The sequence below is a fragment of the Labeo rohita genome, chromosome 3, assembly GCF_022985175.1.
Source record: "Labeo rohita strain BAU-BD-2019 chromosome 3, IGBB_LRoh.1.0, whole genome shotgun sequence".
Taxonomy (NCBI): Eukaryota; Metazoa; Chordata; class Actinopteri; order Cypriniformes; family Cyprinidae; genus Labeo; species Labeo rohita.
In genome coordinates this window covers 842,494-914,582 of record NC_066871.1, presented here as the reverse complement: position 1 = coordinate 914,582, position 72,089 = coordinate 842,494, and the positions used below count along the sequence as shown (strand labels likewise).

Here is a 72,089-nt window from a genome sequence, read left to right as displayed (position 1 = left end):
TTGTTGCGGAGGCACTGAGGCACAAGGATGTAGGGGTCAAGGCAATTGAAACCCTGACTCAGCTGTTTGAGATTGGGCACAGCCCAACATCAGCTCTGGCTGTACTTAAAAGTGACCTGTTGGCTGAGCATGACAACAAATATGTATATGCCTCAGCCAACCGTGCCATTTGCCCAGACCTTCAGCTTTCAGGCAGGCCCACGTTTGTTTCTTACAGATGACTCAAAGGCAGAGAAGGGAGCTATAGCACAGGTCTTTCCAGAAGCCACACAGTTGCTCTGCATATTTCATCTTCTGCAAGCTGTGTGGAGATGGTTGTGGAACAAAGATCACAAAATTGAGATGAAGGACAGGCAGACACTGTTCAGCATAGTAAAAGACATGCTTTATGCCAGGAAGATGAGTACAGTGGAGTTACTCTACCAGCAAGCCCTTGACAACCCTTTGACCACGAGGTAGGGAAAGTAATAGACAGGTGGAGATAGCTTAAATATTTTAGTAGTACTTTTGATGCGTTTACTCTCCAGAGGCCTACTCAGAGGGTTTTGTTATGTTGTATTTATTCTTTACAGTTTCTTTTGTGACTCGTTACTGTAAGGCCTCTATCGAACCAGTCACCAAAAGAGAGACAGCATCACAACATTCCAGGAGAATCTAAAGCTGCCCCCTCCAACCAGCATGAATAATAAACTTCATTTACAGCCATCCCTGCAAACTCTCAAGAGAGTATTGGAATCTTCTGATCCCTACAATGACACTTCCTTGTCTGGATCAATCCTGCGTTATCTCCCCAGGGGACAAAACACCCCCGTACAAACCACATGGTTAATGGTGCTCCTTGACTGGTCTGCTGATATAAGAAGAGACACAGGAAGAGAAAGTGATCAGCCAGACCCCTCACGAGTACCAAAGGAACAATAAAATAGTGATAAGAGGAATCTCCCCCTCTCTTCTGAGGCCATCTCAAAACAGATGGCCGGGGCAACTGCTGACCAACAATACATAAATTGGCAATCGAACAAACATGAAAGACAGATTTACATTGACGCGTCCCACCCGCAGGGTACGCGGGTCACTACAACATGACACCCAGCATTCCTTTCTTCCCCTCTCAGATACGGCAAATGTTCTTTCCCTCCAACAAAGAATACGCAAACTTATACCCATGATCCTAAAGACAATCATTTATCTCTACTACTAGTAGTGCAAATAACCCATAATTATATGTTGTCTATGTTTCTTATATGCTTGGTGTGTTTATTATAGCCTACGCAGCTAATCAATGTGTGTATAACCAGTTAGCTAGACAAAAGTTATTAGTGTGTATGCAAGATGCCTGATGTTTGGTATTAAATGAAAGCTCATTTTATTTCCAAGATGTCGACGTGAATGAAAGGTTGATATTATGTAAAAGGTTCGCATTTCAACACTTATTAAAGAGACCAACAAACTCTTGCAGGAAAGTTGCCTCTATGTGACAGAAAGACATTATGCTAAAATATGCACGAATGAGCAACAGTATGGGCGGAGCCCCGCCTTGCAACCCAAATGATTGGAACGCAACTTCATGGGACGGACTTCGTCGGCCCGGTTAAATTCAAATGTCCAACATAACACAGCGCCTTTCGCCTGTTGCATCTCGCCTTTCGCCTTTTGCATCTCGCCTTTCGCCTGTTGCATCTGCCCAGCTTGATCACAGCGTGACTGTGCCATCCAGAACTCTACAGAACCAGCTAAAGCTTCGCGAAACTCTCAAAGTCCTTGCGACCCGCAACGCCGACTTGCAAAGAACTTCCAGCTCATCACGCTTGATAACCAGTCAGTCAACCGAAGCTCGAACTGACCAAACTGCGTGAAACACCGAACAGCGGAAGCAGCTTGAAACACCTCGCCAGCGCTCACCTGAGCTCCGAGAGCATCCTCCGTGTAACCAAGCAACCAACCGAAGCTTCATCCAGCCTCTCCAACTGACCAATCACCACCGAAGGCTTCCCCAAAGACGTCATCCAAAGAACTAAGCAACCAATCAGAAGTGGCGTGATTCCCTCCGCTAAGACGAGCCCACCAAGGAAAACCCGAACGCAAGTAAAACAAGGTCTCCTTAATCTCTTGCTGAACTGGTGCTAAATTTCCTTAAGCAGCTAAAAGATAAATCTCTGCTTTTATGGTTTCTCAAGTTGCAATTTAAGAACTAGTAGCAGATACTAGTAGTTTTGGGATTCCCTTCAAATCCATAGACTCTCATTCAGTGAACCGTATGCCTGTGTGTGTGTTTAATTGTTAGTAGTTTAGTTCATGTATCTTAGAGTAGTTAAATAAATTCTTGTTTCATTGAAAAGAACATTGTCTTGTATTTCTGTTCACAACTATTGCCTGTGCCCTAGATGTTGCTACCTAGCTCATAACGAACGAATATTTTGGTTTATATTATAATCCGATGGCCACGGGAATAATATAAACATCCAGAGTTGGTAAAATATCCTAAGTTGAACGTTCGCTGGACGAACAGTTGATAAAGGTGTAAATTACTAACTCTGAATCAGTTAATCAAGTTAAATCCGAATCCTTTGGATTCGATTCTCAATTGAATCACTTAAATTTGACCTAAAACCCTACATTACAGATACAGGAAGTTCCTGACCTACCAACAGAATCTTTACAGTCGACGTGAGAGTTGGGCTCTCAGCTATAGGAGGGACTTGCCGACAAGTGGCAACCAAACGAACAACTACATGGAGGCTGCAATGCGCGTCTTGAAAGACAAAATACTTCAAAGGACAAAAGCATTCAATCTTCCTCAGTTATTCAACCTTTTCATCCCCCCGACTAGAGGTGTACTATGAAGCACGAGTGACAGACATTGCACTTGGCCAATGGGAGGCATTCCACCAGTCAAGATTCCATGCTACAGAAAGTAATATCAAAGCATCTGATATTTCTCAGGTAAAATATAATTTTTAAATATTACTTACTCATTTACTACCCATAATGCCCTTGGCATGTAGGGCAGCAACAAAAGTCTTCCACTCTTGTCTGTTTTTTTTTTTTATTATTTTTTTAATATGAATCATTATAAAAAAAAAATATGGGTTCTTTTTGCAAATGGATGTTTCTCAATATGCCTCTTGCAGAGTTGTGTTTTCATAATATCGTCATCAGCTGTCAAAGTTCAACTCCAATAAAAATGCAAGTACAGAGGACACATGAACATTTTCTGATGTAAAAAGTAAATATTTGTTGTTTAGGGTTTAAACAGATTTAATAGTGATAGAGACTTAGAGAAGTCTGCAGTATTTTTTTTATTGGTATATTAAAAAGAATCTTAACATTGACAAAGCATTAGTAACATTAAAAATGTATAGATATTTTCAGAAATACATGCAGTAAATTAAAAATATCTAAAATAATATAAACAGTAATGTAACCAAAACTTGTAATAGGTTATAACATCTGTGACGTAATCATTGTGTCATTTGTTGTGTTGTCCCTCTACTTAAAATGTGTTGGAATGGTTAGTTGAACAAGAAGATCACTGTGCATCTCAGTTCTTACAAAGATACGTTCTGTGTCCTAGTGTTCTTCCGAGTTCATTCTTTAAAGCGAGTCTGGCAAGACAGGTCTACACAAGAATGCAAGTCTGTTCTATGCATTTTTAGAATTGAGAAGCATCAAATATGTCTGAATAATATATTTTTTTTTGTCCTCATGTTACTGTTAGGTCGGAGAGAAGAAATTTCAGGTGAGATCCTCCACATCAGGGCACACCTATACAGTGGACATGGAGTTGGAGCTCTGCACATGTCCAGCTGGCCATAGTGGAGCACCATGCAAACACCAGGCAGCAGTAGTGCAAAATTACAACATCTCCTCCATCAACTTTCTCCCGACAACCGCTGAAATGAGGGCTGAGCTGCTGAAATTAACAAAAGGTATTTTTTTTTCTTTGCAGCATAGGTTGTCACACACTTACTGATGCTGTTTTGAAATACCATCTTCTTTAGATATTTTAACTATTAATTCAGTATATTAATTGTATGTCCTGTTCATCATCTTCACAGCCTCAGTTTCTCCTGAATTTCTAAACCCTTTACGGCAAAATACGCCAACGCCAAGCACATCAGCTCCAGGTAAGAAAGTTCAAATGGGACATAGAACCTTTATCATGCTTTATTCTTAACAAAACAACTAGTATAGCTGTAACCGGGAAGGAGAGACGTGAGGTGAGCGGATCCACTTGCAAGCTTTTATTACATGGACGAGACAGATACATGGTCGTGCAGGCAGGGTCAAACAACAGTAAACAGGAATGTAGGAGGCGAGATGAGAGAATAGTCCAGGAAGACGAGCAATAGTCCGAAAAGGCAGGCGGCTAGACAGACGATAACGAGATAACCAGGCGAGAGGTCAAAAACCAGGAACTAGGAACTTGGAACAGGAACTAGGAATACAACGATACAACGATACAACAATTCAACAATTCAACAATCCGTGAAGAGCACTGGGAAGGACCGGGGCTTTATAGAAAGCCTGATTGGTCACGGGGGCTGACGCAATCAATGCGGTGGAGGATGGGAGATGCAGTCCGGGGTGTGATGTAACAGTCAGTGAGTGATAAGGTGAGGGTGACATCTGGTGGTGAGCGGACAGCAGGACACCGACCAGATTCGTGACATAGCCCCCCCCCAAGGAGCGGCTTCCAGACGCTCGAAGGGAGCAACAGTCCAGGGGAGCAGTGGGGTGGGAGCGAGACAGGGCAAGGGCCAGGTCCATGTGGGGGCCCGGTGATTGAGGCAGGACCGACAGAGCAGGTAACCTCCAGGGCGGGGCCGGAGGCGGAGCAGGGGTGCTCCAGGGCAGAACAGGAGGCGCAGGAGCCCTCCAGGGCGGAGTCGTAGGCGGAGCAGGAGGCGCAGGAGCCCTCCAGGGCGGAGCAGGAGCCCTCCAGGGCGGTGCAGGAGCCCTCCAGGGCGGGGGCAGAGCAGGAGCCCTCCAGGGCGGAACCGGAGGCGGAGCAGGAGCCCTCCAGGGCGGAACCGGAGGCGAAGCAGGAGGCGGAACAGGAGGCACCGAGGCCCTCCAGGGCGGAACAGGAGGCGCCAGAGCCCTCCAGGGCTGAGCAGGAACTCGCATCATGGACTGGGACCTGGGGAGAGCAGGGACAGAGGAGGCAGAGAGAACAGGGAGAGAAGCAGAGAGACCACAGGATAACGCCGCCTCCATAGGAGGTTCTACAGTCGACGCTGACACCTCTGGAGGCATTGGCGCAGCTTCTCTGATGGGGAAGGCCTCTGGAGCAGCCCTGAGACCAGACGGGACCTCTGGAGCAGACTTGAGACCAGACGGGTCCTCTGGAGCAGACTGAATAAGGGGAGAAGCAGAGAGGTTGTAGAGGGATGCCGCCTCCATGGGAGGATCTACAGCCAAGGCTGACACCTCTGGAGGCATTGGCATGGCTTCTCCAAGTGAGGGGAGCTCTAGAGCAGACTTGAGATCAGACGGGAGCTCTGGAGCAGACTTGAGATCAGACAGGAGCTCTGGAGCAGGCTTGTGATCAGGCGGGAGCTCTTGAGCTGGCTTGTGATCAGGCGTAACCTCAGGGGCAGACTTGTGAACAGATGTGACCTCAGGAGCTGACTCGGGAACAGAAGTGACCTCAGGAGCTGAGTGTGCAGCCCACACACACCACAAGGCAACTGCCATTAAGGGAAGAGCAGCAGCGGGTGGCAGGACCTCTTTAATGGTGGTTTTAGAAGGTGTTAATGCCACTGGGATGTTTGCAGCACTCACTGACACTAGTGGTGGTGGGTCCAGCACGCTGGCCGTCAAGACAGGCCGTGACCCTGAGATGTCAGACGAGACATGGCGTGGCTCTGGGCAGTCAAACGAAACATGGCGAGGCTCTGGGCCGTCAGGCAGGACGTGACTGGACTCTGGAGCAGCAGCAATAACTTTGTTTGGCTCATGAAGATCAGCTGTGGTTTGACTTGGTTCTTGGAGATTGGCTGTGACTTGACTCGATTTGTGAAGAACAGTAGTGAACTGCTTTAACTCATGGAGACCAGCGGTGACTTGACTTGGCTCATTGAGATCAGCAGTGACTTGATCTGACACGTGAAGACCAGCGGTGACTTGAACTGGCTTGAGAAGATCATTGCCTTCACTTGACTCAGAAACCACGGCTGTTACCTTGCTTGACTCAGGAACGACCGCCTTGACGTTGCTTGACACAGAAACGACCGCTTTGACATTGCTGGACTCGGAAGCTTGATTGGACCTGGAAGCTTGACTGGACCTGGAAGCTTGACTGGACCTGGAGGCTTGACTGGACTTGGAGGCTTGACTGGACTTGGAGGCTACAGCCGTAGCCTGACTTGACTCTGGAGCAGCGGCTGAAGCTTGATTTGGCTCTGGAAAAACAGCAGCAGCTTGGCTTGGCTCATGAGGACCTGCTGTAACCTGGCTTGGCTCATGGAGATCCGCTGTAACGGGACTTGACTCCTGAACAACATGGCTTGGCTCAGGAACAACATGGCTTGACTCAGGAACAGCTGTGACTTGGCTTGACTCGTGGGGGACAGCTGTGACTTGGCTTGACTCGTGGGGAACAGCTGTGACTTGGCTTGACTCTGTGTCTTGACTTGACTCTGGGGTAGCCGCCGCGGCATGAAGGAGCGCCATTTTTGCTGCCCATACCGTCACTAGAGGTGTGTCCAGCACGTGGGCCATCATGACCACAGGTTCTGTAATGGCGGCCATATTGTGGAGTGGCTTGGAGACGGCGGCCATCTTGTGCAGTTGCTTGGAGACGGCGGCCATCTTGTGCAGTTGCTTGGAGACGGCGGCCATCTTGTGCAGTGGCTCTGGCGTGGCAGCCATCTTGTGCAGTAGCTCAAGAAACACAGCTGCAATTTGACTTGACTTGGGAACTTGACTAGACTCAGGAAACACAGCTGCAACTTGACTTGACTTGGAAACTTGACTTGACTCAGGAAATGCAGCTGTACCTCCATATAGCTCTGGTATGGCAGCTGTGACGTGACGGAGCTCTGTTTCCGCCGCCATCTTGTGAACGGCGGCTAGACAGACGATAACGAGATAACCAGGCGAGAGATCAAAAACCAGGAACTTGGAACAGGAACTAGGAATACAACGATACAACAATACAACAATTCAACAATCCGTGAAGAGCACTGGGAAGGACCGGGGCTTTATAGAAAGCCTGATTGGTCACGGGGGCTGACGCAATCAATGCGGTGGAGGATGGGAGATGCAGTCCGGGGTGTGATGTAACAGTCAGTGAGTGATAAGGTGAGGGTGACATCTGGTGGTGAGCGGACAGCAGGACACCAACCAGATTCGTGACAATAGCAGTGTGACATTAGTATACAATTTTTTTGAACAATGTGTTTATTGTTTTTTGATTATGCAAGACAGGTAACAGAGAAACACATTTCCATTTCGTCACAATTATTTCCCACCCCAACAAGAGAACATCACTGTCTTCTCCCCTATAGAAATACACAGAATTCACTTACAAGAGACAATTTAAATGCAAAACGAATATTGCAAGGTACCCAAAAACCAAATACACATTACTGTACTTTACACATAAAAATTAGATTTTCCAACAAAACAAAACGAGACAAAAAAAAAAACATTATACATAGTTACACCTCTTGTAATAAATGACCAATATTATTGTTGTTAATGTAGTAATTAAACGGCTTCCATTAGTATACAATTATTATAGATATACCTCAGAGGCAAGAAACCTGCCCTACTGATCATCAGTACCATCTCAGTGCTCAAGATGATGGTCAGTATAAAGGGAGGGATGGTGCTGTTTTTATTTTTTTCTTTATAATGGTGCCATATCTAACAGAAACATTACATTGTCGATGTGTATATTATGAACAACGGAGTTGCATCAGCTGGACCTGTCTTTCTCCTGCTCTGCACAATTGCACCAAACATCACCTACTATAGAGGACTCATACTCCAGCCAACCCTGTGTGCAGGGTAACTCAGAGGGAGGTGAGTCCATGAAGCTTAGAGTTACATTAAAAATTCTGTCTAAATGTTTATTTGGGCCCAAGCACCTTTTTCTAAGTTTGTCTTCCCCAAGGTTTCGGGCATTTTGGGGTCCTTAAAGGTAAATTTAACCCTAAAATGGTTATTAGTTGGTATCCAAACAGTTGCTGGTAGCCATTGACTTGCATAGTATAGTAAAACATACTATGGAAGTCAGTGGCTACCACAAGGACTAGCCATTGATTTTCATAGTATTTTTTTCATACCATGTACATTTTTTTTTTTTTTGTGCATTTAACTGTGTGCATTTTACTGTTGTGACTGATTTGTAGATTGAACCGCTAAGAAAAAGTTCTATATTTGACAATTTTGTATTAGTTTCTTGTGGATTTAATTTTAGACCCCTAAGTATGCCTATATTTTAAGATCATGTAGCTACCAAAGTGCTACCAAAATCACCAAGTTTTTATCAAAAGTAAAAAGATGTAAAAATAAAAAAATAAAAAAATAAATAAATACTACTAACAACCAAAGACTACCAGATTGTTAAATGCATACAATGAGGTGCTTGGGCCCATCATCACTGAGACAACCCTCAGTTTGTTGTTATTTAATTCTTTTTATTGTCTCTTTAAACAGCATTTATACCTCAGTCTCCTGTGAGACGGATGCTGGGACTGCTGAGTGAACTGGCTGAAAACGCTGACTACAATGATGCCATGACTACAATGGCCAAGCAGCTTGAAAAGATGAAGTGCAACCCAACCCAACTGATCTCTGCATTTTACTGTTTTGATAAAGGGATGTCTGCGTCAAAGCGTGCAGCAGCGTTAAGACAAGCTGCTAGACGACCTGGTCCTATTATTGGCTGTCAGCCAACAGCAGTGGCCTGAAGAACAACTAAGACTGGTTCTAGGCGGCGTTTGACAACTGGATGCCCCAGAAAAAGTAGTTCTGGTTTAGAGCATGACTACAGCAGATATACAGGAAAAAGCGCTGTAAGGGTTCGCCACAGACTGTCAGAATCTGTGGCAATGAATTACTCACATCAAGCTTAAAAAAGGTACAAATATTTGTATGGTTTGGGTGTATGGAGGGGCTTTATTTTGTTAATTCTGAATGTTTTAAAATGGTTAATTAGTCGATGAGTTAATGCAAACAAAGTATTATTTATGAATTCTAGACTAGGGCTGCAGGTTATGAAGCCATATTTACAATAACAATAGCGACTGCACAGAAAAAAAAGTAATTTCATGCCTCCTTTTAAAGTTTTAATAGCAATTGTGAATTGTATGTAATGTTTTTGTGTACCATGGCATTTTTTGTATTTTATCTGTTTAACAAATAAATAAAGCATTGTATGGCCAGTCAGCACTGTGGTCATCAGTAATCATTACATGAATGCAAACAAAGACATGCTTTTGAATCATTCAGTACTTTGATGTCGCTTCAAGTCAAATACACCTAACGTCTTTTGAATTCTGGGCTAGGACAGCAGGTAAGAAAGTCATATGTGACCCTGGACCACAAAATCAGTCATACATTTTTAAAAATTGAGATTTATACATCATCTGAAAGCTGAATAAGTAAGCTTTCCTTTAATGTATGGCTTGTTAGGACAGGACAATTTTTGAGAAAATCTCCTTTAAAGTTGTTCAAATGAAGTTCTTAGCAATTCCTATTACTAATATAAAATTAAGTTTTGATATATTTACAGTAGAAAATAATTTTTAATCTAAATTAATCATTTTTGGCGTAAAAGAAAAATCATTTTGACCAATACAGTGTATTTTTTGGCTATTGCTACAAATATACCTGTGCTACTTGAGACTGGTTTTGTGGTCCAGGGTCACATATTGTTTGCTATACAAAGGAATTAATAATAAGTTTAAAAATAAAATATATATTTTTAAAATCTTTTTGTGTTTGCCGGTTTTTGTTCTGTATAATCCGTGATTGTAGTTTACTCAAGTGTTAAACTACTCTGTGAGCATGTTTTATAGTCTATATGTAGTTTTAAGCACTATTTTAATTCATTTTGTACACCGTTTTATTTAAATTGTAAATTGCGAGTACATTGTTTCACTTTTTATACACTTGTGTATCCCTCTTGGGTATTGTATGAAAATTAGTGTGTTTGGCGTAACGTTGTGTAGCCAATCAGCGCTGTGATATAGTTAACCAATGAAATCGAGGCAGAGACGTGAGTCATGGCTCCAGGGTGGGGTTTTCGCGTAGAAAACCCACTGGTTTGGGAAAAAAAAAATTACGCAACGTGGGCAGTTGCGCAAATCTTACGCATTTTACGTTACGTTGAGAACGACGTCATCAGACATTTCCCGGGAAAATGGTCGATGAGGAATACGATAATGGATCGATTTACACGCAGAATGGCGGCTCTGCGGACTTATCACGATAGATGTGCAGAAAGATACGCACAGGCAGAAAAAATGAGGACCGAGGAATCTGCAAACACTTTACAGGACGCGGTAAGCAATGTTTTATATCATTAAATATATATTATACAGTATTATTTTAGTAGAAACGTCGGATTGCATAACTTTATAACTAATTTAACATTACATATTCAACTTGAACGTAAATAACTTGAATAATATAATAATATAATAATATTATATAATAATATAATGTTCCGTGTGGGTTAAATGATTGTTAACATAGTTATATACTAGATGCTTGGAAGAATTCTCTTATCTAAACGTACATTTTTGTACACGTTGAACTGTAAATCGCTTTAACTAAATATAAATAATAGTAGTGTGAATTGCATTTAATGTTTAAACTTCATTAAGCGGGGGAGGGGAGGTTGTGCGACAGGCGTGTGGGGGAGGGGTGTCTGATACACTTTTGCTGATAGATCCTCGCTGTTACAGGTACATGATGACACGTGCTTAATGCATTGATGTAGTAGTATACATGTATTACTCATCTTATTCTCTATTTATGTTTAATCATCGATTTATTGACTTATTGACTGTTACTCTAAACTATACTACATATATTTCTATGTGTTTATGCTTCTGTTTGTTATTATATTACACATTAAGTTGTTCTATATAATATAAATAACATTCTGTGAAAATATAAACTTTATATATTAAATATGGACATATACAAATTTAAACCATTGTAAAAAATCATCTCAGAATTAGATTTTAAGACTAATTTTATACAAATATGGTAGAAACACTGAATTTGGCCCCAAAACTCTCTAATTATGGCTGGAGAAGCAAGTTTACCCATGTGTTTTACTTGTTGTTTAATTTGTAAAAACATTTTAGGGCATCAATATACATACCTTCTGTTTAATCTTTGTATTAGAATATCTTGAGTACTTTGTTACCTGTTACTAAAAGTTTTAAATAATTGATTACAGGCAAAACAATCAGGCCTGAATGACAACAATTACAGCCAACCCCCCTGATTATGTCCAGGAAATCATTTTAGAGGTATGTCAAAGTTATGTGTAAAGTATAAATATTGTACATGGTACTCTAATCAGCAGTAAAAGCTCACAAAAGTAGTGTACAGGGCCTGAACTTAAAGAGATTATTTTGTAAATGACTCCTGTAGGGCAGTTGTTCTCAAACTGGGGGCCACTAGATGGTGCTAGGGGGGCCGCATCGAAATTGTAGAATCTAAAAAAAAAAAAAAAAAAAAAAAAGACCTGTATGTAAATCAGGCTTGTCAACCTATGTAAACTATAATGTATTTAAAAAAATATAGAAGTACAAAAAAAATGTAAATATACATTTTATGTAGCACACTACGCTGAACGTACGTCACCAAAACCTCCGTTGACGTACCAGTGCACAGAACAGTTAGCCATGAACACACTGATGAATGCAAAGACAATTTAAAATGGATACGTTTTTAGATAGAGGATGCAGTGTCTCAGCTGAGAAGGTTAATACAGAGGAGCCTAGCTTGAAAAAAACAAAACTGCGTAAATTTGACAACTCATACATAAAATATGGTTTTATGGAATACAGTGACGGCAGACCACAGTGCACACTGTGCTTGAAGATTTTATCCGTTGAAGCACTGAAACCATATAAACTTAACCAACATCTGACAACAATTAATCCGGAGCATACAAATAAAAGTAAGGATTTTTTCCAGAGAAAAAAAGAAGAATATATCAAGCAGAAGGTACGACTGACTAACATCGCGACAATACCTGAGAAAGCACAGCAAGCATCGTATCTTGCAGCCCTGCGAATAGCTAAATGTAAAAAGCCTCACACAATCGGAGAGGAATTAATACTTCCAGCAGCAGTAGATATGTGCAGAGTGATGGTCGGGGAGGAGGCCGCAAACAAGATAAAATCCATACCGCTATCCAACGACACAGTAAGCAGACAGATCAAAGTCATCTCTTTTGATGTGAAATCTCAACTGACCGAAAGATTACGTTTGTGTGAGCAGTTCGCGCTTCAGCTTGATGAATGAACTGATGTTAGCAGCGCTGCACAGTTGTTAGTGTACGTTCGATATGTATGGGACAGTAAAATTATGTAAAATTTGTTATTTTCAAAAGAACTCGAGGGGAGAGCTACAGGTGAGGAAATTTTCAAAATGTTGGACACTTTCATGGTAGAAGAACAACTGAGTTGGGAAAAATGTGTGTCTGTTTGCACTGACGGTGCGGCAGCAATGACTGGGCACAGGAGTGGAGTTGTCACCCGAATTAAAGCCGCAAATCCAAAGATCGCGGCCACTCACTGTATGCTTCATCGACAAGCACTTGCATCGAAGTCAGTGGCACCCGATCTGCACGATGTGTTGGAAGTAGTAGTAGCGGCTGTCAACTTTGTGAAGTCAAGACCGCTGAAGTCACGTCTCTTCGCAAAACTATGCACAGAGATGGGAGCAGCTCATGATCGGCTACTGTTCCACTCAGAAGTGCGGTGGCTCTCACGTGGAAAGGTTTTAGAGCGAGTGTTCAAACTGAGATGTGAGCTTCATGAATTTTTGAAAGAACACAAACCTGATCTAGAACTGTTCTTTTTTCTGACCAACAGTGGATGGCAAAACTAGCCTACCTTGCAGACATTTTCAGTTGTCTCAATGGACTGAATCTGTCCATTCAGGGATGTTATTCCACAATATTGGAGGCAAGTGACAAAATAAATGCATTCAGGAGAAAAATTGACCTGTGGGTACATAAACTACAAAGAGGCATCACTGACATGTTTCCAAATCTGTCTGAATTTGTGGATACAAACGGCATGGGAGTGGACTTCATGCTCAACACCATTACCAGTCACCTCACCTCACTGAATGAGCATTTCAGTCACTACTTTCCAGACACTGACATGGAGAAATATATGACTGGGTTTGAGATCCCTTTTCTTGTGATGTGATAACCAGTGGCCTCAGCGGAAAAGCTGAAGATGAACTGTTGGAATTGTCCAGTGATCGTACTCTTAGGATGAGATTTAATCAGCAGGGCCCAGCAGAATTTTGGCCCACAGCTGAAAAGGAATACAAGGAAGTTGCTCTTCAGGCCATGAGAATATTGCTGCCTTTCCCAACAACATATCTTTGTGAGACATCTTTCTCAGCCATGATGGCAATAAAGACAAAATACAGGGCACGGCTTAATGTGGAAGATGACTTGAGAGTTTGCCTGTCCCCAATAACACCCAGAATTGATAAGCTCTGCAAAGACAGACAGGCTCACCCTTCCCACTAAGGCAGGTTGTGTGTATATATACAGTGGTTACTAAATTGATGTGTCTAAATGATTAAATGATTTCTTTTATACTGTAAAACTTGTATAATATTGTACATTTCTTTTATATTGTAAAACAATTTCTTTTTAAGTTTTTTTTTTTTTTACGTTTCTTGCAGAAAAAAAAAAAAAAATCAGACTGCTGTTCAGGTTGCAAACAAAACTTTTGAGCCACTGTCATTCATCAATGTAAAATGTTTAATGCACTTTTTTTACAAATATATATGTTAACTTTTCACTATTCATCTTCTACTATGGACATCATAAATTACTGTTCAGTATTCAGTACTTTTGTTGCACTTTTCAGACAATGTTAGTTTTACTGTCAAAACTGTTTTAATACAATGTTATATTTTGTGAAATGTAAATTTAACAAACCAGAGAAATAAAGACTACAAACAGAATCTAAAATCTAAAATTAAGTACAATTGTAAGTTTGAGGATGTTATGCGTCATGATTTTTTTTTTGAGGAGGGGGGCCACAAAAGGATTCACCCTAGGGTTGGGTCGATAGACGTTGCCATCATCCATCGCCGATGGCCGATAGACATCACGATGCTGAGCCGGCATCGCGATCCTCCGCCCCACCCCCGCCGCAGCAGCAACCCGCTCGCAACCCGCAGTGATGATGACACTGGCATAGAGGTCTTCACGGAGGACCCGAGACCCGAGGACCCGAGGACCCGGGACCCGTACGGGTTCGGGTCTATATTTGAAATGGTCAGCCGGGTCCAGGTCGGGTCCCAATCTATTACCTCGGGTCCCGGGTCTGTTCAACATTTGTGTGTAATACCCGAATCGATCGGAGAACATCGCACCCGCCAGTGATCAGTGTCGGTCAGCACTTTGCGTGTGTTTTGTAACTTTCAACTTGTAAAATTAGGATGAAAAAATTGTGAGCCGGAAATAAGGTGGGGGGGAAAAACATGCGTGACGCGAAGTTAATGTTAGTACTGCAAGCGGACGGTATCAAGCTGTCTCATGTGAATTCCTCCTTTAAGCTTCATAAGATTAACTAGGTGGAGCTTTAAGCATATGTTTTGTATTGTTTTCTTTTACAGAAGAAGAGACGCACCTATTGAACACACACGAAGGTGCAGCGCAGCCAGCTTTGTGTACCCACTTATAAATCCACTCTGTTGCGCATTCAGCAGTGTCTTGCATTAGCCAAAATCATGACAGTCGACCACATAATATCTTATCCAACTGCACATGAATAAATGCAAATACTCCATAACAGCAAGACCGTGGCGCCGGCTTCCTTGAAAATATGATTGCGCCCGCGCCTGCTTAGTCCTGCTTCGTGACAGAAATGCGCATGCGCAAGAGCATGTACCTCAGAGGGGTAACATGATGATTAATTGTTGATTACTAATTTGAATCAGTACATTATAAAAAACAATACCTTAAATAAATTAAGAGTTCTTACTTCTCCAGACACCACTACACCACTGCGCATGCAGTAAAGTGTAACGCACTTCTTGTTCTGTGCGTTTTTTGAAAAAAAAAATAAATAAATAATGCTCCAACCTGGAATAATGAATAAATTAAGGTTCTTTCACTCGGCAAGAGAGAGGAACATCCTAACATGGACGAAAATGTTAGTGTCAAGGAGGACTGATTGCAGTCAGGGCTACTAACAGTAGGTAAGCCAAAAAGTTTATTTTCGCAACTTGTTTATTGACTTGTTAGCAGTTTGCTGTGTAATATGTGCCGACCGGGTGCAGTCAGGTCTCTGTCTTCCCAGCCGGGTTCGGGTCCAATTTACGAATAACGGTCGGGTCCGGGTAGTAAATTTAAGGCATTTCTCGGGTCTGCACGGGTTCGGGTCCCACTTTCAAATTAAATAAGGGTCCGGATCGGTTCCGTGCAACAAATTTATGGGTCTCTTCAGGTTTGGGTACGAATTTTTGGACCCGTGAAGACCTCTACTGACTGGCAATGAGCTGTATTCCGCGGGATGGTGAACACGCAAAAGGTCATGTAAATTTGTCGTCATAACTTGACCGCAAATCCTACACACCACTTCAGACGTGTCTCGTGGCTGTCCTCTTTCATTCGGTCTAAAGCCAAAGTATTGCCAGATAGGGGAATTTGCACCTTTTTACCAACCAAGTTTGTCGACGCCATTATAACGACACAGATCACTGTGCCTATTCATGCCAGAGTCCCTCGGAAAAAGTGATTGACAGGTGGTAATTTGTGTGAAACTTATCTTTATTTATTTATGGTTTGGTTATGGGTAAAACAAAGACCATGCAGGTCAGGTAAGTTAGTGGAAACGGTAGGCTACAATTAATTAATTCGTTATGAATTAATTATTTAACAACAACCATCCCTCCCCCTCCAACCCCCACCCCGCCGCCTACGACAACGATGCCATCGTCCATCGCGATGTTTCACATTAGACATCGTACGATGCCAAATTGGTCGACATCGCCCAACCCTAATTCACCCTACACAAGGGAGCCTCCTGCTGAAAAAGTTTGAGAACCACTGCTGTAGGGGATTTATTCACTTTGTAGGGGATATGTAATAATCAGTGTTTAATACGTATTAAAGGATTTGTTCACTTTCATAACAATGCACAGATAATGTACTCACCTCCTTGTCATCCAAGATGTTCATGTCTTTCTTTCCTCAGTCGTAAAGAAATTGTTTTTTTTGAGGAAAACATTTCAGGATTTCACTCTTTACAATGGACATGTATGGCGTCCCAAAGTTTGAACTTCCAAAATGCAGTTTAAATGCAGCTTCAAAGGGCTCAGCCGAAGAAGAAGGGTCTTATCTAGCGAAACGATCGGTTATTTTCTAAACAAATTGACAATTTATATACTTCATTTATATACCTCAAACGCTCGTCTTGTCTCGTCTCTGCGCAGCGCATGCTCAGACTGTCACAATACAGATGAAGGCAGAGGCAGAGGTAAGTATAAAACAGGAGTGGTAAGTTTATTAGGCAGGTTGTCAAACAATATGCAGCAATACGGATGGTCAGTAATCTTATCTGAGAATCAGAGTCCATGTGGGTCTGGGAGAACAGCGATCTTGAGGGATGTGAAAATTCAAAAAATTAAATAATAAATGAAGCAGTTATAAATGGGCCAAAAGAGACCTTCGAACTAGGTTACTAGAATATGTTGCCGTTTTTGTTTAGAATTCGTTTTTAATTCCTGATTTTAATCAGTCGTTATATATATTAAATGCATTATAGCTTGACTACAAGTTTGAAAATAACGCTACAATTGTTATAATCAAGGAAATTAAACTTACAATAAAATCGTGTTCTATTATTTTTCCTCAGCAGTTCTCCTCACAAAACAAAATTCATTTCAAACACAAATTTGATAAGAACAGAGTGAAAATTATTAGCAACACCAACATAACAGCAAAGCTGATGTTTTCTGTTAGTTTAAGCAGAAACAAAGAAAAGTAAAACCAGCCTTTAATAATTAAGGCCAAACTGAACATGGTATGTGTTTGTGCATGTCGGCAATGTCATCTCGGCGGGGGCGGGGCTTGTGTAGGCGATATTATCAGATATCACGATATTTTCTAAGGCGATTATCCATAAGATTTTTTTTTGCATATCGCCCAGCCCTAATATAGTTAGAGTATGTCGAAAAACTCCCATCTCATTTTCTTCCCTAACTTCAAAATCGCCTTAGATCGCTGCAAGTACTGACATAGTGATTACAAAGTGAACATACAAAGAAACTCAAAGATAAAAACAGCATTGTAGGACAATTTTGATGTTGAAGACATAAACGAGATGGGAGTTTTTCGACATACCCTTACCACATTGACCCGGATTATACTGACCACACATGCGCTGCGCAGAGATGAGACAAGACGAGCATTTGAAGTTAAAAAGTATATAAATTGTCAATTTGTTTAGAATATAACCGATCGTTTCGCTAGATAAGACCCTTCTTCTTCGGCTGGGATCGTTTAGAGCCCTTTGAAGCTGCATTTAAACTGCATTTTGGAAGTTCAAACTTCCGGGCGCCATACATATCCATTATAAAGAGAGAAATCCTGAAATGTTTTCTTCAAAAAAACAATTTCTTTACGACTGAGGAAACAAAGACATGAACATCTTGGATGACAAGGGGGTGAGTACATTATCTGTATATTGTTGTTATGAAAGTGAACTAATCCTTAAAAGACAAGTATGAAAAGACAAACAAATTTGAAAGCATGATACTGTCAGACTACAAACATTTTTTCTTTTATATTAAAAGAACCTCAATTTTTTTGCCAGGAAGAATTTGATGTTAAATGCAAGTGTTAGCACAGGTGGGGCTGGGTAAATGTTGCACTGCATTGTAGACAATAGCCGTGTTTGAGTGTGTGCGGTGCTGCATAGATTGATCTTGTATGACATCGGTGATCGTCAAACACAACTGATATTATAATCTCACAATCTTACTATTGAATTTGCTACCACAACCATCACCCCATCTAGTACAGCCAGAATCCGGTCTTAGTATTTGACAACCAGTCCTCCTTCATCAAGCGTATAGCAAATATTTCTTAGACATGCCGGTTAGCACTTTACAGTATCAGGAAGATTAGGCCTTTTTTATTTAGTTATCATCTTTTTTGTCAGTGAAAACATGTTGACGAAAACTATGGCAAAAATTATTTGTCAGCGACATGTTTTCACTGACAAAAAAGAAATGAACACTGGTTTCAGGTGATGAATAGACTGTGGGATAAGAATAATATCAATTTTTAACCAAGCTTAGATTCTCCTATTTAAACCTGTTCAAAATGTCAAAGTTAAATGTTTATTTTTTGTTAACAGGAACAATCAAACAACAAAGGTGAGTTACAAACGGAGAATGGATCTGGTGAGAAGAGTGACTTACAAACAGAGAATGGAATCAGTGAACAGGACTCAAGTGAATCAGAAACATACAGTGAATATGTTCCATCAGACGGAGAGAGCACTGCTGATGAGTCAGAGGTGCATTTAAAGTCTAACCCAAACTTGAGCATGTCAGTTGATGAAACCATCAGAAAGACTATTGACACATTGATTCCTTCAAATAAGGATTCTTCACATAAAATCAAGAGGAAAAAAAAGATGACAATCAAGACAGTTGTTAATTGTCTTGTCCCGAAGGCACCAGAAAATGGACCAAAAAACAGTACTGTTTGTACTGTCAAAAAGCTCAGAGCAAAATATCAAGACATCTTGAACGACGTCATGTAGATGAACCAGAGGTTGCAAAAGCTTTTTGCTTTCCAAAACGCTCTAAAAAAGCGAAAAGATCTTCTTGAAGGAATTCGAAATAAAGGGAACTATTATCACAACGTAGAGGTTTTAGAAAAGAAGGATGGCGAAATTGTAACTTGGCATCAGCCAACTGCGGCTGCAGAAATATCAGATTTTATTCCTTGCCCACAGTGTCTTGGGTTCTTCATGAAGAAAGATTTATGGAAACACTCAAAGACATGCAGAGCAGAGATGGCTGTCCAAAGAAAAAGGAGAGAGCGTGCGTTCCACTGCGGCTTGTCTTTTACCTTTGGTGTCAGAAACCACTGCTGGTGTTAGAACTCTTCTGATGAATATGCGTGATGACAGTGTCACCAAAGCAATAATGGAGGATCGCTTGATCATGTTGTATGGCGAATCAATTTACACAAAGTGCGGCCATGATCGAGCTCAGCATCCATACATTGTACAAAAGATGAGAGAACTTGCAAGGTTTATGGTTAAGGCAAAAGAAAGTCCAAGTCAGTAAAAACACTGGAGAAGCTGTGTGTTCCTCAGAACTTTGTTCTGGCCATCACTGCATGCAAGGAGGTAAGCAGCTACAATGCTGATTCAAATCTTTTTAAAACTCCCTCTTTAGCTCTTAAAATTGGTTACTCATTAAAGAAAGCCTGTCAGATAAGCTTAGGCCAGAGTCTTATGTCAGGAGACACTGAGACAGAAAGGAATGTAAAAAACTTCATCAAACTTATTGATAGTCACTGGAGAACCAATATTTCAAGCAAGGCTCTCAACACCCTTCAGCAAGCCAAATGGAATAAGGGCGATACCATACCCCTTACAGAAGATGTCATGGCATTGCAGAAACACTTGAGAAAGCAGGAGTCAAAAGAAAAACTAAGGAAAAATGCAAACACTGCTGACTGGAAAGTTTTAGCAGAAACATTACTTTGTCAGATTATTTTGTTCAATAGGAGACGTGAAAGAGAGGCATCTAAACTACTCCTAACAGTTTATGAGAAGAGGAATGTGAAGCCTCCCAACCAGGATGTCGTTAAATCTCTGACTAAGTTAGAGCAGCTACTGTGCAGTGAATTGACTCGACTGGAAATTCGAGGGAAAAGAGGAAAAAAAGTACCAGTACTACTGACCAAAGACATGGTTGACTCGATGTTTCAAATGGAAGCAGAGAAAAAATTGGGGTCACCAAAGACAATCCCTATGTTTTTGCGAAAGTTGAGCGTTCAACCCATATTCGTGGGTCAGACTGTCTACGAAAATATGCAGCAGTGTGTGGTGCCAAAGACCCAAAAAGCCTGACTTCAACCCAACTGAGAAAACAAGTGGCAACTCTGTGCCAGATTATGAACTTGAAAGATAATGAGCTTGACCAGTTAGCTAAATTTATGGGTCACGATATACGTGTTCACCGTGAATATTACCGATTGTCTGAAAACACCATACAGCTAGCAAAAGTAAGCAAGTTGCTGTTGTCTCTAGATAAGGGGTCCGAAGTATACAAAGGAAGATCTTTTGAGGAAATCCAGTTTAGCACTGACGGTAAGTATAATGGATTTAGTTTTTTTACACCATATTTAATATTTTTTTCTTTTAGATTGTTAATATTTGATTTCTGTCTTGGCTTATTTCTAAACAACCTTTTCTTGATGAAAACTGGCTTTCCTACTTGGAAATGAGACACAGCATTTAAAAAAGATGAACATCTAATTTGTTCAAAAATAAATTTGAAATAAATAAGCATAAAACTGCACTAGTCAAGATGACTTGCAGTACCCAAATAACAATGTGTTAATCAGTTTGTGGTCATACACACCTTGCAAGAAAGTGCCAGAGAGCTGTGTAATATAATATTTAATGAGCTTGATCTGTTTGTATGTATTTCTCTTAAGGCAAAGCTTTTTTGTGTGTGTGTGACAGTGACTGGAGATGAACTAAGCCAAACTACAGAAATGGGTGAGTATTAATGTGATATTATTATAAGCTATGAACTGAAAGTTTGCTGTTTTAATTCTTAAAGCAAAAGGAAACCGATCTTCTTCGCACTGCATCCAGTGGGCACAGAATCTCTGTTTATAATAGGTTCTAGTGTTGTATTCACGTCGCTCTTGAAGCAAGGCTAGCGTTACAATCCATACCTATGGAAGCTGAGCTTGGCTTGCATGGCGCTCACGGAATAAAACGAGCATTCCTCTGCTCCGCGAGCACCACATGAACATGCTCAAGTTCATAATTAATCATTTGACAGCCCTAAAATAAACATTAACGGGCTGTTTTACACATACAAACTTACCTGTTGTTGTAATTCCAGTAGAGTTTTCAGAGGATGAATCTGTCACGCAACCACCTATAAAATCTGGTCAGTAATTACATTATATTTATATTTTTATTTAAACTTAAGACAAAGTACATGAAGGAGCTTTCAATTGGGTAGCAGCTTGCCTGGAACGTGAGTTCAATTATGTTTCAGATGGTCACAATTTGATGCATTTTGTTTCTATATTAGTTAGGTATATTAATAATACACACCATTGCCTGAGTCTGTTTAAATTCCTTATTTAGCTTCAGCTGTTTCTTTGCTAATACACCCTGGCCATAATTATTGGCACCCTTGTATTCAAAACTTTCTGCAACTTCCATTTGCATGAAAAACAGCTCTGATTTTTCCCCCCTTCATGCCTGATGAGGTTTGAGAATATATGGCAAGTGATTTTAGACTATTCCTCCATACAGAATTTCTCCAGATCCTTCAAATGTTGGTGCTCACTCTTCTTCAGTTTATCCCACTCATTTACCATAGGATTCAGGTCAGGGAATTGGGATGGTTATGGCAGAATCTTGATTTTGTGTTCAGTGACCAGTTTTTGTGTTGATTTTGATTTTTGTTTTGAATCAGTGTGGTGATGGAAGATCTAACCATGACCCATTATAATATTTCTAACTGAGCAAGTCAGTTTTACCTTTTTTTTTATCTGTTGGTATTTGATATAAAACATGATGGCATGTATCTGAACAAGATGTCTAGGACCTTTGGTGTAAAATTAGGTCCACAAAAAAGAACATCTGGTGATATATTTAAATGTGGACATGGGGCACTTTTTTTATCCCTGTGTGCACCAAACCTTTAATGTGTTCTAGCTCCAAAAAAAATAATTCTCATTTCATATGGCAATAAAAGCCAGTCCTGGCTGAAGTTCCAGTATGGTAAATTAATATGGTGGAGTTTGTTTTAGCATGAGAGCAGATGATTTGTTTCTTGAACAGTGTCTGAAATGACTTGTTGTGATGGAGGTGCAGTTTTCCTTTATTTTTAATATTTTTTTTTTCTGACACTAAAATTCAAATGATTTCTGCAATTTTCCATCTGTGATCTTTGAAGAGTATTTGGCCACTTAAATTGTTCTCTTTGCTGCACATTAAGACAATATTGACACACATCATGTTTCAAGCAGATTTTTAACATCTCCAGTCCATTAAAACTTCTTAATTATTTCCCTGATGTTGGAAATGAGAATATTTAATGTTTTAAGTATTTTCTTAAAGCCACTTTGTATTGTGTAAAGATCAACAATCTTTTGCTGTTTTACCCGTTGTGATGAATGATTAGGTTGGTTTCGGCTTTGTGTTACTAATATTTATTCATCTGCGCACCAAGACGTCATGACTGGACAACATCATGTTTCCAATCACCTTGGTGTGCAAAGAAATTGGAAATTTCAATGGAAATATATTTAGGAGATAATTTACTCATAAGAATTTCTAAGGGTGCCAATAACTGTGGCCAGGGTGTATTTGAGAAAAACATTTTTTCATAAAGTTATATTCCACCTCACTTTAAATTGTTTAACTTTAATGAAATGTTTGAATTTTGCAGAATTTTTGACTAAAAGAGCTAAAGGAGAAACAATGCAGATTTTTTTTTTACAGCCTTCTTTGCCCATATTTACCAAGGGTGCCAATAATTTTGTCCATGACACACTTGTATTTTGTTAGAAATCATTTACTTTATTTACAGTTCTCTCGTTCAATGCGGTCCGTACTGGGATCCTTGAATGCCACATTTTGTAATAAAATAAAAAAATTAACAACATATTGATATGTTGGATTTTTTCCCACTTATTTTAACCCTTTGATGCACTCTCTTTATTAATAGATTTCAAGTCTAATAATATTACGTCTGATTATCATTCCAACATTGTTTGTGGAACTCAAACTCAGGATATTAGCATTTAGAGTCGTCCCATGCATTTAGGCTATTCATCATGCTATAAGCTAATGCTATAATAATGATAATAACAAATGGCCAAGGGATAGCTCTTTACAGAACATATAATAATTACTATTTTTTTCATGTGTTCATTTATGAGCAAAATGTACTGTTATGGATGTGACAATCCTGAAAATAGCCCTTACTTGACTATGAAAAATCATGCACTTACAATAAAAATAATGTTATATAAACTTATAAAAAATAATGCTGTTAAGAGAGACCTTACATGAGTATCTGAACCACCAAATGTTGACATATGTGCTGTAAGTATAGTAAAAACCTTTGGTGAAAACTATATTTTCATGGTAAGGTTGACATTTTCACGGAATTGCCCACAGATCACTCGTCCAAATTTATGTAGGTACATATAATGTAAAGTTTTCATATTTGATGTGACATTATGATAATGTTTAAATGGTTTAATAAATATTTTAACAGACATTATGGCAATATTTATTAAAAGACATACCACTGAAGAAAGCATTTTGCCTAACTGCTTTTATTGTTTATTGTTTGTCACGTTTGGACCCGGAAGTGGTAATGATTGACGTCACATTTCAAAAGCATAATAAAAAATAAAATTAAAAATAAATAAATAAATAAATAAAAGATAAGAAAAAAAAAACATTTCAAAAGCATAGTGTGACCTCACAAGTCCAATGTTTTGTCATGTGAGTGTTTTCTTGTCATCGTGTTTAAAGTGATTTAGGTGCTTCTGGTGACACCTAATGGTGATTAATTGAATCAAAAATTTCCTATGACCCTTACAATGCATAGCCCTCACAAGTGCTCAGTTCTGTCAAGGTCCTCACAAATATAGGTAAACCAATATATGTGTGTGTATATGTATATATATATATATATATATATATATATATATATGTGTGTGTGTGTGTGTGTGTGTGTGTAATATTGATGAAAGCATACATAGTATTGTTATGTTTTTTTTTAATTGCACATTTATTTGTTATCATCTATGATGATTTTTTTAGGGATGCAAAAGGCACCAATTTTGTGGAATGACCTTTCTGCACCCCCACTCTCTTCTCTGGATGAAGCTGACCGGGCTCAATACCTTGCAGCTTCAAGAACTGTAATATCTGAGTCTTTAGGCGTGAGGTTGTATTTCTTCGGATCTGCTAGGACTGAACAGACTATTTGCTGCTGTTCTAAAAATCTCTCCAACATTTCACAAGCTGAGCCATAACGTCAGTCTTAGCAATCATTCTCTTTGAGACTACATATATTATTTTGCAGAAAATTTTACAAATAAAATCCGCACCTACTGATGTCTTTTTAATTTTGGCCAATTTCACATGACTCTTAACCTGTACAAGTTGAAAAGAGATGAAAGGTCACAAGAGAACACAAAACACTGGAGAGATGTAGAGCGAGAGTGAGTAAAAAAAAGCACACAGGTGCAAAACCAGTGAATGGCTGCGCTGACTGATGGTGACAGAGAGCTACACAGAGAAAGAGAAACAAAACAGAGCAGAGAGGACAACTAATAAACCCTAAACCATGACAAAATATCATTACAAGAGCATTTTTTTTTTCAGTAGAACGGATGTTTTTGCTGATGCACAGAATAATCAGTTTATTAAACAATGTTGATTCAGTGCAAAATAATCTAATGCAAGGTTTTTAAAAAGTTGAGGCTTTAAAACTGTTTTTGGCAGTGTTATTCACACAGATCACCACAGGAGGGCATTCAGACATCACATTTTAAATGTATTTTCAAATATAAGAATAAATTTTCTCTTTGACACAATGTTCATAGAAGATAATCTTTAAGTTTCATAAGTAATTCTACACACAATAAATAATAACATTGCAACATGCTACTTATTTATTGATTGCATTTTTGTTTTTGTCTATGCCCTAATTAAGGTTTAATTCGGTTGACAAACCTTTTATATTTAATAATAAGCTAATCATTTTCTATGGTTCTTTCTAAAAAATGCATCAAACTACAATATTTTTCTAATTGCTTGTTACTGAAATAGAAGTTCCTGATCTCTGGTATAAATGGTTTCTGCACTCATGACTGTTTTGCCTTTTAGTCTACTATTTTTATTGGTAGTTATTTTTAGAATATTATTGGACAACATGTGTATTTAAATATATATTTCACCACATATAAAAGACTGAATATTTCTTACATATATTTTGCCATTTGTGTTTCTGTGAATTATGCACTGTAGAGGACTTTTATTTTGTTAGGACGGCATGACGTCATGAGGCTGCGCCCCGCGCTGAGATTCGGGTGAAGAAAGGTTTGTGGTTTTAGCCATTGATAGCGTTTAAATCGATGCAGCCCGTTTGAATAATTTTATAGTTTAAGCATTAGCAATGCAAAATTAATTATTGTTTAATGTACTATTGCTGAGTGTTAATTTGTGTGATTAAAGCGCATCCACACATCTGTAACAGAAAAGCAGCGTCTCATTTTGCTTTCTTTATCGTGATTCAGTTTACTGTAAACACGAATTGATTCGCAAGTACTAGTGATGGAGAAACGGAGCTTTTGAAATTCCGAGTCATTTGAATCAATTGCTTCGCAAAACGATTCAGTGATTCGAAGCGTTTGAATCAAAACAGTGAAAACACAAACACGTGTGTAATGACAACTCTTACAAACCAGTATTTAACAAGTGCATTAATGAAAATGTAAAATAATAAATGTGATCTGCAAATACCAGCAGTATAAATCATAAATACCTAAACTTTCCAGGTAATCTGTTATAGTTTATTAATTTGATTTGGTTGGCTACTGAACTAGGGAGCTGAATGAGACATTTAGTTTGCATGGATTTTAATCTTTCCGTTAATTATTCTCATCTTAAATGTCACAGAGTAAAACTCTTGCTGAAGCAACTGAGATCCACTTTTATAAAGATGGCGTTCATTAAAGAGGAGATTGAAGACGTGAAGATCGAAGACATGAAGATTGAAGAAGTATTTAGTCTGAAACAAGAAACTGAGGAACAAACAGGTTGGTTTTCTTTCTTAAAGCTGAACTCACTCATCTGATCTTTATTAAAATGTCCAGCTCTACAGAAACGAATGACACATCACATTAAATTAGAAAATTCATACAGAAGTAGCCTGCACAAAACAATGTTACTTCTGGATTGAAAACAATGGAAAACGCCTTCATTCCTTGAAATACAAACTTTTTACAAATGTAAGATTGAGAAAAGAAATGCAATTTTTGTGCTGCGTTTGTCATCTTTTTGTGTGATGCACATGTTGGCTAACAATATTCTGTGTTCAAGGTTCTTCATAAAAACTGAATATAGTTGAGAAGACACTATTTTTCTAAAATTTAAGACATAATTGACAGATCTGTTTGTAATTAACCAGCTCTCTTGAGCTAAACTTTTAAACTTGAAGGGATAGTTCACCCAAAAATGAACATTACCCCATGATTGACTTGCCCTTAAGCCATCCTAGCTGTATATGACTTTCTTCTTTTAGATGAACACAATCACAGACAGATTTAACCAGTGTGACACATAACATGCTTATATATGAAAATGAAATAAAGACATAAAGACACAAGAACATCATCCTCCTTTCAATTAATTATAAATGGTTATATAATATGCATTCTTTATAAAAATTGGTTTACCACATTTTTCATTCTTTCAAGCAGACATTTATTTACTTTAATTCATTTAGATTAATCCTCGGGCTATAGAGCAGTCAAGAGCAGTGAGTCATTTTCGAGTCAAAGACAACAAATTCATCACTTCCTGATATGTTGGCACTAAATATCACTAAGAAATGTAGGAGAAGGCCACTGAATATAATAATTTTCATATATAATAAATTCCTTGCGCCTCAGGTCGAGCAGATGAAGCACTGTCATTGCTTTCGGTGGTCGGCAGGTGTTTGGGAACTCAGTCGTGTAAGATTATTACACAGAAATAGTTTGATGACAGGTTTTGCTCAGGCATTTCAGAATGATTAAAACATTTCTGACGTGGACAAGATGGGTCCACTAGTTAGTCAAGTTATCCTGTCCCGTCATGCAAAATCACATGACTTTTTTTAATGTGTATGGTGAAATTTGTTGGATGTTTTTCGATCATAGTTTATGCACATTTTTTCTTATCAGATATAAAGTTTATCTTAATTGTGCATTTTTTTTATGTTTATGGCATTTATGGGTTTATCCAACATTTTTATGTAATATTCCTTTTGATGGAAACTCTATACGCTACATTTAGGATGGTTTTGAGTAAATCCGTCCCTTTAATCTGCTGAATTTCAAACCGTTACTGCCCATTCCCACAATATATGCTTTTCACTCTCACCAATTCCAACAAAATAAAAAAAAAAATGTACACAAATGTTAGGGCTAAAATAAACACTGAGGGGTGCTTGCTTATATCCACTGAGTTTCAGCTCATTTTTGTGAAGCACTTCTGCTCAAGTCTGAGATGGCAGAAAGTGCATCCTGTTTTCTAAAAACAGCACAACATATGCTGATATTGTGAGTGCACACAAATAAAAGTTGACCCATAACAGTCCCAATGATGTATTACTCTTACTTTTATGAGCAAAAAATGACAGTTGTTTCCACTGTTTTAAGAAAAAAATGCAAGTGATCGTGCTGACACCTCGTCCTGTAAAGCACACTTTAGCTTCCACTCTTGGTACAAACAATTGGATATGCACCTAAACAGCACACATTTGTCTAGGTTAAATATTTAAACATTGTAATGTGCTTTTTAAGTATTTTATATATAGATTTTATTTTAGTTTTTAAAAGGCTAAATTGATCAAACATAACAGCCTGTCTGTCACTTGAAAGTTAGACTACATTAAAACATAACTTGAAACTTAACAAACAAAAAAAGTTCCAAACTTATTTCTAAATGAACTTAATAAAGAAACGAAAATAAATATAACCAGTTTGCCATTAAAAATAAAATGTGTACTGGAAGAGAGAAGAGAAAAAGTGAATGGCTTAAAAAGATATGCAAATAAAAACGATGCAACAATGACCTGATTAGGCAAGTGACAATTCTGTCTACTGTAGAATAATGAAACAATGAATTTCAAAAATGTTGAACCAATCATGTTTTTATGCATAAGAGATGCACAAAGATATAATTTGTTTTTTTATGTTTTACAGTCAAAGACTATTTAAGATTTTGCTTCAGTATAATTGAATCACTCACGCTGTTTTCAAATTATTTAATCTGATATTCTGTGTGGATTTATTTACTCATCAAACCTACATGCTACATGCTATTGCATAAATGTGTGAATATCCATAATTTTCAAGTCGAAAGCTGCAGGAATGAGTAGAACTGCATGCGGTAGAACTGACATATGCAAATGACTGATTTGATCTGATATTCTGGACCAAATTAAACAATTCTATTAATGCTATTGCATGGAATAGAATATCCATAATTTTTCAAAACTTTCTGGGTTTATTTATTTTTCCATGACTTTTCCAGGTTTTTCATGACCGGACAAACCCTGTACCGTAGTTCAGTGATTTGGCGTTAAATTATGGTAAAAAATATTGAATTGGTTAAATACTAGATTACTTGTTGGAAACATTTTTGACTTGCTAGTTTTTACAATGCATTACACTACATTGGAGAAACGGCAAATTGTGTCCTTGTACAGAATAAAAGATTTAAAATATTTCATGTCAAGCTAAAGAAAAGCACTACAACATGACAGATAAACTTTTTCTGTATACATTTGTCACAAATTACAAGATCTAATTGTTTTCTCTTTTTTTGAGAACTGAGAAATTTGACCAAATCTGCCTTGTGTTTTTTTTTTTTTTTTTTTTTTTTTTTTTTGTGGTGTTTGTATGTATTTATTTAGATAGGACAGTGTAGATGGACAGGAAGTGAAGTGGGAGAGAGAGAGAGAAGGGGTGGGATCGGGAAAGGTCCACGAGCCAGGATTCGAACTCGGGTCGCCCTCTGCACTAGTCACTATAATCACAAGGCTCTACGTTTGCCTTGTGTTTGGTTTTTATAAACACAAGGCAAGTCTGAGATTTGTCTTAAGACCCACAAGGTCCCAGTCCCAAAGCAGACTTGTTTCTTTTAGGGCTGTTTGTTTGTAATAATAATAAAAACCTAACGTGATTTAAAATTTTTACCACTCTGGCCTCATTCTTATTTTTTAACAAATCTGTCAACAAATATGATACAGGGCAACAACTCCATAAATGCAGTTATGCCCTAAAATTCAAGATATTGGTGCAAAAATGCACTGTATGTGTTTTTGTCTCATATTTATATCATATGATAAGTAATATCACACCAGCAGCAAGAGCAGTATCACGTGATGCTGATTGTCCCAATCTATCGCAAGTTTAAATGCGATTTATACAACAGCAAATAAGAAGTTGATATTATGTTATTTTAATATTGTGTTTTTGCTCAATTTTGCAGAAAACATTATCTTTGAAGCCATTCATGAATTGTTGCCATTTACTTCATTTCTGAACGAATCATAAAGGCATTTATCACCACCTGTTGGCAGATTTAGTTTCTTTTTTAGAGTATTATTTCATTAAAATAATAATAATAATAAAAATAAAACATTAAAGGAATAGTTCACCCCAAATATTTAAATTCTGTCATCATTTACTAAAATAATAATAATTATTTTCAAAACTTCTTGTGGAACATGGTTGTATTTGATGCTTTGCATATCTAAATGTTTTTTGTTTGTTTTTTTGTTGCTTTGTGCCATTAAACCAGGGTTAAATTGCATATGTTTTTTCTGCTTTAGATCTGATGCCACTGAAAGAGGAGAGTCAAGATCTCAATGATATGGAAGAAAAAGATCAATATGAGAAACCTGATCAGTTCATGACTGGAGAAGAACATTTTAGCGATTCAAAGATTGAAAAGACATCCTCACAAAACAAAGGAACTAGAAACATTAAAACCCACATGAAAGTTCAAACTGGAAAGAGCTCCTTCACTTGCCAAGAGTGTGGAAGAAGTTTCAGTCACAAAAAAACTCTTAACAGACACATGAACATTCACACCGGAGTGAAGCCTTTCGCCTGCCAACAGTGTGGAAAGGGATTTTCTGATAGAACAAACCTGAACGCCCACATGAATGTTCACACTGGAGAGAGACCTTTCACCTGCTCTCAGTGTGGAAAGAGTTTTACACAGAAAAAACACCTTAATACCCACCTGAGTCTTCACACCGGACGGTGCCCGTACACCTGCAAACAGTGTGGGAAGAGTTTTTCACAAAAAGGAAATCTTAAGAGTCACATGAGAACTCACACTGGAGAAAAGCCATTCGCATGCGATCAGTGTGGAAAGAGTTTCACACACACAAAAAACCTTAAAATCCACATGCAATATCATACTATCAGATTTAAAGAAAACCCTAACCATGACATTAGGAATCACTCAAGAGAGAAGGGTTTTATATGTCATCAGTGTAGAAGGAGTTTCAAAGACAGTAAATGCCTTAAGAATCATGTAATGACTCACATTGGAGAGAAGCCCTTCATGTGCCATCACTGTGGAAAGAACTGCGCAAACGAAGCGTACCTTGAGAATCACGTAAGATTTCACACTGGAGAGAAGCCGTTCACCTGCCCTCAGTGTGGAAAGAGTTTCCCCTACAAAGGAAACCTTAAGATTCACATAAGAGTTCACACTGGAGAGAAGCCTTACAAGTGTCTTCAGTGTGAGAAGAGTTTCATGTATCACTCAGGCCTGAGACGTCATTTACAGTCTCATTCTGGGGAGAAATTGCAGTGTTCCTCAGTGTGACTACGGGTTTTAGAAACTGAGCCAGATGCATTCATTCTGAAGGATGTTGATTCAGTTGTGATCAGTGTAATATTTTTATTTATTTTTTTTTTTTTTGCTATCACACTTAACAGACACATTTGAAAAGACAAAATGTGAAACCCTTTTTGTTTGTGTTCCTCATGAAAGAGCAAAGCACAACAGAACCATGTGAAATTAAGGCTCTGTTCACACCACAACTATATGTGACCCTGGACCACAAAACCAGTCTAAAGTATCATGGGTATATTTGTAGCAATAGCCAACAATACATTGTATGGATCAAAATTATAGATTTTTCTTTTATGCCAGAAATCATTAGGATAATAAGTAAAGATCATGTTTTATGCAGATTTTTTTTTAATTTCCTACCATAAATATATCAGAACTTAAATTTTGATTAGTTACCTACATTGTTAAACACTTAATGTGGACAACTTTAAAAGTGTTTTTTTTTTTTTTGTTTGTTTGTTTTTTTGCACCATCAAAATTCTAGATTTTCAAATAGTTGTATCTTAGCTAAATCATGTCCTATCCTAACAAACCATATATCAATGAAAAGCTGAATAAATGAGATGTATAAACTTCAATTTAGAAAAAAATTACCCTTATGACTGATTTTGCAACTGGGTCACGACTGTGGGCTACATCTGATTGTCCACTTTTACGACCACTTCTTTTATTTGCATCCTTCACTTTATACTTCAGATAATTTATGTTACAAATAAAAGAACAAGTTTATAATGATGCCTACACTGTGTTATTTGATTTTTAATGCTTAGGTAAACATCTTGTCAGCAGAGCTGGGTAGTAAATGATTACATGTAATCTGGATTACGTAATTACATACCAAAAATTAATTACTCATAATCAGACTACAGTTACTTTTTCATTATGTGATTACATATTATTCACACAATAGCAATAAGTTACTCAGCATTTATTGATTCTTTGTAATTCCTTTCTTTATCTTACAAAATTTCCTTTCTAAAATACACACAGAAAGTCCAGTTTTGTAGACATTCACACATAGACTATTGGCTACACAGCATTTGACCAGTGGATTTACAAAAATAATTTCAGATTTAAGTGTTTCAATATTGCATCAACTACTGATGAACACAGTCATTTTTATTTGAATTATCACTCAGTGGGTCACTTAACCATGTATTATTATGCTTTATTGAAAGGGTTTTGTCTTTCAAACTCATTAAAATGACAAAAAAATAAACAAATTCTTGTTTTATTTGAAGACATTCTCAAACTTTTTGTCTTCTGTTCCTGTTTCACCTAATATTTACTTTAAATGGGTGGTCAGTCAGCAATTCTGTAAAAGACAATATATCCCTTTGCATAGACTTTTAAGCATTGTAACTTTGCAGATGTTGTTTATGCTCGGAGACCTCTTTAAGCACCCCTGAGATTTCAAAATAAATATTTTAATAATTAAGCATCACATTTGCATGTTCATGGTTTAGGTAAACATAAAACACTTCATCTTTTTTAGCATGTGTATTATTTTGATTGTTATTTTAAAATGTTTTATTTTAATTTTACACATTTATGATTTAATTACATTAGCCTTTCATTCAACTCACAAACCCCTGAAGTTCCTTTACAAACCCCAGTTTGGGAAACCCTGATGTAATATAAAGTTTAACACACTTCATGTTGTTAATTATAATGATAATGTTGTTAATTCTCACTCTTTGTATTTTCACATCACTATGGTACAAGATTATCCTGTTTAAACTGAGTTAGGTCAAAGGTAATATAAAAGTAATGTAAGAGTAGTCTGATTATATGACCTAAAATGTGTAAAGGATTATGTTACTGACTACAATTTTTGTCATGTAATTTGGAATCGGTAACGGATTATAATTTGTAAGTAATCGACCCAGCTCTGGTTGGCAGTCTGGATTTGAATATAGCAGATGAACCATGGAAGATTGTTGAATTAATAATTATATAAATTGGAGGATGTTTGTCATCTAACCAATATGAAGAATTTGTGAGATTTCATTCTGAGACACAGTTCAAAAAAATAGATGAGTAACTAAAAGCTACTAAATAAACACCATAAATGGATAAAGTGATTGAGTGCAAGTGAACTGGATGTTCGTATGGCTGTTACGTGTTATCTTATGGAAAGATAAACCTTGAAAGATTCTGGGCCTCATTCATGAAACTTGCGTAAATAATTGAGTAAATTCAGAGTAATTTGCACTGTAAAACAGACCTGGAAACTCTCCTCCGGATTCACAATGTTTCATAAACATCAGATCTGATAGTTAAACTTGTATGTGTATGTGGTATATCCGTGCACACTCATTCACAATTAGTGTAATCCATGCCTATAAATTACAACTACATAAATGACATGTCCAGGAATCAACAGATTCATTTGAACAGCTGATTCATCCAGGAATGAAGCATTTGACTGTTAAGGTGTGAGCCAATGAATCATTCATTCAACCCATTTTTAAAAAAAGCTGATTCATTTATTAAGGTAACACAGTCCTGTGTGTTGTTCAAAGAAGAGTTCAAAGAATTGAAATGGCCAATGGCGGGCCAAGGAAATGGCCAAAACCCCTCTAAAACCAGCCTGCCGACCAGCTAAGACCAGCCTGGATGACCAATTTTTTGGATGACCATGGTTTTTTTTTTTTTCAGCAGGGTTTTCATTGGCAAAATTGAGCAAAAATAGGCAATATTGTGTCTAAAATGTAAGTCACTTAATGGTAACCTTATTAAACTTCTATATATCTTCAGCATAATAAATGTCACTTTTTTGTGATTTAGATGAACTATATTCAAGGGTTATCTTAACCAAAAATGAAAATTCTGATATTAATTACTCACCCTCTTGTCGTTCCAAACAAGTAAGACTTTCATTCATCTTCAGAACACAAATTAAGATATTTTTGATAGAATCTGAGAGTTCTGTGACCCTCCATAGACAGCAATGATATTACCATGATCAACGCATAGAAATAGCAAGGACATTGGTAAAATAGTCCATGTGACATAAGGGGTCCAACCGTAATTTTACGAAGCTACGAGAATACACTTTATGTGGAAAGAAAACAATAATATCATAATTTCTGTCATGACAACTCTCGGAGCGATTGGCTCATGACAATGTTAATGTATTCTTGACGGAATAGATCTGCTATGCTGCTGCTGAGCAAGTACCGAGACTTGCTACTGCCAATACATCCACAACATGCTGCTGTAAGCATGTAAGAAATACTGCTGCTGCACACATAACACATAGGAATAACCCATATAGCATATATGAATCACCTCGTATCAGATGTATACAGGTGGAGCTGGGGAAGGTGGCGGGTTTCTGAAGTGTGCTGCAAACTGCTACAAATATATTCAATATTTGAATATTGAGCAGTAACCTCGTTGGCTACCGGGAGAACCAATCAGCTACCATGTGACAATGATGTCACCAGGTCAGATTGAGCTAGACCTATCGGATTGCGCCATCTTGAGTTTCATGCCAGAAATGCCTAGTTCTTTCACGAAACTCTAGATGGCGCAGGCTGACGGGTGCTAACGTAACTAATGATATTCACAGCCTTATACCACTTGGCATAAGCTGATTGGTTCACGTCGTGTGTGCAGCCACTGAGTTGGAACCTTTACCTTTAAATGGCTGGTTGGCATTCACTCAAGCCTTTCGCAGCAGCGCGCTTTGAGTTCCCCTAAAACCCTCCATCTTCCCCAGCTACGGTTATTTGGTATGCTATTTGTGCAGCAGCAGTATGTCTTAAATACTCACAGCACCGTATCGCCATATGCTTTGGCAGTAGCAACTTCCTGTACTTGCTTGCTGCATGGAATAATCAGTTTATTAAACAATGTTAAATCAGTGCAAAATAATCTAATTCAAGGTTTTTAAAAAGTTAAGGCTTAAAAATATGTTTTTGTCAGTGTTATTCACACAGATCACCACAGGAGGGCATTCACACATCTAATTTTAAGTTTCTGCTTAATATAATGTTGATGTAAGATAATCTGTAAGTTTCATTTAAATAATTCTACACACAATAAATAATAACATTGAAACATGCTGATTATTGATTGTTGTATGTTCATTTTTGTTTTTGTCTTTTGTCTATGCCCTAATAAAAGTTTCATTTGGTTGACAAACTTTTTATATTTAGTAGTAAACTTACAATTTTCTATGGTTATTTCTAAAAATACATCAAACTACAGTATTTTTCTAATGGTTTGTTATAGAAATAGAACTCCTTGACCCTGGTATAAATGGTTTCTGCACTCATGACTGCTTTGCCTTTTAGCCTACTATTTTTATTGGTAGTTATTTTCAGAACATCATTGGACAACGTGTATATTTGAATATACATTTCAACACGTAAAACTCTGTTTATCATATATTGTCATTTGTATGTTTTCTTTTAATTATGCACTGTAGAGGACTTTTATTTTGTTCCTATCACATGACGACATAAGACTGTGCCGTGCTGTGATTCACCCATAATAATCGTCAATAACAACATTCTCGTGTCCATCGTAGCCGTCCCACCAGGGACTACATGGTTTGTAGTAGGTCGACATTCCCTCGACCAACTCGGCGACATGTCTGGACTTGCCGTAGCCGGGAGGGGCCCACCAGCACCATCACTGATGTCTTGAAGTCACGTGGTTTCACAAACTGCATGACGTTGATGTAATCATGCAGGCCCCGCCCATAGCGCACAAAAGTGGCGGGACAAGCGGTTCCCTCCAGAACTCTTCGCGACCTCGATCGCTTTTGTCAAGTCACTTCTCGATCTCTCTGCAATCGGACGACCAATGCGAAGGTAAATATTTCCTCCTTTACTGCAATATTCATCATTTTGAATGTCCGTGCCTTTAGCTTGTTCAAAGTGGGCCCTAAGGGAGAGCCAATTCTTCATGGTAGACAGCCGTCGCTTTGTCTTTAGATTTACGAAGCCTTGAATATGAGGCGTCCCGTTCTCCCCTACTTCCCGGCCAATCACTGCGAAAGACGCCTTAGTGGAAGTCATCACCTCCTTAATATGGTCCATCTCCTCAGTGGTCGGATTATTTATGGTGAAGCACCACCTTTTCATGGGATTTTCAGCCCGAGAAGTCCCCTCTGTTGGGTCATCCAGATGACGGCTTTGGGCATGATTTCAGCCATTTGTACACTTTTTCTTAGCTTGTTAACACATGGTGTGCTCTGTGCCGCATAAAATCAATATTACACTTGTTATGATGCTGATATATTCAGCATAATAATTTCCCTTTTTTGTGATTTAGATTAACTGTATTAAATGAAAATTCTGATATTAATTTCTCACCCTCATGTCGTTCCAAACAAGTAAGACTTTCATTCATCTTCAGAACACAAATTAAGATATTTTTGATAGAATCTGAGAGTTCTGTGACCCTCCATAGGGAGCAATATTACCACGATCAGCGCACAGAAATGTAGCAAGGACATTGGTAAAATAGTCCATGTGACATCAGGGGTCCAACCGCAATTTTACAAAGCTACGAGAATACACTTTATGTGGAAAGAAAACAATAATATCATAATTTCTGTCATGACAACTCTCGGAGCGATTGGCTCATGACAATGTTAATGTATTCTTGACGGAATAGATCTGCTATGCTGCTGCTGAGCAAGTACCGAGACTTGCTACTGCCAATACATCCACAACATGCTGCTGTAAGCATGTAAGAAATACTGCTGCTGCACACATAACACATAGGAATAACCCATATAGCATATATGAATCACCTCGCATCAGATGTATACAGGTGGAGCTGCGGAAGGTGGAGGGTTTCTGAGGTGTGCTGCAAACTGCTACAGCAAACAAAAGCCAGGTATTTGAATATTGAGCAGTAAGCTCATTGGCTACCAGGAGAACCAATCAGCTGCCATGTGACAATGATGTCACCAGGTCAGATAGAGCTAGACCTATCGGATTGCGCCATCTTGAGTTTTATGCCAAAAATGCCTAGCTCTTTCATGAAACTCTAGATGGCGCAGGCTGACGGGTGTCAGAATGTAACTGATGATTTTCACAGCCTTATACCACTTGGCACAGGCTGATTGCTTCACGTTGCATGCGCAGCCAATGAGTTGGAACCTTTACCTTTAAATGGCTGGTCAGCATTCACTTGAGCCTTTCGCAGCAGCGAGCTTTGAGTTCCCCTAAAACCCTCCATCTTCCCCAGCTCCACCTGTATAGATCTGCTGCGGGTTATTTTGTATGCTATTGTGCAGCAGCAGTATGTCTTAAATACTCACAGCACCGCATTGCCATATGCTTTGGCAGTAGCAACTTCCTGTACTTGCTTGCAGCAGCAGAGGCAATAATCTAAACTACAGCAATAACCAACAGCAGCAGCAGCGTAGCAGATCTGTTCTGCCAAGACCAAATACATTAACATTGTAGTATACATTACCATAATAAAATCTTCTGAGAGTTGTCATGGAAGTACTCTATTTATTGAGCAGCTCTTCTCCCTGAGTTACCGTCTTCCGGCATTTTGGAGAGTACTCCAGAACATAATCAGCGTTGTTTATGTTCAGTAGACAACATGTGCGCAGATAGTAATAATAGATTAATATATGTGAAGAGTGCAACTTAAAAAAAATCTATATCATAACATGAGTTCTGACCTTTGTCACAAAAGACTTTGTTTTAGAAATCATAAGAATTATATATCAGCTCAAAACTTAAAATCTCAAAATTCATCCTTTGAAAGGCATTTTAAAATCAGACGTTGCATTATCACAGAAAATGTACATCAGAATGATTTTACAAAATGTTTTTATTCATGAATTATAAAAAATTAAGCCTGGATAGTCCATTTTTGTGTCTGTGTTGAAAAATGGGAGTGACAGTTAAAGGGTTAATATAATGAATTTTATTACACTTGTGTCTTTTATGTGTTGATAATACAGTGACGAGAGAAAAATAAGAGAAAAGCATGCAGGTGCAAAACCAGCGAATGGCTGTGCTGACTGATGGAGAAAGAACAGAAAACAGAGCAGAGGGGACAGCTGATAAACCCAAAGCATGACAAAAACACATTGTAGAGCATTTGTCTTTTTCAGATATTTTTGCTGCATGGAATAATCAGTTTATTAAACAATGTTGAATCAGTACAAAATAATCTAATGCAAGGTTTTTTTAAAAAGTTAAGGCTTTAAAAATGTTTTTGTCAGTGTTATTCACACAGATCACCACAGGAGGGCATTCACACATCAAACTTTAAATGTATATTAAAATATGAGAATAAGTTTCAGCTTGATAGAATGTTGATGTAAGATAATCTGTATTTCAAGTTTCATTTAAGTAATTCTCCACACAATAAATAATAACATTGAAACATGCTGATTTTTGATTGTTGAATGTTTGTTTTTGTTTTTGTCTATGCTCTAATAAAGGTTTCATTTGGTTGACAAACTTTTTATATTTAGTAGTAAACTTACAATTTTCTATGGTTATTTCTAACTACAGTATTTTTCTAATGGTTTGTTATAGAAATAGAACTCCCTGACCCTGGTATAAATGGTTTCTGCACTCATGACTGCTTTGCCTTTTAGCCTACTATTTTTATTGGTAGTTATTTTCAGAACGTCATTGGACAACATGTGTATTTGAATATACATTTCAACACGTAAAACTCTGAATATCATATATTTTGTCATTTGTATGTTTTCTTTTACTTATGCACTGTAGAGGACTTTTATTTTGTTCTGATCATATGATGTCATAAGACTGTGCCACGGGTGAAGAAAAAAGGTTTGTGTTTTTAGCCATTTGAAGTGTTTAAATCGATAAAACCCCATTGGAGTAATTGTATAGTTTATAATATGCGATGCAAAATTAATTATGGTTTAATGTACTATTGCAATGCTTCATCTAACATTTATTAGCGCTAATTTGTGTGATTTAAAGCGCATCCACACATCTGTAACAGAAAAGGTGCGTCTCATTTTGCTTCCTTTATCGTGAGTCTGTTTACCATAAACACGAATTGATTAGCACGTGCTAGTGATGGAGAAACGGAGCTTTTGAAACTCTGAGTCATTTGAATCAATTGCTTCGCAAAACGATTCAGTGATTCGAAGCGTTTGAATCAAAACAGTGTAAATACAAACACGTGTGTTAATGACAACTCCTACAAACCCGTATTTAACAAGTGCATTAATGAAAATGTAAAATAATACACGTGATCTACAAATACCAACATGAATCATAAATGCACAATTATTAACTTTATAGATAATTTGTGATAGTTCATTCATTTATGCTAGTTTTAATTTGATGTGCACTGACTGCTGAACTAGGGAGCTGAATGAGACGTTTAGTCTGCATGTATTTTTCTTTCTGTTAATTAGTCTCTTTTTAAATGTCCCAAACAGTAAAACTGGTGAAGCACGTGACACTATTATTAAGGATGGCTTTTATTAAAGAAGAGAGTGAAGATGTGAAGATTGAAGAAACATTCAGAGTCAAACAAGAAGATAATGAGGGGCAAACAGGTGAGCTGAACACACTCATTTGATTCTCATTAAAATGTCCAGCCTGACAGAAATGAATGACGTCACACACTTAATTAGAAAAAAATAATAATTAGTAACCTAAACAAAACAATTGTTTTAATGTTGAATAAAATGTCACTTCCGAATTGAAACAATGAAAACCTTTTCCTTGAAATACAAACTTTCAACAGATATAAGAGCGAAAAACATTTAGAGAAATTTAGTTAAAGCTCTTATTTTTGATCAAGTAGTGTGGTGCCATCAATAAAAGCTACATTTTCCAAAGCATTTCTTAAACTCAAGCTTAAATCGAAAATATAACTGCTAAAGATCACTGATCCTGGATCAGTAAGTGACGCCACCGCCACTAAACCTCGTAACTCTGTTGGCTGCTCAAATTGTCAGTCAGACCTCATTATTCCTCCTGTTCTCTCTTGTGAATGAAGTGCAGCACACAGTTTGGAGCATCTCAGCTTGTTTGCAGTCTGAAGGTAAATAAAGAACTGTTGACTGAATACGTACAGCATTTTCTGTACTTTAGAAACACTATATCTGTAAAGGCTAATGCTTTTTGTATTTGAGAAGCAGAGAAGATCGTCTTAGTCCAACATTTATTGTTAAGTCACAGTTAAATAGCTTGTGCGAAGCACTGAATATTTTATAATGATATTTTGGCCAAATAACAAAAAAAAAAAACAGAGCGCCCACATAGCGACAGAAAACAGTATAACCTGCTAGTTCATGAACTTTTAAATGCGATGTACGTACTGCCTCTGATGTGGGGGTAATGATGGGGGAAAAAAAAACATTTGCTGGTCGAAAACTTGATTTTGATGAAATGTTAATAATATGACTTATGCAACAATGTAAATAAATATAACCTATCTGTAGGCCTATACATTTATATGGTAACACTATACAATAAAATTTCATTAAAGGGGTGATCGGATGCTAAGTTCACTTTTACATGTTGTTTGAACATTAATGTGTGTTGTCAGTGTATGTACAAATCTACACTATAATGATAAAAATCCATGCAGCGGTTTTTAATCTGTAAAAATAATATCCCCCTTTTCAAATCGAGCCGTTCTCAGATGCCTGTCGGTGTGCCGTCACACCCACAGAGGACACTCCCACCATAGTTGATTGACATGAGCTCTTACCTTAGACCAGCTGTAACAGTCCAGTAACTTTCCATGTTTTGATGTCGGAGCAGGGATGTAAGTTAGACAAGAATATCTCTGATTGAGTGATTGAGGTGTTGTGTTGCTGGATGTAATAATGAACATAGTGGTCGTCATTTACTCCCGACATCTGAGCCGCTGAAGATGCAGTGGATTACGTTTGTTTGTGAAGGGAATGCACCTCCCGATCTACATAAATGTGTCTGTGTTTGCACGAATCATTCATGATCCAGCTTCACTTACAGCAGAAGTGTGTATAAATGTTTTTTTTTTTTAATGAATCTTTGCGATCGCCTTTCCTTATAACGTGGTAGTTAGGAAGTTTAGCGGCTAAATGCGGCTAATGTAAACAAGACCGTCTTTCCACAGAGAGAAGAGAGGGGCGTGGTGAGCAGAGCTCATTTGCATTTAAAGGAACAACCCCTTAGAATGAGATGATTTTTGCAAAGCTGATTTTGGCAAGGTAAAAAGAGTGAATTTTTAATCAAAGTATATTAGAGACTTTTCATTAAGACCCTAAAGAATCATATCAGCTTGTGGAAAATGGGCATCTGACGACCCCTTTAATGTTAGCTAATGTGTTAACTAACATGAGCGAACAGTGAATAATACATTTATTAATCTTTAATGTAAATTAATAAAAATAGTTGTTCATTGGTAGTTCATGTTCAGTCACAGTGCATTGATGTTAAAGGAGAAGTCCACTTCCAAAACAACAATTTACAGATAATGTACTCACCTCCTTGTCATCCAAGATGTTCATGTCTTTCTTTCTTCAGTCATAAAGAAATTGTTTTTTGAGGAAAACATTTCAGTATTTTTCTCCATATATTGGACTAGTATTGTGCCCTGAGTTTGAACTTCCAAAATACAGTTTAAATGCGGTTTCAAATGATCCCTAATGTCGTGGTAAAAGATCCCAGCCGAGGAAGAATGATCTTATCTAGTGAAATGATCGGTTATTTTCATTTTTAAAAAATACTATTTAAATAGTTTTTAATGTCAAACGCTCGTCTTGTCTTTCTCTCCCTGAACTCTGTGTATTCTGACTCATGACAGTTAGGGTATGTCAAAAAACTCTGATCGTATTTTCTCCCTCAACTTCAAAAATAATTTCAAAATCATCCTACATCGCTGCAGAAGTTCCGACCCAGTCTTTGCAAAGTGAACATGCAAAGAAGATCAAACACCCTTAACAAAAAAGATAAAACGGCGATATAGGACGATTTTGAAGTTGAAGGGAGTTTTTTGACATACACTGACAGTCATGAACCAGAAAAAAACAGTCCAGGCAGAGCAAAAACAACTTAGACAACAAGACAACTAACGAACACAACTTTTGATTTTAATAATGCATTAGTAAATGTTGAAATTAACAATAAGATTAATAAATGCTGTATAAGTATTGTTCAATCTTAGTTCATGTTAACTAATATTAACAAGTGAAATGAAAGTGTTACATTTTATATAAATGCATCTGTATACAATAAAGCCACAATACCAATTTTGACAATACAGTGTTTACTGTTAATTAAAATACACTGTCTTTTTTATTATTATTATTTTTTCCTAAAAAGTAGCAGTTTAGGTTAATAGCTTAAATGTAGTAAACTACTTTTGCCGTGTTATTGTAGCTTAGCTTGCTACATTTCCCAGGGCTGTACCTTTAGTGTAGTAAAGCTTAATTTAATGAAGAGTAACTGTTAGCTTAGCTTACTATATTTTCCCAGTATCTTGCCCAACACTGTTAGAGAAGACACTATTTTTATAATATTTTAGACATAAATGACAGATTTGTTTGTAATTAACCAGCTCTCTTGAGCTAAACTTTTAAACTTAAGGATAGTTCACACAAAAATAAAAAAAAAATTACCTCATGATTGACTTACCCTCAAGCCATCCTAGGTGTATAAGACTTGTTTTAGACAAATATTGTCGTCATATTATAAAATGTCCTGGCTCTTCCAAGCTTTATAATGGCAGTAAATGGGTGGTGATTCAGTTGTCCAATAGAAGTCTAATAAATTTTGTCAATCCATCATAAAAAGTGCTTCACACTGGCTCTGGAGGGTTAATAAAGGCCTCCTGAAGCTAATTGATGTGTTTGCGTAAGAAAAATAAGCATATTTTAAACTTTATAAACGATAATCTGTAGCTTACACTAACTATTGTACGCACATACATGAGAGAGTGATGTTCCAGTCAGATGATGTAGGACGTAAGCGTAATGTTCCGGTAGCATTCGTCTGAAAGAATACAGTCGTATATGCCAAGGAGGTGAGAAAATCATAGGGTAATTTTTATTTTTGGGTGAACTATCCCTTCTATCCCGCTCCGCTGAATTTCAGACTATCCCTACCTATTCCCACAATGTGTGCGTTTCACTTCCACACACTCCCACAACGTAAAGAATTTACACAAATGTTAGGGATAAAATAAAGCAATGCAAGCTGAAGTAAAGCATTACAACATGACAAAAACTTTTTAAAAATACATTTGTCACAACTTAAAAGGTCAGATTATTCCCTGATAGCAACAAAACACCACGGAGACATCTATTTGATGTCTGCATTTACATCTGCAACATATTTTTGTATTTGCAATACGTCTAGAAAACTTCTATCAGATGTCAAATAGAAGTCTATTAGATGTCTTTAAGATGTTTATGATTTGGAATATACATACAACTGGCATCTTATAGACATCTGTCAGATGTTTGTACGCAGCAAATGCTTTCCAGATCAAGTCACCTCCCAGACAGCACACGTACATCTGCAAGATGTCTGTTAAAGGTCACTTAATCTGGAAAGCATCTGCTGTGAACAAACATCTGACAGACGTCAGTTTTACGTACATTTTAAGTCATAAACATCTTAAAGGCATCTAACAGAAGTCTATTTGACATCTGATAGGAAGTGTCCTATAGACGTATTGCAGATGAGCAAAAAGTCTTAAAAAAATCTGTCTTGCAGATGTAAATGCAGATGTCAGACGTCTCTGTGATGTATGCATGCTATCAGGGCTTTAACTTGCAGATGTGCAGGGAGATGTCTGATGTCTGCATTTACATCTGCAAGATGTATTTTTTAGAGTGTTTACTCATATGCAGTACATCTATAGGACGCTTCCTATCAGATATCAAATAGACGCCTATTAGATGTCTTTAAGATGTTTATGACTTAGTGTACTTAAAACTGATGTCTGTCAGATGTTTGTACACAGCAGTTGATTTCCAGATCAAGTGATCTTTAACAGACATCATGCAGACGTATGTGTATTATCTGGGACTTTTGTCAGTAACAACTGAGAAATTTGTCCAATTGTCAAACCTGCCTTGTTTTAGTTTTATATAATAAGAATCTGCTTTAATCTTCTTCTCAACTTTATTTGTTTACTCCATCCTTCTTGTTAAATCTCAGGACCTGCAAAAGTAAATCCCAGTCCCAGTGGCATCCCCTGTGTTTTTACGTTTTGTTTTGTTTTATGAGGGTCTTGATGACCGCCAACTTGAAATTATTTGGGACATCTAAAGAAAAGAAATATTTAACAAGATTGACATAAGATTCTGATATTACAAGTTACAGTAACTTTGTAGGTATATGATCTAGCATACATGTGGTTGATGCTTTACATGTTTAAATGTTTTGATGTCTGTTGCTTTTTGGTATTAAACTGGTGTTTCTTTCTGCTTTAGACCTGATGCCACTGAAAGAGGAGAGTCAAAAACTCACTGATATGGAAGAAAAATATGAGAAACCTCATCATTTCATGACTGGAGAAAAATGTTTAACTGACTCAAAGATCGAAAAGACGTTCCCACAAAACAATGGAGCTAGAAACATTAAAGCCCACTTGAAAGTTCAAACTGGAAAGGGCCCTTTCACTTGCCAACAGTGTGGAAGAAGTTTCAGTCACAAAAGAAGCCTTAACAGACACATGAACATTCACACCGGAGTGAAGCTTTTCCCCTGCCAACAGTGTGGAAAGACTTTCTTTGACAGAAGAAACCTTGATGGCCACATGAATGTTCACACTGGAGAGAGACCTTTCACCTGCTCTCAGTGCGCAAAGAGTTTTACGCAGAAAAAACACCTTAATGCCCACGAGAGGCTTCACACTGGACGGGGCCTGTACACCTGCAAACAGTGTGGGAAGAATTTTTCACAAAAAGGAAATCTTAAGACTCACATGAGAGTTCACACAAGAGAAAAGCAGTTCACATGCGATCAGTGTGGAAAGAGTTTTGCACACAAAAAAGACCTTAATGTCCACATACAGCATCATACAAGAGAGATTTCTTACAGATTTAAAGAAAACCTTAACCATGACATTAGGATTCACACGAGAGAGGGGTTTCTGTGTCATCAGTGTGGAAGGAGTTTCAGTGACAGTAAATGCCTTAAGAATCATGTAATGACTCACGCTGGAGAGAAGCCCTTCATGTGCCATCACTGTGGAAAGACTTGTGTAAGCAGAACAAACCTTGACATTCACATTAGAGTTCACACTAGAGAGAAGCCGTTCACCTGCCCTCAGTGTGGAAAGAGTTTCCCGTACAAAGGAAACTTTAAGATTCACATAAGAATTCACACTGGAGAGAAGCCTTACAAGTGTCTTCAGTGTGAAAAGAGTTTCATGTATCACTCAGGCCTGAGACGTCATTTACAGTCTCATTCTGGAGAGAAATTGCAGTGTTCCTCAGTGTGACTACGGGTTTTAGAAACTGAGCCAGATGCATTCATTCTGAAGGATGTTGGTTCAGTTGTGATTAGTGTAATACTGTTATTAGTTCTTTGCCATCACATTTAACAGACACATATGAAAAGACTTAAACGTGAACCCCTTTTTGTTTGTGTTCCCTGTGAAACAGCAAAGCAACAGAAAATGCATATCTGTGTGAAATTAAGGCTCTGTTCACACCACAGCTAAATGTGGGCTACATCTGATTGTCCACTTCTTTTATTTGCATACTTCACTTCTTTATATTTGTCCACTTCATACTTTCACACTTAAAAGATTTGTTATTACAAATAAAAGGACAAACTTGGAATGAGTTTTGCACAGTTATTTGATTTCAGTGAACAGGAAAACATGTCGTCAGGCTCAGTGGCAAAGCTACGGGTGCACTTTCAGCCATAGCCCACCCAATGACAAGTTAGTAATTTTCCAAATGAATGCAGTTTATTAAACGCTAATAATAATAGACATATAGTTTCATAATAACTTCATATATTTACTTTAGAACAGTGGGTGGCAACTTTTGGCCCACCACCAATAATATCTAGCCCGTGCCAGCAGTCAGATTATTTTGATAGCTGCTGGCTCTGAAATAGATCTGTCATGACAGCAACAGTTACTCACAATTTATTCAAATTGCCTTTGAATAAGCACTTGCTGTTCTTGCTGTTAAGCACTTTTACTTTCGCGATCACGTGCACTCTATGTAAAAGGAGCACATCTTACGATGTAACACCGTGTCCTATTACGTGATGCCAGGACATGCGATAAAAGGAGTTTTTGTCCTAACTAGCTGTGATGGCGACACACAAAAACATGTTAAAACCAACAAGTGTTTTGCATGACAAATATAGTATCAGTCATTCAATATTTAGTTTTAACAATGTTAAAAAGGTTTAATATTTATAAATTAGATTATAAAATTCTATTTCGCTGAGAGTGCAGTGCAATTCTGCGCTTCTGAATGGCTGTGGCGTCACGTGACTCACATCTGGTGTGGACAGCTAAATTGCTTGTTGTGAACTAAGACTGTTTAGTTTTGCCTTCTTACAACCAATATATAGTAAATGTAAGTCAAAATGTTGTCTATGTAACCAGTTAACACTTGAAGTGTCAATGAGATCTTAAAATGTACGTAAAGAGTCTTAAAAAGGTATTAAATTTAACTCATGATTCCTGTATATACCCTGTTGTAACAGCTCACTATCAGTAACAAAAGACACTGTAACAGTCTGCCACTGGCAAATCCAGTTGCATTTTTCATAAATTAATTTCTTAAATTATCCTTTTACAATGTTCTGGCCCACCATCTAGTGGCAAATTTTTTTCCAAACCTACTTGCTGACCCCTTTTAGAATATATTTAATGTGAGTTTTCATGGTCAATTACAGGTAGTTTCTTCATTTTCCCTCTTTTTATAGGCGCATACCATACGCTTGTCAAAATGATGATTTATCAGTTTCAGTTAGTCCCACCCACATTTCTGTTTATGACGTAAGGACATAATACACTGTAAAACCCGATAAGTTCAGAGTACTCAAAACTTTTGTGGAAACTGATTACCTAAGATTTTTTTTTAAGTAAACATACTTAAAAATTATAATTACACTAAACTTAAAATTTTTCTTTCCTTTTTTTTTTTTATTTTAAGTGTAGTGTACTTAAAACTTTAGTGTAGCATATGTAAAGTTTTTATGTTTTCAATACTTATTGTTTTTAATTAATTACAACTTATATAAATAAAATAAAATTAGAAACTGTTAAAACATTGATTACAATTTTTTTTTACACCCATGGCCATTATTTTGCAACATGGCAAATCAAAATAAATAAAATCAATAAAATAAATCAAACTCCTCCAAAAAGAAATGTTAAAAATTATAAATTATAGGAAATAAAAACAATAAATGAATGTCAAAACACAAAAAATAATACATACTTGATTTCAAAACCAAGTATTTGTTGCATTAAATATGCAACAGAGATAGATTGTACAAAACGTAAATGTAAACATTTAAATGCTTTAAACTACATGTTCCATTGTGTAAAGTGCAACTGAGGTAGATCTAACAACTTACCAAATGTTTAAACTACATGTTAAACAATATACACTTGTAAACAATCTTAAAATAAACAAAATCTGATTACAAAAATCAAGTTTCTGTTGTAAGAGTACAACTGGGGTAGATCTGGTGCAGAAGACAACCTACCAAATGTAAAAATGCTGTAAACTACATGTTTAGCTTATAAAACAAATTGAGATAAACAAACAAAGGAAGTGACAATATTAAAGTAACAACCTACCAAATGTTTAAACTAGATGTTTAACAATATACACTTGTAAAACACCTTAGAATAAAAAATACAATCTGATTGCAAAAAGTTTTTGTTGTAAAAGTGCAACTGAGGTAGATTTGGTGCAGAAGACAACATACCAAACGTAAAAATGCTTTAAACTACATTTTCTACAACATACACTTACAAAACTACTTAGCAGGAACTAACAAACCCAGAGTGCAATCAAGATAGATTTGGTGGCCAGGACACAACCTTCCCAATGAGAACATCCAAGCACTTAAAACAGCACTTGTAGACAAGATGGAATTTGCCTACAATGTAAGTAATAGTTCATTTTTGAGATTGAGTAAGCAGGGTTTCAGAGGCTTACCATCATCAAGCCTCATCAGCATTTTCTGGATGAATGTGAAAGTGTGAATCAATTTTCTTGGGTAATCCAAATGCAATGCATACATTAACCCAAAGAGTAACACAAAGGCCTCAGGAAACATGGGGATGTCAATCAGCACAAACTCATCTTCCACCACAACAGCTGTCCTTGCCAGATTGAAACAGACAACTATCACTTTAATATAGTATCATACTTAACCAGGCAGGCCTTTTCAGTTTACACTGAATTGGCCCAAATTTAAAAACTAGACAAGAACATGCATAGAGAATTTGCAAAAGTAGAGTGAAATAAAGTTGAATATATATTGTTATGGTAATTCGTTAATGAAGCAAAGACTAAAAAAACCCTGGTAAGCACAAAAACTGATCCTGTTTGGTGAGTGCACTGAATACTTACATTCCATGTCTCAAAAAACTGTGGGTCATCTTCACGTAAGTATACTGCTAGGGCACGAAGAACTACAGTGCGCTTTATGTTGATATCATGCATATCCTTGAAAGACAAGCAAAAATAACAATGAACAAGCAAGCAAAGTTATTCTGGGTTCGATACTAGAGTTGCACAGTCTTTGTCTTTAACTCACCTCACGATCATAAATCCTGAGGATGTCACACAGCACCTCCGAGACCTTGCCAGTATGTGACGCTTTTTGCCTGTACAAGGCAAATAGTTGTGGCGTATGCCTGTCCAATTCGACATAGAACTGGTTTCGAAGATTGGTGTTTGTGATGCGATGAAACTCTGCACAAACCTACAAAATCATAAATACACAAAATGTATAAATGACATCAAAACAGCCTTAGAGAAACATACAATGCAATCATCTTGATAGAAGTTAAGCATTATTCTCCAAAAAAGTTTTTGCTATCTTTGAAAGATTAAGTAGTGGCCAATTCACACATATTCAACAAATTTCAACAAATGCTAATAAACAGCAACAAACCCCAATAGTTCAAAAGGCTCATTGAACTAGTTTGTTAGTGTTTGCTGGAGCCGGACAAATAATTTAAAGATGAGGCAGAAAAGAGAAATGTAGATGTTTTACCTGCGACTCAATCTGAGGTGCTGGCCATTTCACGATCTCCTGGCGACGAAGGGAAAATGTCATCTGCATAAGATTATCTATCAACAACAGGTTTTTCTCGCTCTTCTCAACTTCGTGTAGAATGTCTAGTCTCATTTCTTCCAAACTGGCCTGGTTTCGTCCCTTTGGAAAGTTTGGAAGGAAGTACACTTCTGCTCGTCTTGCTCGTTTTATGTTGGAGTGGGGAGGGTCTTTGTCAGGATTGTTCTTACTTCTTTTGCCTTTGTTGACCGACACCTCCAGACATCCAGATCTGGCTAGCTTGGTACGGTAATTGCCCATTTTGAATTTAAGGCTTATCTTCCATCCATACCATCAATTTTCACTTCCAGGCTCTTTAAGGCATGGATGAGCTTTAACAAGAGCCTCTGCTGCCATACCCACATCCCCGTCACTTTGGTAAGGTTTGAAACCATGGATTACTGATGCCATGCTCTCTAGGATGTTGTGCTGTTGGGCCCTGGATAATTTCAGTGTCTTTCCAGATCTGTCATAGGCAATATTTCCCTTTTCAAGCACATGCTCGACTTCATAGGAAAAAGTAGGCACAGGAAAAATGTCAGGCCAGGTCTTCTGACGCTCGCTTACAGGCACATGAGGAAGGATTTCTGTATCAGAACTTGCAAGTGAGCTGGCATCAGATTCTGATCTAACAATTTTGAGTGTTCCCTTCTCTGGTAACTCTTGAATATCAATCAGACAGCTCAGTATTAAAATCTGCATCCTCATACTGCAGGGTAAACTCAAAATCCAGTCTTGGCTTGACTTTCTCTCGCAGTGTGACGAATCTGGTCGGTGTCCCGTTGTCCGCTCACCACCAGATGTCACTCTCACCTCACCTACACACTCTGACTGTTGCACCACACTCCGGACTGCATCTCCCATCCTCCACCGCACTGATTGCGTCAGCCCCCGTGACCAATCAGGCGTTCTATAAAAGCCCCGGTCCTTCCCAGTGCACTTCACGGATTGTTGTATTGTTGTATTGTTAGCGTTTTCCTAGTTTCTGGTTCCGAGTTCCTAGTCCCCAGTGTTTTGTCTTTCCCGCCTGGTTTTCTCATTCTGACTGTCTAGCCGCCTGCCTTTTGGACTATTGCGCTTGTTTACTGGATTACTCTCTTGGACTGCCTGTGATATACCTGTCTGCTCCCGTCTCGACCCTGCCTGTACGACCATGTCTTTGCTTGGAAATGTCAATAAAGGCTTGCATGTGGATCCGCTCGCCTCACGTCTCTCCTTCCCGGTAACAGAACAATCCGTCACACAAGGATCCAGCAGCTTCACTCCCGGACATTCGTTTGACATGGACACAGACAGAATTCTATGCAGAATCAAACAGAGATCACACACACTCGAGCAGTATACCCGTGAGTTTATTTCCATTTCAAATTATTCCACCCTCCCGGACTGTATAATTATAGAAATTTTCTGTGATGGCGTAAATCAGCCTTTAAGGGCGAGGCTGAGACGCGAGGGTCCGCGTTCATCACTCGCGGAATTTATGAACTTTGCCCTATTGAGTGTGGGCTCGCCGTGTACTGTGGGGGTCGCGAAGGAGGAACGCGACAACGCGGGCATGGCAGCCGCGCATCCCTCTCGCAGATTGGCGGTAACGCCGGATCACGACGCCACAAACAAGTTTTCCGCCTGGATCGCTCGTGAAATGGCGGCCGTATCGGAGCGCGCGCAAGCAATGGCGACGACTGTGAATAGCGCTGCTCTAATGGTGGCGACAGCGGTGCCCGTTCACAAGATGGCGGCCGCGCCGGAGCACGTTCATACCCTGGCGGCGACAACAGAGCCCGTGCGCAAGATGGCGGCGACTGCGATGCCCGTTCGCAAGATGGCGGCGGCGCCAGTGCGCGTTCACCAGATGGCGGTGATAACGGAGCCCCGTCATGTCACAGCTGCTGTACCAGAGCTGTATAAAGTCACAGCTGTATTTCCTGAGTCAAGTCAAGTTTCCAAGTCAAGCTGCAGCTATATTTCCTGAGTCAAGTCAAGTTTCCAAGTCGAGTCAAGTTGTAGCTGTTTTTCCTGAGTCAAGTCAAGTTTCCAAGCCAAGTCAAGCTACGGCTGCGGTTCCAGTGTCAAGTCAAGCTACAGTTCTTGTTCCTGTGTCAAGTCAGGTTAAAGCTGTGTTTCCTGTGTCAAGTCAAGTCAGAGCTAGTGCCCCCATCTCAAGTCAAGTTACAGCCATCTTTCCTGAGCCAAGCACTGTCAAGATGGCTGCCACGCCAGAGCCACTGCACAAGATGGCTGCCACGCCAGAGCCACTGCACAAGATGGCTGCCACGCCAGAGCCACTGCACAAGATGGCTGCCACGCCAGAGCCACTGCACAAGATGTCCGCCATTCCTGAACCTGTGGTCAGCACCCGGACACCACCTGTGGTTATGATGGCCCACGTGCTAGACTCACCCCTAATGACGGTATGGGCAGCTAAAATGGCGCTCCTTCATGCCGCGGCGTCTACCCCTGAGTCAAGTCAAGTCACAGAGTCAAGTCAAGACACAGAGTCAAGTCAAGCCAAAGCTGTCGTTCTCCATGAGTCAAGCCAAGACACAGCCGTCTTTCTCCATGAGTCAAGCCAAGTCACAGTTGTTCCCCACGAGTCAAGGCACGTTACAGCTGTTGCTCCTGAGTCAAGCCATGTTGTTCCTGAGTCAAGTCATGTTACAGCTGTTGTTCCTGAGCCAAGCCATGTTGTTCATGAGTCAAGTCCCGGTACAGCGGATCTCCATGAGCCAGGCCAGGTCACTACTGATCTTCACGAGCCAAGTCAAGTCACTGCTGATCTCCAAGAGTCAAGTCAATTCACTACTGATCTTCACGAACCAAGTCAAGCCACAGCTGATCTCCACGAGCCTAGTCAAGTAACAGTTGCTCTTCACAAGCCAAGTCAGGCCTCAGCCAGTCACCATGAACCAGGTCAAGTCACCGTTGATCCTCATAGGCTAAGTCAAATCATCGCTGGACTTCACGTGTCAGGTCAAGTGACAGCAGCACTTATTGAGCCAAGTCAAGGTATTGCTGTTGTTTCAGAGTCAAGTCACGTCTCGTCTGACCGCCCAGAGCCAAGTCACGTCTCGTCTGACCTTCCAGAGCCCCGTCACATCTCGTCTATCTGTCCAGAGCCTCACCATGTCTCGTCTGACGGCCCAGAGTCAAGTCACAACTCATCCAACACCCCAAGGGCACGGCCAGTCATGAAGGCCAGCGTGGTGGACCCACCACTAGGGTCAGGGAGATCTTCAAACATCCTAGTACCATCAACATTGTCAGAACCCTCCTATAATGATGTCCTGTCACCTGCCGCTGCTCTTCCTATAATGGCGGTGGCCTTCTGGTGTGTGTGGGCTGCACACTCAGCTCCTGAGGTCACGTCTGTTCCCGAGTCAGCTCCAGAGCTCCCGCCTGATCACAAGCCTGCTCCAGAGCTCCCGTCTGATCACAAGCCTGCTCCAGAGCTCCCCTCACTTGGAGAAGCCATGCCAATGCCTCCTGAGGTGTCAGCCTTGGCTGTAGATCCTCCCACGGAGGCGGCATCCCTCTACAACCTCTCTGCTTCTCCCCTTATTCTGTCTGCCTCCTCTGTCTCTGCTGTTCCTAGGTCCCAGGCCATAACGCGGTTTCCGCCCTGGAGGGCTCCTCCGGCTCCGCCCTGGAGGGTACCTGCTCTGTCGGTCCTGCCTCAATCACTGGGCCTCCCACATGGACCTGGCCCTCCAGCCCTCGCCCTGTCTCGCTCCCACCCCACCGCTCCCCTTGTTTACTGGATTACTCTCTTGGACTGCCTGTGATATACCTGTCTGCTCCTGTCTCGACCCTGCCTGTACGACCATGTCTTTGCTTGGAAATGTCAATAAAGGCTTGCATGTGGATCCGCTCGCCTCACATCTCTCCTTCCCGGTAACACGCAGTATGGCGATTACATCATCCACTGATTCTGGTCGTCCAGTCAAAGTTACTTTCACTGCAGTATCTGTGGCAATGTAAACACGCAGCATGAATTTCTGGGGTGCTGCCATCATCTGGAAGACAAACAAAACAATTGATGAAAACAGGCATGGCATGTTTATTAACATTTTTTAAACACATACAGAAATTAAAGTTATTCTCACACTATTATATTATGACTGATTAGTATAAAGACCTTAGAATGTAAGGATAAAGCGCTGCAGAATTTTGCTTTTTTAGGCTTTGCTGACCACAAAATAAATCAAATTCTAACAGTTTTTTTTTTTACATATTATTAAAATCTGAACTACAGTCACAGTCTGCAATTGGTTTAAAATCAACAGTCATACATACACTATTAGTGAAGAAGTATGAAGCGTTTGGGTGTCAACAGCACTTTTCCTTCAACCCTGTATGCATAGAGGGGTAAAATGTCATTCAGCTCGGATAGGCTGTGGACAGTCATATTCCCTGGGGAAAGCTCATATGACCTCAGGTGTTCAATGTACCATGATTTGTGTTCTTGGCAAAGAAATGTCACATCATTGTTAACAAGGAGAATGATTCAATTTTGCTAAACTGGGGAAGTCCCCCTTCCTGTCCCACAGACACAAACATTCCAACATCAAAATTAGTTCCATCAACAATGATCCTTGATGTGCTGCATATCATGTTGCTGTTTGTTTTTTGTTCAATGTGAACTTTTGCAACTTCAGGAAGCGATGACACCAGAACAGAAGAGACATCTGTAATCTGCTGATGTGATTTGAAGAATGATGGTGTATTGAGGAAGTATGCCACCATGTGCTGATGCCGAGTTGCTAGTGTTTTCAGCACATTCTTGAAGTTTTGTGTATCATGAATTACAGGCTTGAAAAAGCGGTGCTTACCTTCAAACCTCATCGTCCACAAATGGACAAGAGGCCCAAAACAACGTATGAGATCTGGATAATGCTCCAGATAATGATGCTTGGGGAACAGTCGGAACTCTGGAAAAACCTCTTGAAGCATTTGTCTGTGATCCTGTATCTTAGTTTGCAAATACTGAATGGAATCTTCATCAAATTTTGGAGATAGCACCACTTCCACAACTTCCTTCAAATCCATCAAAACATTCCAAAAACCATCTTCCTCAGGAACCATATTGCCAATCATCAATGGGAGTAGTCTCAATAATGTGAGATTTTCGTGACCATTGCCACCAATGGTCTTCTTTCCTGCAAAGTCTTGGGAATGGGATGTGGCTTGTCAGTCTTGTCTGCATGTTGGTATGGGAATGTCACAATTTTCTTCTTCAAATACTCCAGGGTAAAATATTTGAGCTTAATCATCTCCTGAATACACAGGGCCAACTCCACTGGAACAATGCCTTCAAAAAGATCATGAACGACATCAGGCGGGAAACCAGTGATTGTGTGAAAACACTGCAAACTCTCTCTCAAGACACAGTCTCTTTGCACACCAAACTGACTGTGACCATCCCCTTGTAAAACATCCTGCAGGTCATGATCACGGCTGGCTTTTGTCCTTGGGGTAAATTCGCCATCTCCAACAGCAGAAGATTGAATCTCTTCTTGTGTAGCTTTGCAGAACCTACAAACATATCCAGCTCTTAAAGACTGCACAAAGCCTGCTAAGGAATGGGATGCCAGATTGTCTGCCACAACCATTGAAACAGTACCCCGAACTGACTGACCAAGGGACTCGATAAAAACCCCATCATGTTCAAGACAGCCAAGGTCTTGCAACAAAGGAGAAAGTGCTCTTTGATAGCCACAGCTGTGAAGGTCTGGTACCTTACATAGGGCAGCAAGCTGAATCACATGCAGTGCAGATCGAGTTTGTGGATCTTACGTGAAGTCCCAAGTGGATTAGCGATTTCTAGATCATCTATGTATAAAATCAATGGCAGTGACAGTTCTGAAGATGACAACAAAGTATTCTCCTGGAAATGCTTGCCATCTTTATGGCTCATGTAATGACCTTCTTGTGATGCCTTTGTTTCCTTTATTTGGTCAAGGATGTCAGTATGTTTGAATATTTCCTGGATCATCTGAAGTATTGGGACATAAACGACTGTGCGCCCAGGCTCCAACACGTACTGCACTGGCTTTACCACAGGAAATGTTTTTTCGAAATATGTTTTTCTTCGTTTATTTGAAGACAAGTCCTCACCTTTAGCTGTGGCACTGACAAAAATGTTTGTGTCATTAACAGCATTTACCAAATCATTCAAGACAGCTTCAGTAGGAGATACATGATGCTGTTGTAGTATCTCTTTTATAGTATCTTTGATAAGAGGTTGCGATAAGGAAAATATCTCTAACAGATGATCAACTATTTCCTGACATGCCATGTCAGAAACATGAAGAACAGTTTGCATCTTCAGAAACAGGGAAGACAAATTATGATGTAACTGGGCTCTTAACTCTCCAATGTTGACATTTTCAGCCTCAGGAACAGAAGTTGAAGTGTCAGCAATCCAACAAGGAACTGGATCATCTGCATTAAGGTCTGCAGTGCTTGTGACTGGGGAACTGTCATTTTCTATTGATACAATATGATCACAAAAGTCTAAACTTCCAGAATGCTTCCTACTTTTGTGAGCATTAAATGATGAATACACATTGGTGTGGTAGGTACAGTTCTTAAACGGGCATGTCACATTTTCATGGTTCTTTAAGTGGCTCCTTAAATGGCAGAACATGTTCGATTCTGAGAAGGGCTCTTTGAGGCCACACAAGGGACAGGTAAAAAAATGAAGATCCTGTTTTTGATCCTTCACTATCAAGAGTTCTCTGTGTGTCTTTGTGAATCCGTGACAAATGAATTTTCAGTGCATTAAATGACTGAAATGTGCAAATGCAACAGTCATAGAGGCATGGCAAAGGGCTAACTCGTGAGTAATGACTGTGCTTTAAACGGTAGTGCCGAAATAACTGTGCCCGAGTGTCTGAGGAGACAGCACACAACTTGCACTTCCACTCCATTGATTTTTTTGAACCCTACAATTGGAGTGAATACTTTCATTTTAAAACCAAGAAATTTAGCCTTAACGTTACATTGTGTTATGTAACTTACCACTGGGATTGAATCAGATCTTCACAATAACAGGGACTCTACATCTATACAGGAAAACTAAAAATAACAGCATTTCAGTTTTCATGATTATAATAAATTAGATCTGGCAAATGCTACAAAGTCGACCAATGAGGCCAAAGCCAATGCACGTTTCAGTCATTGTTTTGTACAATTTGTACATTGCTTTGTAATCTCTGAACACATGTTATTCTACTTCACTCAGTTGCTAACTTGATCTGTACAAAATTAGATAAATATTCAATGCAGAGTTACGTGTGAAGCTGCTAAAAATATCTAAAGTAAACGAAAAAAGGATACTTACCAAGTTCACAGACTCTGCATCCACTTTAGCCTACAAGGCAAAAAATATGTAAATGTTAATACGAGCTTGCCGGTGTCTCTATCATCCCTAGTTTTCACAACTCTTATTATTAGCTATTTTTCCAGTATATTGCTAACTTTGTGTCATTAGCCTTAACGTAATGGATAAAAGTTACAGCTAGCCGCAAGTACATTAACAGCTGAAGGCAAGCATAAATTCACATTTTCCAGAACAGATCGCTCAACAAAAACAGAATAAAAAAATATGACTTCCCAGACAGCAAGCAGCGTTGGCCCAGATCTGGCTCACATTTGGCCCGCATGGATTTCACTCAGGCCAGATATGGACTGGATCTGAGCCAAAACTATGTTGCTGACTGGGTTCCGCCGACTAACTGATTACAATATTAACGTTACATATAAATTAAATATGGCAGTGGGGTTAATGGTTAAAAAATGTGCGCGAAGCAGAGCACTGCAGAGACGCTTGTCGAGCTTTCTACATTAACGTTACCGGTAAAAAGACAGCAAAGCCAAACATGAAACATGTTTAAAAGATATACCTGTAGTTATTATGATAAAATAAAAAGCAGATTAAAAAACATTTACTTATAAATCTCCCCACGTGCGTCCAGACTCACACGAGTGTCCGCCATCTTGGTTATGTTTTCTGGTAGCGTCAGTCAGAACGATGGCGTGCGTCCTGACTTAGATGACGTCATTGAACGTCACTCTGTATACTTAAAAATATCACTTCAGTAGCAATGTATACTCAACAATGATGAGCAACGCAAAATTAAAATTAAGTCATTTGTTCAAAAAATGCTATAGTTTTAAGTTCAATAAACTATGTAACCGATTTTAATTATGGTGTTCTCATTTTTTATAAGTTAGTAGTACTGTTCGGGTTTACAGTGTAGTAAAATGCGCGCAAAATAGGGAAACCTCAACCAGTCTTTAAATAACATTGTATATCCCAAATGAAACTTGAATCCGAACCGCCTACAAATGAAACCATACCACCGGGTTATAGATTTATAGATCGGAAACTTCTGAGCATGTATAAAGCATCATATTAGCAAAGGTACAGTCTTTGAGCCGCTGAACAGATGCGTCCTTTGTAGAAAGAAACGCATAAACATTATGCTAGATACTGTCATCCACAACAAACTGCATATTTACAGCTGCACACAGTTCTGCAGTCTTCTTTACCCTCCTTTGAACGTGAACTGACGGAGGAACTTGATTATGTGATCATCTGCGAAGCCCTGTCGTCTCAGACTAAGGTAATGCTTTACAGTAAACTTTAGTTGACGTTAGGTAATGCATTAACTAACATGAATCTTTGTTAAGGATAGTTAATAGAAATACATGTTTTTGTTAGAATACGCGGAGAGGGTATTACAAGGAGAGGGTGACTTATGAGGACATTGCCCCATGTCCCCATTTTTTAAAAGGCTTATAAATCATACAGAATTAGTTTTTGGTTTTTTTGAGAAAGTAAAGAATGTGCAGTTTCCTGTGAGGGCTAGGTTTAGCTGTAGAGTTGGTGTAGGGCGATAGAAAATATGGTTTGTACAGTATAAAAACCATTATGCTTATGGAATGTCCCCACAATTCACAAACACAAAACTGTGTGTGACTCTAATACAGGAGCAGCAATGAGGAACCTGCTTTACAGACACACCTATTTTACGCACGTGACTCAAACACAGTTCAAGGACACTTACAGTATTTGAGCTGTTGTGTGTTTGTGTCTCTCTATTCACACAGTAAAATGGCAGAAGCCAGAATTTCAGTGGATCAGGATGAGTTCATCTGTCCAGTGTGTCTGGATCTCCTGAAGGATCCAGTGGCCATTCTCTGTGGACACAGTTACTGTAAGAGCTGTATTACAGGCTGCTGGGATCAGGAGGATCAGATGAGAGTCTACAGCTGCCCTCAGTGCAGACAGACCTTCAGACCAAGACCTGCTTTAGCTAGAAACACCATGCTGGCTGAAGTGGTGGACAAACTGAAGAAGACTAAACTTCCCACTGACACTTACGCTGGAGATGTGGAGTGTGATGTTTGTACTGGAAGAAAATACAAAGCCATCAAGTCCTGTCTGGTGTGTCTGAACTCTTACTGTCAGATTCACCTTGAACAACATGAGCATTGGTTTAAAGGAAAGAAACACAATTTGACTGAAGCCACTGGACGACTGCAGGAGATGATCTGCCGTGAACATGAGAAACATCTGGAAATGTACTGCATCACTAACCAACAATGCATTTGTGTGCTGTGTACAAAATATGAACATAAAAACCATAACACTGTATCAGCTGCAGCACAGAGGACAGAAAAACAGGTATTTAAAAGTAGATACTGATAAAATATTGCTGGAGACACTTAAGCCTAAAGTATACTTTGTTTCTGTACATGTGCACTTGTGTATACGTACAGTTGAACACGTACCTTCGCATACACAACCTAAATGTACTTTGTACTTTGTGCTTTACGCCTATTTCGTAAGTGTTATATAAGCACCCGTATTAACAGGTTACAGCATTCACACTGCACACATCAGCAGAAATGAACAGCAGCTACAAGAAGAGTTTCGCTGCTGAGCCTATTTGGTGAAAATGCATCGTAAACCTTTATTGAACATTTTTCATAAAATTGGTCATTACTGTAAAAAGTGGTACATTAAATTTACTTTGATTTACTTTGAGAATTGATTTCATAATTGATGATATAAATGATGGTTTGCTCAGAATATCATCTGTACCGAGACGCTGCTGATACACTGAACATGAAGAGTTCAGCTACATAAAATAAGATCAAACAGCTTCATCATTCTTGACTTCGATGTTTTTTATCTCCATCAGATTCCCATCAGCTCACTCTGGATCTCAACACAGTAAATAAACACCTCAGTCTGTCTGAGAGCAACAGAGTGATTACTGGAACTCGCACAGAGCAGCCGTATCCTGATCATCCAGACAGATTTGATCAGTGGTATCAGGTGTTGTGTAGAAAGAGTGTGTGTGGACACTGTTACTGGGAGATTGAGTGGACTGGAGATGTGTGTATCAGTGATATATAAGAGCATCAGCAGAAAGGGACGGGGGGTGAGTGTGCGTTTAACCATAATGATCAGTCCTGGAGTTTGATCTGCTCTCGCTTTGGTTACTCATTCATGCACAATAGCTCACTGACTTTTCTCACTATAGAGCCCATCACCAGTAGAATAGGGTTGTCTGATGATGATGATATCAGCTGTAGAGTAGGAGTGTATGTGGATCACAGTGCAGGAACTCTGTCCTTCTACAGAGTCTCTGACACAATGCGCCTCATCCACACAGTCAAGACCACATTCACTCAGCCGCTCTATCCTGGGTTTGAGGTTTCTCATATATCATCAGTAAAACTGTGTTGATAAATCATAGAACAAATTGTAGAATGATTCTACCCATAATGGTTTGCGTCATGCATAGAGTGTGCATAGAGTATGCATAGAGCGAGTGTACCATATATATGTATAAACACACTCACACACATTACTTTTAGTCTGCACAAGTCTGTATACATTGGATTGATTTTTTCAATAACTTCAATGTACTTGAATTGTGCATTGAATGTACATGTATTGGATGAAGACTTTTGTAATTCATGTTAATCAATAAATATTTAATTAATGCAACCACATCTATTTCGCTGCGTCGTCCTTTCATCGCTGGTTGTGACACTTGTAAATCATATATATCACTTCCACACTTTCAAATTTAAAGAAGTATTCTGCTAAATTTTCTTTTCTCTCTTATGTAGCACTGTGCGACTGACAGGAGTTAGAATCCTTGAAAGTGTAGAGAAGGACAATTCACATAATTTAGAAAGCAACTCAGGAAATGCTTCCTTATACCCTTGAATGTGTTTGCACATTGCTGAAAGATCTGATTTAGTAGGAAACTGTCTTAGCGACATAGGTTTTCATTTGTTATACTCTCTGTTTACTATCAGCAAGGAGCTGGAGTGGTCTGAGTGTACTCACATCTAGAAAGGATGCAGACTGTGGGCGAAGTTCATTGCCTTGTACTATTCATGTTTTTTCCTGAGAATCTATTTTCCATCTCAACAGTCACTCTGTACTGAATATGCAGCAAAGACATTTTCGAAAACTTGCTTTAGGGTCAATAGAGTATAAATAAGTGTGACCAACAGAAGTGAGGACAAAATCTGTCTGACCGGTGCTTGTTTACTGTTCTTTTTAAACTGTCTTCGTGTCTTTTAAAGCTTGCAAGGTAGCACTGATAACCTCACTAGCTGTACACAGATTTACAGTGTTACCATGCAACATATAATTTGCAGGTTTTAAAACTGAAAGTATTTTTTAACAAGGAAATGGCCAAGTTCAAAATAGTTGTGTGTTCTAGGTTGCCTCTGATCTATTTTCCATATGTGCAACACTTCTGTGTGAAACTTCAGAGGGAAAGACCAAGACTTTAGGTCAGGTTCAATTTCCTGTTTTGGCATTCCATAGCAAGCATTTTGATAGGAATACGAATACGAAAAAGCAAAAAAAGCAAGCAGAAGTAAAATAAGAATTCATAAAAATTCTAGAAACCATTCAGTTTATTGGTGAGCAGGATCTCCCACTCAAGCACCGTACAGATGCGGACAACCTTTTTGTCAAATTGCTGAAACTATGAGAGTCCAACATTACAATACTGGCTGCAATGGTGAGATTAAAACTGCTCCCATGAGGTGAAGAATTAACTCCTAAACTGAATGGCCTCAGAGTTTGCAAGAGTGCTTTCTGTATACATTAGGCCGTGTTTCCTCTAGGTTTATAGGTATATAGCCTCAAAAGTGCAAAAGACGGCTTTAGATATACTTTACAATCAGTGCCTGGAGAAGTAAGTATACGCCCCAAATATACTCTGAAAAGAATAGCTTACTAACGTCTGGACGTGACTCTTCACAATCTCTGATGAAATCGCTCAGGTTTTCTCTGTATTAGAGACATTTTGAACTTACTATTTGAATGCATTAATTTACTGGATCCTTCGACTGAAGTTTACAGGGGTTCACCGGTTTAAGAAATTTCTGAACGTAATTCGGCTTCTTTTGATTTTTATGGCACTGTTTCTGTTATAATGTACTGATTCAAATTAGTAATCAATAATACTTATTATTTTACCACTCTGCACACCTCCCCTGACATGCTCTCGCATATGGACAGAACAAGCAGCATTTGGGGTGGAGGAGTGGACGGGGCAGGCGCGGGTGCGGGCGCATCAGGCGCAATCATCCAACATAGACTATTTCAAAGGAAGCCAGCATCACGGTTCTGACCGCATCACTGTCTTTACTGGGTGTTTTTAGGGAATATTTGCATTTATTCATTGATTGAATTAGATATTCATTTGGTGGACTGTGACGATTTTGGCTAATGCAGGACACTACTGAATGATGAGTATCAGAGGGTATTTATACACAAAGCCAACACCCTGCACTACACCAGTCAAAAAAAAGTTGTCACTCATCTCAGTTTGCGATCTCAGAACGTTGCATTAAAATCAAAGTTCTCTACACTGCATAATGAACCTCTTACTTACGTTATGCCGTTAACGAGAGAGATTTCATGAGAGCGAGCATAACTCTTCACCGAACAGAAACTCCGGCATTTTGAGTGATGAGTGGATTCTAACTTAAATGCAATGACCAATCATAGGTAGGCTATTTAAGAGATTAACAAACATGTCTGTTATTGGCTACATTTCTGACCACTGCAAAAGCTCGTTGTAAATAGGACATTTAATATTCTCCGGAGCTCAAGGCTCAAGGCTATTCTCCAGAGTTTGTGGCAGGAGCTCAACTTGCAATCCCCATGAGCTAAAATTTGCCCCTTTTCCTCAGAAAAAAACAAAACAAAAGTGATCGGAGTTTACACATAGAAAAAGATTTACAATGCACACATTCGGAGCCCTCAAGTACCCAACGTGCATGCTCCACTCCCAGGCACATAATGCACAAGTCGTGCGTGTCCTCAGGTGTCAAATATCTAGGACACGGAGGCACGCAATTCTTGAAACGTTCACCTGGTTTGGACATCGTAACACACTGCTTACAACAGATCAGTCCTGAAGAGAGCAAAGAGGATGATGTATTTGGTAGATGCCCTTTTATACTTCTTTGCACCCCACCTATGACGCCAGGTGGGCCAATAGATTGACATTGTTTCACACATGCTTCAGATACTGGATCTGCCAACTGCATTCCCAAATGTGTCCCCTAGAGGGAAATGCAGTGTTGAGTTCCCTAGAAGGGGAGCATCATTATTTCATGTAAATTAAAATGCTTACAAATGGCTTACATGGTGTGAAAAGTTTCTTTACCCGGGGTTAAAAGCAGTGTTTAGAATGATGATAACCCGGGGTTAAGCAGCTAGTGACAGCTCAGTGTGCCATTGAAATTGCATTAGGGATTTAGAGGAATAACCTTGTAGACCAGTGGTTCCCAACAACGTTCCTGGAGGCCCCCCAGCACTGCATGTTTTCCATGTCATCTTAATTAAGCACACCTGATTCAGAGCATCAGCTCATTAGTAGAGACTCCAAGACCTGAAATGGGTGTGTCAGACAAAGGAGAGATGCAAAATATGCAGTGCTGGGGGGCCTCCAGGAATGTGGTTGGGAACCACTGTGGTAGACCATCTACATAGCCTTCAACATTATATTGTTCTATTTAATCCCTGTAAAAGACTTAAAACAAAATGAGAGGGTGACTTTATAAGTTGTATTTATTGCATTAAATCATAACTTCATAAGCCACCAGTTACTTCACTCCGGAAGAAGTTACAACAAACTGCAGCATCTACCCTCAAGAGAAATATTATTTGGTTAACTCAAGTACTGTGTAAAAAAAACAAATCAATAAATCAGATCCATGTAGCAAACTATTATCAAATGAAAAAAAAACAAAAACGCATACAACTGTAATGAACAACTCTGAATTCAGAGGCAACAAAGTGCATGACTTATTCAAGGGCTTAATTAACCCATTTAACATCGGACTGGTCTGATTGTCTTGGTGTAACTGAGGTGGTCTATCTTTCTGTACTGAAGTTTGTGTAATGTGTGATACTGTAGAATGAAACAGTGTATGAGTCAAAGGTGTGTGTGTGTGCAAGAATAATAAAACCAAATATTAACATTAATTTTGTGTTTTCTGAATTACAGCTTACAGGTGGTGGCCCGATACAAAAAAAATATTCTGCAGTGCAGTAGAGGAGCATCTTGATGTACAGATGTACAGAGTTGAACATCACCGCAGCTGGCAAGTATAAGGAACTCCTTACAAACCACAGTGGTCAGCGTAATGTTAGTGTATTTACCACACAGTGTGCCTCTGCAATTCAGGAGAATCCAGCTATAGAAGACTGTATCAAAGCCTTGAAGGCATCCGGTAAGCTGCTTCCCCTAAAATGAAAGTGAACTGACATAGGATCTGGGAAAGTTTTCACATTAAATCTTACTAATAAAAACTAAAGTTGTACAATGCACTGAAGCTCACCCATGTTCTGTACTGCCATTTGCTATTGTTTGAAAGATGTTCTCTAATGTTTGAAATAGAGTTGTCAAAAGGTACCAGGTTCAGTACTTTCGGTACTGAAATTTTAAAAACGTCCATTTCCTGTTCACATTTGAGCGCTGTTGAGACGATTTTTAAACATCGCTGATTGGCCACAGTGTTCACGCGCTCAACAGACATCACTGTGATTGGCTACAATGATAAGGGCTTCACACTCCTCACCGAGCGCTCACACATAAGCACAACGGGAGATTTTTAAAGCTGTGTGTCAGCGGATCCCTAATACATCTGCACATAGACGGATCCGCCGACAGACGTGGCTTTCAAACGCGTGAACACTACGGCCAATCTGCGATGTTTAAAAATCGGCTCAACAGCGCTCAAATGTGAGCAAGAAATGGACATTTGTTAAAATGCACTACCAAAAGTACCGAACCCAGGACCTTTTGACAACTCTAGTTTGAAAGTTAGTACTGGGGTAGTTTTGACACTGTGAAATATTTTATTATATTATTATTGCTTTATTTAAAAAAAAAAATGTTGCGATTTGACACTACTGTAATCCATTGTTCACAACTGGTACATTTCATTCAGCAATGTTTACACTTTACAGAAATGTATGTTTCTATCAGATTTCAGAAGCTTAGTTTCGTTTTATTGCACGGTTATGTTTACTGGAGGAAATCAGTATTTTTCTATGACATTGCAGAAGCTTATTTTTCACTTTATATCAAGTGTATTGCTGTACAGTTTATCAGTCTTTATCAACCTGTTGTGTTTGTTTCCTTTTTCTGTTTAGAAGATAACTAAGCTTTTAAATCTCATTTGTAAGTGATTAACAAGGCATAAATAGTCCTCTATTTAGATGAGCTCACAAAAATAGTTAACTGACAACTAGTAAATATTTTAGAACTACATGAATTAATCATGAATTACAGTAAGCATATGTGTTAATAAAGCATTTAACACACTATGTAATTATTACTATGTCTGAATAATATGTATAAATGTACATCTAAAAAGTTCATTAATCATTAATGATCTAAATGATTTTATGAACCACTAGCAACTAAAGAATGTAAATAATGTAATATTTAGAAATGACAAATTGATCATTAATAAAGTACGAAAATACAATTATTAAACACATTAAGATATTCTTATAAAGTAAGACCAAAGCATTTAAAACTGTTTATAATTAATGTAGGGACAATGCTTTATAAATGATGAATTAATTATTTACTAATGATTCATAACTTGCAGTTACTATCAAGTATTACCCACATTTCTTCTATTATCACTAGATCATTTGCAGTCTGCTGTCGTTGTTGCAAAAAGTGGATTTGTTTGAAAAATTGTACCTGCAATATCTTGCACAACCTGATGATTTGTTACAATGTTATTTTTAAACAAAAAACAAAATATTGTGGAACTGTTCAACTATTTACAACTAAAGGCGTACCTGTTTATTGAACACTGAGGAGGAACATTTTGTGGGAAAACAAATAACAGTGGTTTGTTTAAAAATTGTATTTAAAAATGTATAAGGTGGAAAGGGGGGGGGAGGGGGGGTCTGTCGACAAAACACACCCAGTTTTGAAACAAATACTTTTGCAATTTCTTTTGCATAATATTATTTTATTACTAATAAAAAATAATCACTTCAGCAAAGTTTGTATTGATTTCTATTTACTTTGATCAATACAATATTTTGTCAATTTTTACAATGTTCATTCAAAAAATGATTCTGAAAGCTGCTTTCACCACTTGAAAAAGATCCCATAAACATTTTAGATGATTTTACAGTAGTAACAATAAATATATTTTATTATATGTATGCTTGGAGCGGCATAAAATATTGAGGTATAATTCATGTATCTTAAATATAAAAAATAAATACATAATATACATAATATTTTTTATAATAATATAAAAATAACTACATAATTATTTTAATTGTTTGAATACTTAACTACAAACTAAAGAAGTTCATTTTTAATGGTATAGCAATTAATATATTATATATTTTAAAATATTTTTAGATTTAACTTAAAAACTAAATTTTTTAAAGTTTTATCTTTAAATGTAGAAATTGCTAAATATGTTTAGCCAACACGGACTTGTTGCTGCTGTAGTCATTTAGTCTAAATCACTTAATGCACAGCTCTATTTATAATCACATGACTCAGAACATTCACATTTATTATAACTCAAAGACTCAGCATACTACTTTGAGGCCTTTTATTTAGTATTTTAATTAGTGATGCATTAATCATGATTTTTTATGGCTGATTTAGACTTTTATTTATTTATTTATTAATTTACTTATTTATTTATTATTATTATTTATTATTATTATTATTTTACAAGCAAATTGGCAGATTCTGATACTGGTTACCTTTTTTTTTTTTTTTAAATTTTATTTATTGTTTATGTGCTCTATAACAAGCAAGTTTCTCTTAAAAACATCTGTTGCCATTTACAATTAGAGGCATTCAGTGTATTTTAATCACGATCCAAACAAAGATGCTAAACACATGTTGCTTGAGCAGTTGTTTTTAATTTGAATTAACTTGATTTCAAGATTTAAAACAGAACAGTTTGACTTTATTTTTGTAAAAATGATGCTACATAAAACGTATCTGCACCAAACAAAACCAGCAAGCGGGCTGAATGAGAATGCAAATTCACTCTCTGACAGCAGGTGGCGCTTATGGAACAGCAGAGATACAGCATTACCTTGTGTACACTGTAACCAAAGCAGCGCTGCGCTTATAATTAGGCTACTATAGATAGATGACCGATTAGAAACTGTTTCTATGGGCCGCTATACTTAACCTGTCCGCCATAATGCAATATTCAAAGGCAGTCCGTGAATACTGGAGCAAGTTGCCTGTGTGTCTGCAACTGTAGTCAATGCTTATTAAAAACAAAACCAACACATTCTTACAGAAAACAGTGATGTCATCATTCAGCTCAGTTTAGTTCTCATCCAATAATGTCAGTGCAGTCAAGTCAATATATTTATGTATCTTCTATTAAGTCCAATTCTACTCATTTTTTTCCTGCCAGAAACTTAATTATTTTGGCAGAAATGCATGTCTAATAGTGTACAAATTGTGTAACCCGTCTAAAATTCTCTTACAGGCCATCAAGACATTTAAATTTACATGATTTCCACAGGATTTTGAAGATCTTCAAGCCAACATAGCAACACCTTGCTGTTTAGTATTGAAAGTCTCATCCTCACCCCAAAAAGAAACCGTCTGAGTTTTTTTGAGAGACTTCTCCTGCTGTGCTACAACTGTTACTTTGAAAATAAAACCCAAGTGAAACAATGAACTCTTTGTATTAAGATAAGAATACTGTGTGTTGTTGAAAAATGTTTGTTGTTGTTTTTTGAAATCTTGGGGTTTTGCAGATAAAACAAATCTTTTATATAAAGAGAACTTAAAAAGAGATAAAAAGATAGAAAGAACTTTTTAATGCATGGATATAAGGAAGCATGAAGATGGGTAAAGTTTTGAGTGTGCTTCAAAATTTGCTGGTGAAAGCACACCTGTAACACATGAAGGCTATCTTTTTTTTTCCACATGCAAGCTTCTTTGCCAATTAAAAAAAAAACAAAAAAAAAAACCATATTAGTTTTAACTTTTAATGATCTGTCATGTTAAGAGATCTTTTGTATGGCATGCATACCTCTAGGTGTCAGGAAATATTCTACATTGTCAGAATATAATAATATTCTAAAAGAAAACGAAGGTGTATGAAATATAGGCTGTTTGTTCAATACATTACTGACTCAAACATTAGAAGAAGAACTTCTAAGTCAAATAAAACACTTGGAAGGGCTGAAAGAGATCAAGCCTCTGACAGGTTAGAAAAAGTTACACAAAAGTAAAGGATATTACTTTCCATAAAAAGTAACTAAGTAATGCAATTAGTTACTTTCTTTAGAGATCTATGTAAATTAATATTGTTATGCATTACTTTCAAAAGTAACTTTCCCCAGCAATGTCCCCAACATATACAGACTTCATGCCCACTCTAAATCTAATGATCTGTAAAGCTTTGACAGTGGCTCTAATCATAACTGCTATGATGCCAAAGAAATGTGGGGTTATGTGTCTGATGTTATTTGAGTTGTAAAACGTTGAAGCAGCTTTTCTATAATGGCCAGCTGAGGGCACTAAAAACACATTTACATGGCCACGATAACAGGCTGGTGATGCACCTTGTTTGTTTCATTCACCACTGCAGTATAAATACTGCAGCAATTTTTTTTATTTTCCATTTTTTTTTGCAACCCTTTTAACTCAGTTCAGTTTAATTCAACTAAATATGTTTCAGTCCTCAAAGACAATTTTTCACGATTCATTTAAAAATATACATAATGACCACAAAGTTGTAGGACTGATGCCTTTGCTTATGATACCTACCCTTTTTACACATCTACTCAGTGTCACTTTCTTCTCTGGATTTGATTTATACAAGATAACTGTTACATAAGACATTTCCCAAAATGTAGACAATATTGCATACATTAAATAATTATAACTCAATATGAATAATTTGAGTATTTATGTATAGTTTAATTTCAGATCTGACTGTCAGATGAACTTACTTTGTTTTGTTGTTTTTTTTCAAACATCTTTTGAATATAATTTGGAAGCAAATTATTATATACTTTGTACGTTATCTGCAGTGTAAAAATCACCTTAATGAACACATTTTAGAGCATGTAATTTAATTCATAATGTATTTATTGGTTCTTAATAGTCAACCTGTTTTATTGTGCTCTTCTGTAAAATATATAGGATTTATATGTATGACCCCATACCTCCACACAAAGTATGAAATTTATGCAACTATGGGCAAACAGTACAATATATAATGAGTTTTGATTCAAAAATGTTTTGTTCTATTTAATATTGCAATATTGTTTTTACATTATTTATATGTCATTTCCAGCATAATTTGTGATCTACTATAATACCCAGAATTTCATTTCATTTCATTGGAAGAGGAAAAATGAACAAAAGTTATAGACTTGATTTCAATTTCCCTATAAAACTGTTGTATAAAAACAATATCACATTCATTACCTGAAGACTTGTATTATTATTCCGTTTCCCTATAAAACTGTTGTATAAAAATATCACATTCATTATGTGTGTGTGTGTGTGTGTGTAGATTATTAATGAACATAAGGCTGTTTTTTGTAATTATTTTGCTTCTTTCTGTAGAAATAATCATGTACAAGACAAACCATGTCATTTAACACATATGAATGTGGAAATGTTGGGCAACAACTTGGAAAATTCATAATTTATAGTATGTCAATAGTATGTCAAAACTAGCAGCAGCAGTGATGGACCAGACAGCCAGTAGGAGAAGTTTGGTGACAGCTGATGGAGAGTCACTTCAACACTTTCCCTGAATTCAACCGTATGTCGAGCATTTTTCCTCACCTCTTCCTCCTGCCCCCTGCTTAGCCCCTAAAGCCTCCCAACAGCTGAGATTGGTTCTAGCTTGCTTGCAGCTGTTTCCCGCGCTTACAGCTGTAAGTCATGAGGCAACTGTTGCTGAATACTTTGAATGGAAAGTAGCTAAAGCCAGTCTGAAAAGTTGCTACATGTTGCTAAATGATGTCATTCGCTACTCAGCATATTCATTATGTCCATACATTTGCAAACGTTCTAGTGTCAGCCCTTTACCTTTGTTTGCTGTATGTAAACTGTATGTTAATACAGTTGAATTTTTCTGTTGTCAGACACGTATAAACATGTGACTAAATGCAGCCCATTACTTCAAAGCTACTGCTCTGCACTAAAACCCTGATTCATAATCAAGACACCATCTAACAAAATCAGTTAAAAAAGTTAAAAAAGTTATAAGCAACAGTCCTATTTTTTCTGACACCAAACAGCATGTTTATATTTATGATGTTTTTATTAAGTTATCTCAATTTGAGTCAAATATAACACTCCTGTGAAGTGTATATGATGCCATTCTTTTGGAATAAAAAGTTTGGTCATTATGTACATTATTCTTTATTTACCTTCATCATCTGGAAATCTTATTAAAAGACTTTATTGGATTAAGTGGCACCTCTTCTCTCCATTTTGTTTCCATGTTTGTCAGTTTTTATTTTTGATTATGGATTATCCTGTTCATCTCTTCCCCTGCTGAAGCAGGGACCCCATCCCAATAACCTCCTCCTTCTGTTGGAGCAGAAGGGGATGCATCTGGAGGTCCACTCGGCAATCTATGTGGAGATCGCCAACTATTCCAACTTCCCGGACAGCAGCCTCTGCACATTCTTCCTGACGAGCCTCAGCAATGAGTGCAGAACGTGGTTGTCTGGAGGTGGACCTCGGGATTCTTTCGCCACCTTTGTGGAGTGGGTGCTGGTGAACAACAACTCGTCGTTCACCAGCAACTCATCGGCTCCCTTTGTCTCCACTGTCGCCCATCTGCCCACCAGGCTCCCTTGCTCTTGGTCGGTCGTCAACCCACCATTGCCTCAGGACTTTGCTCATCTCTGCGTCTCACCATCTCAATTGGGCTCCTCCTTCCTTCCAGCTCCACCGTAGTCCTCAGTTGCTGCAGCTCCAGCTCCACCACGGACCTCTGGAGCCCTCGGCTCTACCCTGGCCCTCTGGATCCTTGGTGTCACCCTGGCTCGTCAGCTCTCCATTTCTGCCTCAGGTTCCACCACCACCTGCTCCGCTGCCGTTGGTGGCCCCCCTGGAGTCAGCAGCTCTTCATCCACCATGGCTCCTTCCTCTGTCGGCTCCACTGTAGGTCGTCATCAGGGCTGTAGTCTGGGTTCCGCTTGGCTCTTTCTACTTCAGCTCCCTCTTGTCTCCATGCTGGCTCCTTCCTCCATTTTTGTCCTCCTTGGTCTCTCCTGTCTCTTCCCTCTGTCAGAGCCACCCTGATCTCCTGAGTGCCTTCCTGCCTTCCCTTCTCCTAAACCCCCACCCTCCCTCCACCGTTGGTCCTTCTATGGCACAAGGTCAAGTCTTCCGGGAGGGGGGCGTGATGTCACAGATATGAACTCTGTTGTGTGTTTAATTTAGTTTCTATCTTCTGTTTTGGTTTAGATCCTGTTTGCCTGGTTCTCCTGTTCGCATTAGTTCATTAGTCAATTATCAGTTGATCCTCAGCACCATTATGTCCCTCATTTACTGCCTTATATAAGATCTCTCCTTTGTTGATTCAGTTACAGGTTATTGTTGTGAATGCCTGTGTGTGAAATCTTATTAAAGGGGTGCTATTATGCTTTTTCACTTTTTGAACTTTAGTCAGTGTGTGGTGTGCATCTTTGGGCATAAAAAAGATCTACAACCTTACAAGTCCACTCCAAAGGGAGATATTTTGTTTTTAAAAAAATCCCTTTTCAAGAACTACAACAAATGCTCCTTTGGACTACAACGTTTGTTTTCCACATGCAATGATGTCACAATGCAGCCCATTAGAATATCATTCAATTAAATCCCACCCACGGAAATTCAAATTGTTGGGGGGTGTGTAAGCACAATGTGGGGGATTAGCCTAACTTTAACGATGCAGCACAGAGAACCGCTTCAAAGAGCCACAGCGCACTGGGTATAAACGATATATAGTAGTGTATAATGTGTTTTTGTAAGAAAAATATACATATTTAAAACATAAGGATCACTTTAATCTAGCTGGCACTAACAGTTGTACACGGAACTTGCTTCTTTGAAGAGGGCCGTGGCAGTTCTGAAATACCACTGTCCAATCGCAACGCAGTGGGACATCTAACCAATCACAA

At 38.4% G+C, this 72,089-nt stretch overlaps 3 protein-coding genes and 1 long non-coding RNA gene across 6 annotated transcripts in view; all 4 read left to right on the top strand.

Annotated features, from left to right (window-relative positions):
- Positions 1-13, top strand: part of LOC127162847 (uncharacterized) — a 5,917-nt gene extending 5,904 nt beyond the window's left edge. The window contains exon 3 of the long non-coding RNA XR_007827426.1: positions 1-13. This exon is cut by the window's left edge and continues 71 nt beyond it. This is a non-coding gene — a long non-coding RNA (uncharacterized LOC127162847).
- A 25,540-nt stretch (positions 14-25,553) lies between these two features.
- On the top strand, positions 25,554-32,292 carry LOC127162832 (gastrula zinc finger protein XlCGF8.2DB). Of its 2 annotated transcripts, none has more exons than XM_051105702.1 (3): positions 25,554-25,577; positions 26,157-26,296; positions 30,082-32,292. In XM_051105702.1, the coding sequence occupies exons 2-3, from the start codon at positions 26,200-26,202 to the stop codon at positions 31,089-31,091; spliced, it is 1,107 nt and encodes a 368-aa protein (XP_050961659.1). In that variant the 5' UTR covers positions 25,554-25,577; positions 26,157-26,199; the 3' UTR covers positions 31,092-32,292. The 2 variants fall into 2 exon arrangements, with proteins under 2 accessions (XP_050961659.1, XP_050961658.1); XM_051105701.1 differs by lacking the exon at positions 25,554-25,577 and adding an exon at positions 25,870-26,035.
- Positions 32,293-38,852: 6,560 nt separating this feature from the next.
- On the top strand, positions 38,853-45,877 carry LOC127162833 (gastrula zinc finger protein XlCGF8.2DB). The gene is made up of 3 exons (XM_051105703.1): positions 38,853-38,911; positions 39,535-39,654; positions 44,533-45,877. The coding sequence occupies exons 2-3, from the start codon at positions 39,570-39,572 to the stop codon at positions 45,543-45,545; spliced, it is 1,098 nt and encodes a 365-aa protein (XP_050961660.1). The 5' UTR covers positions 38,853-38,911; positions 39,535-39,569; the 3' UTR covers positions 45,546-45,877.
- Positions 45,878-58,450: 12,573 nt separating this feature from the next.
- LOC127162842 (E3 ubiquitin/ISG15 ligase TRIM25-like) lies at positions 58,451-64,081 on the top strand. 2 transcript variants are annotated; one of them, XM_051105720.1, is made up of 2 exons: positions 58,451-59,060; positions 63,934-64,081. In XM_051105720.1, the coding sequence occupies exons 1-2, from the start codon at positions 58,488-58,490 to the stop codon at positions 63,979-63,981; spliced, it is 621 nt and encodes a 206-aa protein (XP_050961677.1). In that variant the 5' UTR covers positions 58,451-58,487; the 3' UTR covers positions 63,982-64,081. The 2 variants fall into 2 exon arrangements, with proteins under 2 accessions (XP_050961677.1, XP_050961678.1); XM_051105721.1 differs by lacking the exon at positions 63,934-64,081 and adding an exon at positions 59,581-60,307.
- The last annotated feature ends 8,008 nt before the right edge of the window (positions 64,082-72,089 follow it).

Coding starts and splice junctions, on each gene's coding strand:
- LOC127162832 (XM_051105702.1), top strand. CDS start 26,200: ATGGCGTTCATTAAAGAGGAGATTGAAGACGTGAAGATCGAAGACATG. Junction 26,297..30,081: donor AGAAACTGAGGAACAAACAG/GTTGGTTTTCTT, acceptor TTTCTGCTTTAG/ATCTGATGCCACTGAAAGAG.
- LOC127162833 (XM_051105703.1), top strand. CDS start 39,570: ATGGCTTTTATTAAAGAAGAGAGTGAAGATGTGAAGATTGAAGAAACA. Junction 39,655..44,532: donor AGATAATGAGGGGCAAACAG/GTGAGCTGAACA, acceptor TTTCTGCTTTAG/ACCTGATGCCACTGAAAGAG.
- LOC127162842 (XM_051105720.1), top strand. CDS start 58,488: ATGGCAGAAGCCAGAATTTCAGTGGATCAGGATGAGTTCATCTGTCCA. Junction 59,061..63,933: donor CACAGAGGACAGAAAAACAG/GTATTTAAAAGT, acceptor TCTGAATTACAG/CTTACAGGTGGTGGCCCGAT.